The 72089-nt window shown below is 42.8% G+C and overlaps 1 protein-coding gene across 1 annotated transcript; it reads left to right on the forward strand.

The window, feature by feature from the left end:
• Window positions 1-3802: 3802 nt before the first annotated feature.
• On the forward strand, window positions 3803-49688 carry LOC306746839 (cytosolic phospholipase A2 beta-like; the record flags this gene model as incomplete). Its single annotated transcript, XM_079229818.1, has 20 exons — window positions 3803-4068; window positions 4189-4442; window positions 12300-12436; window positions 13291-13422; window positions 14779-14813; window positions 16833-16875; window positions 18984-19056; window positions 19239-19375; window positions 30883-31014; window positions 31141-31181; window positions 38364-38490; window positions 39246-39382; window positions 41904-42126; window positions 42465-42582; window positions 42933-43070; window positions 43163-43270; window positions 43405-43584; window positions 46458-46630; window positions 46733-46919; window positions 47455-49688. 20 exons carry the CDS (start codon window positions 3803-3805, stop codon window positions 47667-47669), a joined length of 2856 nt encoding a protein of 951 aa, XP_079085944.1. The 3' UTR covers window positions 47670-49688.
• Window positions 49689-72089: the final 22401 nt, after the last annotated feature.

Genomic DNA, 72089 nt, shown 5'->3' on the forward strand with positions numbered 1-72089 from the left:
AAATAGCTGTATGAAAGAAAGAATAACAGAGTATTAATTTAGTGATTAAATTAACTTAAACTTAGACAGTAGAAGTGCAAGAGTGCAAGTATGTATGTGCAAATTAAGGTGTAAATAAAACTAAAATAACAACAACAACAACAAACAATAGGAGAGTGCAAAAATGCAATAAATGTATATAATATGATATGTTAAGTGTTAAGTGTAGGTAACTATGAACATGTACAGTGTTTACAGTGTTTAATTCACAGAGAAACTAGCAAGCGGTGACCTGTTGTAAAGCCGTATTGCTGTCGGCAAAACAGAGGATTCACAGCTGCCAGGGTCCAGTAGATAACATGCAGCAGCCTCCCAGTCCGTCTCTGCCTGCCACCAGATCACCACCGCCGGCCGCAACGCCAGCCACTCCATCCCCACCATATGATACAAATTGGGTTTGAAAACAAAAACTGTTGTAATGTTCATTTTTCATTTGCACACACCCCATGAAGCTTAATCTGCAGTATGAAGCCATTTCTCAATCCCAGACAGACATCTTTTCGACTCAAAAACGCTTTAAAAAAAATTGGTTTTACATGTATCTACCATTTTATTCATATATATATTTTTTTGATCTTGATACTTAAGTGTATACTTGAGTTTCACTCTGAAACTGGTTATCAGACTTTCTCCATGCAGGAAATACCTCCGGCTAAATGAGGCAACATTCCCAGACTTTCTTATAAACCGCCCCTGTCAGGCAGTTTGGATTGCAGCCATACTTCCTTCACTCCAGTAGTAATTACTGAAAACCCCCAGAGCTGTGGTGGAGACACAATGTGCTCACCTTACTGCCAACTGGAAAGAGATAAATAATGATCAGCTATCAAACCATCAAACCTCGAAACAGCTACTTCCCTCTGGCTGTGAGACTCCTTAACTCAATACAATGACATCTTGGTGTCACAGTAAACTTAAGTTAAGCCAACAGATCATCATACATACAAAGTACTGCAGGTAAACATTTATTCGTGCAAATTTGTTACATTTATCTAAAATTCTTCATGTGCAAATTCCTCGATAAAACACACGATTTGCAATCCTGATGTACACAGTTGAAACACTATACACAAACAGCTGCTTGTGCATCAAATAACATGGCACTCTTTAAATGAGGACGGTTTATATGTTGAAAAACCACCTGCAGCACTAAAACTCAGTTGAAGAGGCAAACTACACTTCTCACTGGGATCCTACAAAAAATAATAAACTCAAGCATTGAACGAGTTGAACTTAATCACAGATGAGAGTTTGAACAGTGACATAACAATGTATTTTGCAAGGGTCCATTCTATTAAGTAAACAGTTTGTTCTTGAGGCTGTTTACTTTCGGGGACAGCTTTGAACAGTGCAGCTCCAGAACGAGTTTCTGGATACCTGGAATGTGTATCGGAGCTCCTTTGGATAGGCAAGGTTGACTGCATACACCAACCCAACCAGCAGCAAGCCCTCGGAATGTTATCCAGAGCAGTCAGAACTTGTATTCCTTCTAAAACGATACCGACATCGTCTGGACCCCCTCCGCCGTATAGATTTTCATCTTTTGCATGGCAAGGTCCTGTGACACGCTGTCTTCATCAGCATCCTGAAATAGCAAGAATATTGTGCATTACGGACTGTACAGCCAAAAGATGAGGTCCTAATTGAACATCTACCAAATTGCTTCCAACCCTTTGGACAAGAAAACCTGTAGCTGTAATAACCAGGCATGAAAACGGGTCAGGGGTGAAAAAGGTGAGAATGAATAACCCCTCTAGGGGGGTCTGGGGCATGCTCCCCCGTAAGAAAAATTTAAATATTCCATATTTTAAAGCATCAATCTGATGCATTTTGAGATGCTTTTTTTGCCAACCTGGGGAGAGCTGGAGAAACTTAACTTCAGCCATGAGTCAAAAATGAAAAAGGTGACACCAGCGGGGCGGGGGGCAGTAACGGGTTACGAGTCAGTGCCGAACAGCGTCACTCGTCGAGAAGCTGACAAACTATGATCATTATGGGTTTTAATTATTCTTTTGTCAATACCCAGGTGTGTATATATATATATATATATATATATATATATATATATATATATATATATATATATATATATATATATATATATATATATATATATATATATATTTCAAAAGTTTGGGGTCACCCAGACAAATGTTCAGCAATTTCTCGCATGGAATAGTCTTCATCAAGAACAAGAACAGACTGGCGAGTTTCACATAAAAAGTTCTCTTTTTCTGGTCATTTTGAGAGTATAATGGAACCCACACATGTGATGCTATGCATTGGGAAGGCCAGTTGTATAGCTTCTCTCACCAGCATAACTGTTTTAAGTTGTGCTAACATAATTGCACAAGGGTTTACTAATCATCTATGCGATGAGCAAACACAATGTACCATTTGAACACTGAGTGATAGTTGCTGGAAATGGCCTCTATACACCTTGTGTAGATATTTCATTAAAAACCAGACGTTTCCACCTAGAATAGTCATTTACCACATTAACAATGTATAGTGTATTTCTGATTAATTTAATGTTATCTTCATTGAAAAAAACAGTGCTTTTCTCTGAAAAATAAGAAAATTTCTAAGTGACCCCAAACTTTTGAACGGTAGTGTGTGTGTGTATATATATTTTGTAAACTTAATACTTACAATATGCAATACTGGTATACTATACTGAATATTGTTTTGCTACTACTACATTTTACTTCATAATATTACACTTATATGCCATAATATGTATAATGTACCAGCCTTTTTATTTGACCATATTATGTCATACTGTTATACCACTTTACTTTGAGGAGACGTCACTGTTAGTCTAGAACACTGAATAATGTTTCCACCAGTAAACCTGAACATGCACCTCTCTCTGTGTGACAGTGATTATAACCGCATAATAATATATATAATATAATATATATATATATATATATATATATATATATATATATATAATAATAATTAACTAGAGGATACACTTTTTCCTACACGTAGATCTTAAACCCTTAAATATAAACAGTAGCCCGGCCACCCTACGGAGAAAACTCATTTTGGTTTTTTTATTAAAATAAAAGTTGGATAAAATCTCCATTGTCCTCTCCTTATATGTAGTCAGGTGTCGGTAGGTAGAACTGCAGCACCGCTGAGTCGCCGCTCTCCTGTCTGACTACACACGCTGCCACGGACTCTCCGCTGCCAGTAATCTCACTCGCTGTCTCTCCAACAACGTTAGCTAACGTGTTAGCAAGCTGACTAGCTTGCTATTATTAAACTGGTGGGAGGGAAATGAAGCCGCTGTAGACATCTTAACGCTGATTGGCCAGGACTCGCGACGTCAAAGATCTTCTATTGCTAAGATGATCACGACCTCAGGTTTTTTTCCGTGTCCCACTCCAATCTCAGAAACGGCAGACAGTTGACCCCCCCCCCCACCCCTCCCAAAAACAAAAACTCTTCGGATCTACGTGATTCACGTGGATGACATATTTTGGTTTCAAAACGGCAAATTTTGCCGAAAGGTGAGGGATTTTCATGTCTGAATAACTGTTGCACATAATGTACCCCAATACATTATTGAGAAATTTCAGAGATGTTTTGCAAAAGTGTTTCGTGATGTCATGTCACATATCAAATCCATTCCCCCCCAAACCCGGACCCTTTCCAGTTTGCATACCGTGCCAAACGATCCACGGAAGATGCAATCTGCTCTGCTCTCCACCCAGCCCTCACTCACCTGGACAAAAAAGACTCATATGTGAGAATGCTGTTCATAGACTTTAGTTCAGCATTAAACACCATCATCCCAAAACAACTCATCTGCAAACTTGACCAGCTCAACACCTCGCTGTGTAACTGGCTGCTGGACTTTCTCAGTGAGAGGCCACAAGCGGTACGCATCGGCAACAACACCTCGAGCAGCATCACTCTGAAGAAAGGGGCCCTTCAGGGCTGTGGGCTCAGTCCTCTGCTCTTCACCTTGCTGACACACGACTGCAAAACCACCTACAGCACCAACCACATGGTCAAGTTCGCAGACGACACAACTCTGATAGGTCTCATCACCAAGGATGACGAGACCCACTACAGGAAGGAGGTCAACCTTCTGACCACGTGGTGCAGAGAGAATAACCTCCTTCTGAACAACAGCAAGACCAAGAAGATTGTTGTTGACTTCTGGAAAGGCCACACCCAACACCCACCACTGACCATTAACGATGCTGACAGAGAGCGAGTCAGCAGCACCAAGTTCCTGGGGGTGGACATTAGTGAGGACCTCTCGTGGACAGCCAACACTAAATCCCTGGCAAAGAAAGCACAGAGACGCCTCTACTTCCTCCGCAAACTGAGGAAAGCAGGAAGCCCCCCACCCATCATGTGCACCTTCTACCCTGGCACCAGAGGTGTCAAGTTTGTTCAACCTCATGATAGTATTTCCAATGTATCTAAACAGACAAGGCGATCAACAACCTGTTCATCAGTGCCTTCAGAACGCCTTAAAATAGCCACAGAAAGAGCTGTAGTAAAAATACGTGAGTCTGCAATAAAACAAAAGCATGCTGTGGAAATGGATAAAAAACGATTACAAGATGAATTGGAGAGAATTGAGCTAGAAGCGGATATAGCAGCATCTGAAGCCAAATTAGAACTTTTGGACCATTTTGATAAAGCCTCTGAAATTAGAGGACAAGGAAGAGATGGCATGAATAAATACTTGGACGGTCATAGGCAAGATGGCGCTGTGGATGAATTTGGATTCAACCCTGTCAAATACACGGAATTGGGAGCCATGCCTGAAACACCTCTTCAGAGATAATTCAGTCAACAGGGACATAAAGTAATCACTGATGGAAGACCTCTAGAGCAGGACCACAGAAGGCCAAATCACCCAAAAAGTGACATTTCTGACAGACTCTAGTAATCACGATAGGGCCCTGCTAGCTATGATCCAGAAACAAAATGAAACAACAGATGTATTAGTGAGACAGCAGAAACAGTCTTCACTTCCCTCCAGACAAATCCCAGTATTTGATGGTGACCCTTTAAGTTTTCAAACATTCATGCGTGCATTTAAGCATGGTATTGAAGATAAAACGAGTAATGACGAGGATAGACTTTACTACCTTGAACAGTACACTAGTGGCCAACCTAGAGAACTAGTGAGGAGCTGTTTTCATATGAAACCAAACAGAGTCTATGGTGAAGCACGGAGACTGATGAAGATTCACTTTGGCGATGGAATGAAAATTGCAAATGCCTACATGGAGAAAGCTCTCAACTGGAGCGATATTAAGGCTAATGACAGAAAGGCATTACATGCCTATGCTCTATACCAGGGATTCCCAAAGTGTGGTGCGCGCACCCCTGGAGCCTCCTTTTTTATATTTATATCTGTTTCTGAGCCAATGCATGTGCCACTCTTTGTTCTTTACGTGGCTTACTGTGTTTAAGTAAATAAATGTGAAATGCAATCTGCCTCTGAGCCTGTGCGTGTGTCCTCGCCATCCTTATTGCTCTTTAAAAGTGACGCCTTGTGTAACTGACATTTATACAGCGGACTAAATCTTGTAACAAACGCCACGCGCGAGCAAACAGTTCTCGCATTGGTCCGATTTTATGCGGCTATAAATATGCTCTGTTGCGTTTTTTTTTAAGGTGTGGGGGATTAGGGGTGCGTGAACCCGGTCGGGATGTAGAAGGGGGTGCGTGGCCTAAAAAGTTTGGGAACCGCTGCCTTAGAGGATGTTGCAATGCTATGAAAGAGCTACAAGACATGGGTTGTTTAAAGAAGTCCTTTAAACAACTCTATGTCTTTAGACCTCAATATACTGTTAGCTATACATTAACTACCTCCCGTAATTATACACACACCACACGGGCCTCTTCATTCAGTTCTTTCATCCCATACATTTGTCACACATACCTCACACCTCAATCAAGAACCTCGTCCTTTAGGTTAAGGCCTTATTTTTAATCACACCTTCGCATACATTTCCAGATGTACATCACAACTCAATCACAACCTTTCAGCTTAAGGCCTTATTTTCACTCACACATGCCGTGTGCTTCCAGTCTCACGCTTCACACATACACCCACCTGGTCTCTATACATCTCTACGTACTAACAAACAATTTATCCCATAACAATTTTATCATAGCCAATCAGAAATACTAAAATGTTATCATAATGGGATTAACCAATTAACTGAGTGCCCATGCTTATGGTTCTCCGGGCCCTCTGATGACCTCCTTGGCGGCAGGTCGCCGACATCCACAAAGGCTGACTGAGTGCACCTATACAGCTACTTTTATAATAGGCGTTCTGCTTACCTCTCGTGGGGGGATCCGTGCTTCAGTCAGGCCTGTGCGACGTCAACTTCCCCGCCGCCCCAGCTGTTGGTCGCAGATGGTGTCCGTCGTTTGTAGCTCGCCAACTGAAGTAGTAAATGAAATGTCTATTTTGCTGATAAAGGCCCCACCCGGCCGGTGGCTGTTCCGCCAGTGGAAAACGCTCTCGACTCTGAGTAACTACCAGGTCTCAGATTACAGATGGCTCACTCAGGAAATCTCCAGGACTCAAAGACGAACAGAGACAGGTCGATGAAGTGTTCCACGTCAATTTATTCACAAACAGCAAGTTTATGAACAAACGGTTGGTTCCGGCTGGCAACAGACAAAGAGAGTATAGGTTCCCCCTCGTTCTGCAATGCCCCAACTGACTCGTCCTCCCCGAAACCACCTAGTCATAATCAAAAACTATGCGTCATCAGTCCCTCTAGCCCTCCATTTCTTGGAAAGCAATGTTATTGTGACCCCTTAACCTTACTTGGAGTGTTGTTGACCAAATCCACCAATCAGCTTCCAGATGTTAGTGCATGATGTTATCGAGGCCTGCATTCCCCCCCCCCCCCCTTGTCTCCTTACTTGGAGCTAGGCCGTGGGCCCGGTCACCATGACTTTCTTGATAGGCTTAACTTCTGCCAAACCCATGTAGTGTACAGAGAAGAACATTACGCTTACGAAAGTGGGCCTGAGTGTCATTACAGCTGTGGCTCGGCTGTTGTTCTCTGAGATTTTAACCCTTCTTCTACACACCTGTAGATAAAACAACTCCCTTCATAGATGTATAGCTCTGTGATTACATAAACAATTCCCTCCAACAACATCATATGGAAAAATTCATGAAAACAGAATTTAACACTTTAACACTACATGCCACCATTCACCCATTCATACACTGATGGCAGGAGGTACCATGCAAGGTAGGGAACGAATCACAAGCATTAATGTCCTCTTTCAGGACATTTTAATTTGTTTTGACTTTCCACAATCACCTAATACATTAAATAATTCTAATCAATACAATTGCCTAATAAATTAAGTGTTATTCATTTATTAATAAATAAATTAATGCCCATCAGGGCTAACTGACCATTCATACTCGTTCACACACCGCAGGAACAACCTGCGTTGGCAAATCGGGGGTTAAATGTCTTGCCCAAGAATAAATCGATATGGACGGGGATCGATCTGCCGATCCTTTGATTATCGGACGACCCTGCTCTACCAGTGATTCACAGTAACCTGAGAGTACCTGATGAGGTATTTGGCTGCATAGTGTTCTTGTTTTGACATGGGATATGGCTGCATACCCCAGACAGGCATTGGCTGAACCCTTACACTGTTTACAAAAGTGTTAAGGTAGCATTGTGAGAAAACTATGTTTAATAGCGCTCCTATAGGAGCTATTGTGTATTATAATGAGTTTAAATGTTGGAGGGTCTTCTGTATGAATAATGCAATTATGATAAATGAATAACACTTCATTTATTAGGCAATTGTATTGATTAGAATTATTTAATGTATTAGGTGATTGTGGAAAGAATCCAGACAACATCAAGCCCCAACCAAATAAGTTAACGTCTGTGAGTAAATCAAGGACATGGGCTAAAGAATGGAGGATGAAAGGACATGATCAGGAATGTGGAGCACTAAAGTTGCTTGGCCTAAAGCAGTGGTTCAACTGGTCTGGCTCCGGGACCCACCATCCCCCATGAATGACAAGACGTGATCCAAATCAAGGAACATTCTCAACTTCTCAAATAAATTGAATGAAAAGATGGTTTGAACCAGAGTTTGTTCCTCTCATGCGCCATCAGTTGTGAATGTTATATTCAGTAGGCTGTTTAATTTAATTATCCTAAAAATCCCATATCAGGATGGTTTGACCCAACTTGGCACACGCTGCTGAAAACATGGAGGACGAGTGCAAAACAAGTTGAAACCAGAGCCAGCAAAATAACTACGCTCTTTTTTTTTCAGGCAAAGGCATGCAACCCACTGAAAACGTTAGAACGTTAGAACAATGCAAATAAAGTTCTGTCTGTGCAAAAAAATAACTAATATTTTGCACAAAAAAAAGCTTTTAATAGCAATAGCAATTAACCTGGTTTGCACTGAATATCTTTAGATAATAACAATAATGTGCAACCTGTGCAAAACAAAAATAGTGCAGATATGTGTGAGCCATCAAGTTGTATCAGTAGTAGTGGCTGCAGTGAGCTGCTTTCCTCTAAAAAAAAATGTAAATGAGGTTGCAGGCTTGATACGGCTACTCTCAATTCATGCTGAATGTTGATCTTAGATCTGTATTCTGTCTTGAGAGACGCAACAGTAGAAAAGCCGACCTCGCAGAGATCTCACGGAGTCAGAGATCGGCTTTTGACAAAATGCCAACAATCGGCGAGTCGAGCATGTGCAGCGTAACCTGTTAACGACCTAACGTAAACATTTCCACGAATGTACAAGCATTTCGCCATGTATTTATTAATGACATTATTTCCATGTACTTTATACGTTTGTACTATGTAGGGTTCTCATGTAGCTCATGGGGAGAGTGGTCGTCCTGAAACCACAATATCCCTGGTCTCCCCATAGTTTGTATGTTGGTGTCCTTGAGCAAGACACTGAACCCCCAGTTGCTCCCTGGTTGCTTCACAGCAGCCCACTGCTCATCAATTACTAAGCATGGGTAAAATGCAGAGAATAATTTCCCCAATTTGGGATTAATAAAGGATTATTAAAAGAAAAAAAGAACCCTTTAATATCTCCTACAGGGCTGCGCCCCACAGTTTGAAAACCACTGGCCTAAGGCCTGAGGACTGCTGTTTACGCAGGGTTGGGTTGACCAACACCGAACTGAACAAGATGAAGGGGGGCCTGAAGGAGGCACATACTGAGACTTCTCTAGAGTACAGATCCATCAACTTATTCTGTATTCGGTTAGTTTCCTCATAATCATACTCTTCCAGCTGTGCTTGGTCTACAGGCTTTCATTGCGTTGAACTTCTAGTTTGACCTATCAGATTGCTCTTTCAGGTATGAGCACGTTGGAGTGTTGTTGCCCGTTATCTTTCAAAAGGCAGGCTAGTCTGGCTTGTTCAGGCTTGTTGGAATGTGGAATGCGTTTTTTCCCGAGGCCGTCAGTCAAAAATGGAGCTACCCACAAGGGAGGGAGAGACTTTCATCCAACCAAAGTAAGACCCAGTGTAGAGGTAGTTTCTGACTGAATATAAAGGGAGGATTCTGAATGCAGAAGGATTCTGCTCAGGGGATTGTGACTTGACTTCTGTCCCAGCCATCAGTCCAGATAGTAGCTGACTTATCGAGACTACAGTACAGCTGCTTTCTTGCAACTCTGTCATTCGTAATGGCAGCGGTGAGTACTAAAGAAATATCATCATGATACTCATATATGGTTGTATTGTTTGCTTGATATTTACCAATTAGTTTGTGGTGCTGTTATTGTATTTTTCTTTTAATTTCTACTGCATTATGTTTCCGTATCATTCTAAGGCAATATATTTATTTAGCCGCCAGAAGTGTTTTTTTTACTGTGAATATTCTGGTTATTGTAGCAATTGTGCATTTGTTAGCATTAAACGATAAGGGCAATAAACACATCTTTGAATCTCAATCTGCTTTTGCTCTAACCTTTGTGTTATTGCACCTTGCTGAAGAGTGACATTTAGAAAGACCTGGACAAGGATGAGGCCATCCTAGATTTAGAGTTTCAAAAGTAAAACAACTGGATACGTTCTACTCAACCCTGTCTCCTAAAAATTACGTTCCCCCAGAACTAATACGCATTCCCAATTACGTTTGATCAGAAACGTATCTCCTCCCTGATTATGTTTGTGTTTGACGTATTACACATACGTTGATTAAACACGTATGTTGATTATACACGTATTTTTGTTTTATTGTTTTTATGTTTGTGTTTGACGTATTACACATACGTTTGTTGTTCGCTGGTTCAGGCGGAGCAGCAGCAGTTTCAATCAGAAACGGGGAGACGGCGGTGGTGACGGGCGGAGCTTCTCAACGCTGATTCTCAACGCTGATTGGCTGCCGCAACTTTGCGTCACGCGATTTCTCCGCCAGAGTTGGGAGAATTCAACTCACGCGAATTCGCGCCGTGTCCTTCGCTTTGTTCGCCCCAGGTCAAACGTTCTGTTCGCGCCGCCTCCAACGCGTCTATCTCGCCGCGGCGCGAATAAATCGCCAATTCGCGTCGCAGCGCGTCTGTGGATTGACTTTACATGTAATCTGGTCGCGCCGCAAATTCGCGCCGCGTCCGGTGTGAACACACCATTATGTTGAATTAAAAACATGGAATCCTGCAATCCTTCATTTCTTAGTGTTAACGCCTCTTTAACTTTGCATATTGACACCAGTGGTAGTTATCTCATTTTCCTATGAAAATGAAATAACAATCTCATGTTTTTTAACTGTTTGGTTATTTGCGCTGATTTTAGACACTTTACATCATACCCCACATTTGAATTTATAAGTTTAAAAATACACATGTTGTGTTTTCTTGTTTATGTTTCATGGCCTCATGATTTCATGTTTGCTTTATTCAATAGAAGAGAGATGTGACCAGTTGGACGCTGAGTGTCACCATACTGCGAGCAGAGAACATCTTCCCCTCAGATTATGGTACGCATTGCACTTTATGAACATTTGAACATTTTGTGACTTGCACACTTTATGTTGATATGAAATCCTGTTCCTTAATTTCCACGTATACAAGGTACGCACTGATAAAAACAGGCCCTGTTCAGCAGGGCTCTGTGCACAACAAGGTGATCAAATGTGATTAATGGTAAAATGTGGTCTCTCAAAGATAGTAGGCGACATGAAACTATCACAACACGAGATATAAATTCCCCCTTCCCTTTCGTAGCTCTCTCACAGTCCAACTGCTAGCTAGCTAGCTGAACCAACCACCTCTACCAGCATGAAACATCAAGGAAGTGGTAAAGAAGTAAAGCCTCTTTTTATTCAATTGGCTGCCTGGGCCAAGTGTGACATTGATGACTGTAACGTCCACAGGAAAACAATGGTTTTGCTGGTGATGCATGGCGTCTCGGTGTGATCACCCCCTTCAGCTTTTCTGCAAGAACTGCCGCACAGACATGAACTGAGGCGGAATCATGAAACGTTTGGATCTTCTATATTCCGAGTGGAGTTTTCTTTACATATGTTTCACTCAGTCACTTGTGTTTCCTGTTCCAGAATATCAACAGGTCAGCTTTCGCTAACCGGAATGGTGCAAAAATAGTTTAAGCCCCTCAAAACTTGGTTTCAAATCTTATGTATTTCTATATATTCTTGACTAAATAAGCCAATATCTAAACTAAATTTAAATTGAAGGAAGACTGATTGTCCTCATCAGGACTGTGTGGACGTGGTTTCACCAGATGTGATTGACGGTGCATGACATGCTTTTCCAACCAAACCTTTTTCAAGACCTTTAACACCAACATTCAGTCCCATTTAGTGACTTGATGGCAACGACAATATAGGTCATTATATACGCTGCTAGCATGCTGTACATATTAATGACTTTAGTTACAAATACTTGGGTTTAGTTATGAGCAGGGAAATAGTGTATGACCTACGCTTGTTACATGAACCCTGCACTGCAAAAAAGGAATTTCAAGAAAGTAAAAAAAGCCTTGTATCAAGAAAGTAAGTCATATTTGCCCAAAAAAAGAATATTAATCTTGTCAAGCATGTTTTGATAATGATGTTTTGAAAATATCTAATTTTAAGAAAGTATGCCTTCTTGATTTTTGGCTTATTTTAAGAAATCTTGTCAAGCAAAAAAATCTGCCAATGAATGTTTTGCTTCTTTCTAGAAGGGCTGTTTTTGCAGTGTGTCTATTAATCCTTCTCCTGATTTCAAACACCAGGTTCTGAATCAGACTGCTATGTTGCTGTGTGTCTGCCCTCAACATCGTCAAGACTCTACAGGACAAAAAGTGTGGCAAACAGTAAAAACCCAGAGTGGAATGATACTTTTACTTTCAAGGTCAATGACAATCTCAAGGTAAGACCACAGTACAGTAGGCTACTAGTACCTCACTAATATCTCATCATGTCTTTCTTTAATGAACTACAACATGAGTTATTCTGGAAAAAAGGAGGATTCTATGAAGTGAAATAAGTCTCATTGAAAAGTAGGATTTACAAATGTGTACAACTATTTGTGTGTAATATTGGGTGTTCATAAATGCATGTTTTAATCTATCCACAATGCCAAGCAATTTGAACTTGTGAAACAGATGTTTTATTTCAACTTCACAGCTTCACAGATCTGATCATGTCCACCTTTGAAAAGCTTCTTGTGATACAAATGTCCAAAATATGAGTGGCATTCGGTTGTATTTGTTAAAGATTGTTAACTGTGTGTGCAAACTTCTTCAGACTATTTTCACATTCTCCAGCTCCGCTCCATGCAGATCCACCAGCCTGGGACATCTGGGCTCTGAGTCAAATTATGTGTTATTTCAAAGAGGGAATGCTATTTTTCTGAATAGACAGAATAGCTCATCACCCTTTGAGTAGTACAAATACATTTACCTGCTATATACTTAATTCAGTAGTAAATATATGCAGTGTAAATATAAACTACTGCTAGTGGTAGAATTGTTCTTCTGCTGTGAAAACATTTCAGGCTGGTTGAACCAGGAGAGATTGGACCACAATCTCATATTTCAGTCTGGGGATTAGGTTTTTTCACACTCTCTACTCTTAGACACTTCATGTAGTTAATGTAAAACTCAAAAATAACTGACTATTAAAATAAAAATAAAACAACACATTTTTCTTTAGTTTTTCCAAGGACACACATGACAAATGTTCCAAGTGAAGCCATACCTTGCTTTAACTTTACATTTCCAGAGCAATCTCGAGGTGAACCTGTATGATGAGGACCCCATGAAGACTGACAACCTGATCTCCTCCCGAAAGCTTGATGTCAGCAGTCTGACTGTGGGAAAGAAGGGAACCAAGGAGTTCATCATCGACCCTGAGGTACAAGTATCAAACATACTTTAGACATTTGCATGACCCATCCATTCATTATCTGTAACCGCTAATCCTGTTTGTGGGTGTTGCTGGATTATCCCAGCTGACATTGGACGAAGGCAGGGTCCACAAGGCTGACATTCACAGACAAGCTCACATTCATACCTACGGGCAATATAGAGTCATCAATTAACCTGAGCTGCATGTCTTTGAGCACTGTGGGAGGAGGAACCCAGAGAGAACCCTCCCTGACGCTGGGGAGAACATGCAAGCTCCCTACAGAGGGGATTGAACCTGTGTGACTCTTGCTGTGAGGCTACAGTGCTAGCCACCACACCACCATGCAGCCCCGTCTGCATGATGATACAGCCTAAAGTGTTGATTTATTAGAAGACTGCCAGACAACAACAAAAACATCTTTGAAAAACTAAAAACAGACAGTCAAGAATCACCAATCTGAAGGTGGTTTTTAAAAAGGTTATTGAGCTGAAACAATTAGCCAATTCATCAATTAATTGATGAACAGAGCATATTTAAAATGTCTCCACATCAATAATAATTTGGTGAAAAAAAGAGCGAATACCTCTCGTAGATTTGACACCGCCACTTCCAGCAGGTTTGATTTGAAAGAATGTGGGCATTGACAACCCATAGGGCCTGCTTGCACTGGTCTCTCAGAAAAGTGACCGAACAATCCCAGTAAAGAGTTTCAAATGTAATTTGTAAATTGTACTCTAACGGCTCCACATTTCAAAAGCTACATAGAATCTCTGGATCAAGTCATTTCGTAAATGGAATGATACTTTTACTTTCAAGGTTAATGACAATGTTAAGGTAAGACCATAGTACAATAGGCTACTAGTACATCACTAATATCTTATCATACATTTCTTTAATGAACTACAACATGTGTATAGCCTTCCTATGTTGTAAAAATGTGGAGTGTATTGACCTTGTAGAGTACAGTAAGGTATACATTTTGCCCCGGTTGGTGCGTCAGGATCTGTTGTCTCTTAAAGCAGGAGCACACAGGTGCTGCAGGGCTTAAGCTCCCATCCACCACCAACAGCACTGCTGCTTTTGTTAAACCAACCGGCAGTGTTTATTGGAAGCCAAAAGTTAGTGAGGGATCATGTCCTGGTTGCTTCACTAGTTTGCTAGGGGGGCTCGCCATCATCACCCATCATTTCCTTTATCAAGAGGGAGGACATACATCAGGCTGAATACCTGAGAACGTTTAGATGGATTCATACCTGGATATGATGTAACATCACCTTCTTTTGTAGTAGCAGCAGTGCCGCAAATTTTTGTTCCATGATCATATATTTACACATTTTCCTGCCTTTTTCTCTCTGGTCAAAGGGCAAACTCTGGATAGCGTTTGAGCTTGTGGAAAGGTAAAGTTTCTTTGATTTTATATTTAATGTGGCATCTTAGTTTGCCTTCTGACTTTTCAGTGCTTTTTGAGAACTTGCAATTTCTCAAAATATAAATAATTATTCGTAAGAAATTAAGTTTGACACAGTACAAAAACAGAATATGTTTTTTCTCTCATGCTGTTTGTGCCATAAAACTAGTTTTAAAAAGTGCAATTTAAAACGTTTATGGTGTATACCACGGGTGCCCAATACGTCGTTGATCGCGAAGGTAGTGCGGGTAGATTGCTTGCCAGTCAAAAACTAATTGAAACGCAGCTCCCGGTGGGCAAATCAGGCTCGTTCGAAGGAGCTGCGCCTCGCCTGGAATCCAGATGAGTCAAGAAACTGCGGTCAAGTCGGAGCGTTTTCAGCTGCCTTCAAAGTAAACACAGGAAGTCACAGAAAAAATGACTTCCTGTTAGTTCCGAACTTTAGGCTTCTTGTAGTTTAACTTAACGCTGGATTGTTGACTATTCGTCTCAGAAAGGATGCTAGACCCATATTTCTACATAAATATATATTTATAAACACATGAATAAATCCAAACATGATCTGTAAACTACAAGTAGACAAAAGTTCGGAACCAACAGGAAGTCATTTTTTCTGTGACTTCCTGTGTATACTTTGAAGGCAGCCTAAAACTGTCCGACTTGATCGCAGTTCACTGGAAACGCCTCCTACAGCGGCCACATGCTCTCGTCTGGATTCCAGGCGAGGCGCAGCTCTAACGAACGAGCCTATTGTCAATCACCACAGCTTGAATGGATTTATTGCCAAGTGCAGGGAGGACGATGTTTTCCCCGACTTCCTTAATTACCACTGCATAATACACCAACAAGCCTTATGCGCTGCAATGCTTAACATGAAAGAGATCATGGATGTGGCAACAAAGATCGCCTATTTGAGCGAGAGCTCTTCAAAGACGGCTGATCTGTGCGCATCTGGAGAAGGCTGACTGTATAATAATATTATAAAAATATCCAAACACCGTTCCACCATGACTGATGACATTTGGTCTGCCTAGGGCTGGCAACCAGCAGCTACTGTCCGGACTATGCAACCCTGCTGGTTCCATTCAGTGAAGTCATCAGAGTAAAATGTAATCACCAAAAATGTACAGAATTGTATTGTGTCATAAGGGTTCATGCAGTTATGCAATGTATGCCAATATTGTAAATATAAAGTATACTCGGTATATTTATACATTAATAATGCTATATTTATATAAATATAGGTATTTACCATTATTAATGTAGGTAGATCTTTTTGACTTGGTCATTTTAAAAGTAGCTCGCGAGCCAAAAAAATGTGGGCACCGCTGATGTATACTGTATGTGATCCATATCATATAGCAAGTACTGCGTTTTTTTATAAATTGGTTGTCTGACCTGCAAATGTTAAAATTTATCAAGTCCATACAGTTTCTCTGAGCAGTTCTAAAACAATAAACACTCAAAATGGCTAAACATTCTACTCACTTATTTCATTAATTTAATGAAGTATTATATTAGTATTAGGCTCACAACAAAGACAATGTTGCACTGTTACCATAACAGGATATGATCTTTTTTTTAATCTTTAGCTTAGTAGTTGATTTCTCCACCTGCCACTGTTTATTTTGTCTTTTTGCTAATTCCTGATAGGCTGATACTGCACACTTAGCTCATCAGGATCAATGAGAGCTGTGGGACTCTGTAAGACAGTCTATGTCAGCTGGAAAACCAAAACAATCCTTTCAAAGATTTCAACATTTCTTTCAAAGCTACCTCCGTCATCATGTCTCTTTAATACAAGTATTTTACATCAGCTGAAGACATTTTAGACATTTTACAACGTTGGCTGAGTTATACTTCTGCCTGCATTACACTAAACTATTCAATTAAGAGGCTTACAATGCACTTTCCTTCCATCTGTCATTCATGATCTGGTATTTATGATCTGGTATGCTATGTGAATATTGATTTAAAATGTTTTAATCTTTTGTGTTTGTCTTTTTAGTGAGAGGAAAGTTTTCAGTCACATCAACGATGTCCCCTCAGCGGTAAGCACTCTAGATAACATACACACCCCATGAAGATAGAAGTAAACCAAAGACAATCTGAATCTAGTAACCAAACACCAAAAGGTGACATGAACGAGGTGCCCTGGTCCGTCAGAATCTATTCCGGGATTCCGACTCGAGAGATGACCTGAAACAGAGCCTGCGCGACACTATTTGCAGAAATGTTGCGCAACGGCACTGCCTCCGGATATCGTGTTGCCTAATCCACCAGCTGAACATCAATTCTTATCACTTGGTCGAAAGCTGAGTACAGAGTATCATCCCAAGAAAATCTTCCATGGAGTGGAACTCAGGAGGCTCCGCCAGTTCCCCCTCCCCGTCTGCAGTGTCGGACAACCTTGCGTCGTCGCTGTCACACATATCGCATGACCCTGTCTGCCGTGAATGCCCCATTAGTTTATTAAATCCCGGCCAATCGCTTCCCAAGATTAGGCCACAGGGAGCCAAGAGCTGCGAAGTTGCAGCCACCTGGTGGCGGCGTCGTTTAGCTGCTGGGCAAAAGCGAATGGTCGGTCCTCGGCCCCCAGGCCCCAGCCTGGCCTCGCGGAACCTCTGCCGGTGGTCCTCCGGAGACAGGCCCAGTCGGTCTATGGCGGCTTTACGCACACAGCCTGCCTGGCTGCCGGGAGCAGCCCCAGAGCCACCGTCTGTGCCTCTCCGGCCATGAGAGGCAGTAGCCGGACCACCCACTCGGCCACAGTGGTTTTTATTCAACTCGGGCATGCAGGTATTTGGCTGTTCCAGCTGCGTCACCTCTGCTTCCCGCTCTTCTCCTCTCCTCAGTCGCTACTCAGACACAAAACACAAATTGCCCCCCAGCTGAGGGCAATTACACCTCCTGTTCCCTGAACCACACCCTCGCTCAGTTCCCTCTGCAGCTGAGCCTAACCCCGCCGCCACAGTCATGTTCTGGAGGAGGCAACAGAGTCACATCAGCTGCATGGAGCAGAGACGCAATTATGAGGTCCCAAAGCTGTACTCTCCCTTCCCCCAAGCATATGGATGGGTCTTCCCCCAAGTCCTCAAACTCTGCCTCCTCAACAGTGGACATCTTGGTCAATGAGCTTTTTCCACCGCTGAACAAGATCCCCAGTCTGGGTCAGCAGTTCTCCTCCCCTGCTTAACACAGCATGAGCTAGCTGTGTGTGGGGATATCGCTGCAGTATTGGTCTCGACCGATCTTTAATTAAAATCTTTGTCTTAGACCGAGACGCGTTCAATGTCAGAATCTGCCTCGAGACCAAGACCAGTCTTGAGTACGACACTGTAGACTACAAATGGCTATCTAAGGGATAAAGTTTCTCAACAACCATCCGCTGGTAAAATTGCCAATACTCTCATTGGCAGTCATTAAATAAAAAATTCAATAATATATCAGTGGCGGGCCGTGGTATTCCGACCTACGACAAACATGCGTTGTCATTAAATCCGCCACTGAGCGCCAAAACAAGCAAAACACTAAACATGTCACTAAACTTCTCTCCTTCAGCCCTCCAGCTCCCACTGAGCTGTGCCCTGTTGACACACTGACCAATCACAGCGCATGTTAATGGTCACGCCGGGCCCTGTAGCGAATCAGACGTCCAGACCCGCTAGAAGCTTTTTCATGTATTTTAATCAGGCAACTCTTCAACAGAGAAAGAGAGGTGAAATGTGATTGGATAAGAGATGCTGTTAAGCAGCTCCCAAACAGAGGCGTACCAGAGGCCTTAAGCAGAGGAACAGATGAAGACAGGAGCTGTGCAATGAGAAAATAAGCTAATAGGGAAAAATTATTATAATACATGTAGTGTATTTGTGAAAAAACAATGACATTATAAAATAGATATAACTTTTAATTATAAAAAATAAAAATAAATTAAATTATAAAATAGCTGTAACTTTGTGATTCTGTTTAGAAAAAGGGAAAAAAGGGAAACCTCAGGTAAAACAATTATAATGGAAGACTCCTATTTGTATGTATGTAAAGTGTAGCCAGTTGAATTGATTATAGTGGAAGTGCAGCGCGCACAGTTCACATAAGTTACACCTTCAATGTATCCTGGACAAGTCTTTTCATAATTGCTTTTGGGTGTCTTATTCAACAGAAGGAAATTATCTCCTATTTGACCTTGAGCGTCACCGTACTGAGAGCAGAACAAAATGCCTCCAAAGATTACTGTAAGTATGACTATCACTTTTTTAAGTAACAGTATGTGCTATGCATCTTTTGTAATGACACTTAATTCCTTTTAAAAATCTTTTTCACAGGTCTGTTTTATTTAAAAATATGTTTACATGAAACTGACGTAACACCTGTTCTGCTTAATCATTGCATGACTATTTTCCTGACTCTGTTACAGGGTCTGAATCCGACTGCTACGTGATCCTCACTCTCCCGACAGCAACGGCAAAAACCTACCGTACAACAACTGTGTCGAACAACAACAACCCAGAATGGAATGAGACGTTTACCTTTCGGGTCCCCACCCATGTGAAGGTGAGTCTACTCAATATTAGCATGACATCAAACCAAGCATCTGACTGCTGTTGTTCACTCAGAAGAGACTTGTTTAGAATTCAATGATAATGTATTACATATGAAGAACATTTGAATGTTCAAAGTCTTTGGCGATTGGTCAGTTCTGATAAGGTAGAATCCCCCTGGAGTCCAGACACTGGTGGTGGTGAAGAAGGGAGTTGCTGCAATCCGATGATGAATAAAGAGCATGACTGAATGCTGACTGGAGGTGGAGGAGGGTCGCATCTGGTCCGACCTGAAATGACACTTGACAGCAGCAGAGCAGAGAAACTATTTAAAAGTTTGACAGCAACGATATGATTGGCTTAAACTATTAAGCCCCATGGCATTTTTTTAGGATTCTGCTCGAAATAACATACCCAAACAAAAAAGGGTGTATCTCTGCAACCACAAGGGCTATTTGAATAATTTTGTGTTTTGGTGTTATAATAAAGGCAACCCATGTGAGCTTTTGTTCAGATGTGTAAATGTTAGTATATATGTTACTGGTTAAAAGTAAATAAAGATTGTAACACAGTAAAAATAGAAGTTTCAGGTCCGCTATAAAAAAAGCACTTTCAGGATGATTAATGTCTTTGAAATGATGCTTCAGTAAGCCCTAAAGCTCTCCAAAATCATCACACAATATGTGAACATTCTCTCTGCAAAGTTTGACTTTGAAAAAGTGAAGCAGAACAAAGTCAGAGAGGTAAAGTACAGAGAGAATTCAGGCGAGGTTTCCAGCATTTGCGCATATTTGCGCGTATTTGCGCGCATCTGTGACATTTGAATTTGTTCATGTACCAAACCTTATATTTCACTTGTATATTACTTATGGTGTTCAATACACTTATGTCAGTGTGGATTTACTGGGGAAAATGCATTTTTTCTTCTAATGAACAAAGGTAGGCAGCATTTTCTGACTGTAAAGCGATAAAGCGATTCATGTTGCTGTGTTATTTGGTTCATATCTCGATGATGCTTTGGAGCAGAGGGATTTGGAATCTGTGTGGAATTGTCTTGCTTTTTGCCATCTGTTTTTTTCTGATAGCACCGAGCTACGGGTTGCTAGTTCTGTAAACATGCCAAGTGGGCCGACTCATGACAAAATTATGATTATGATATTTTAATAATTATTAGGGCCCGAGCACTGACGTAGTCAGAGTCGAGGACCTATTGTTATTCAAATGTTTATTTATTATTCTTCACCAATGCGCAGGGAAAAGAGGTGCTTGGGATGAACCTAAATTCTTCAAAATGTGCACACCCATCCGACTCGGCGAACATTTTAATATAATTTGGGTGTCGGCCAAAAGTCTGAGAAAATGTCTCTATAGCGCCCCCTTTAGTTGTGAAAGCCCACCCATTTTGCAAACTTTGACCGATTGACTTGAAATTTTGCACACATGTCCGGGTGGGACTGCTCTACAAAAAACTCATCTGTGAAATTTAAAATGCGCCTAATTAGATTTTCCGCCATTTTGAATTTTGTAAAAAACACATTTTTGCCCATTCCTCCTAAACGTTGGGTCCATTTCTTACGAAATTTCCTGTGAATCATCAGTGGCTCAATGTGATCAAACGGTATTGTCAACCGTGTTGATATCTCATTGCGTTCAGAAGTTATTAACCAATTAACCTCTTAGGGGCGTGGCTCAATATGTCAATACACATAACTTCCAAATTACTTGGCCTATCTTCACAAACTTTGTAGCATATGTCAACATCGTGTCCCTTAACGTACCCAAATTGTTTCATAATATTCAAACACTAGAGGGCGCTGCAGTGAACCGCTCAATTTTGGCCTTTTCCTTGTTTTCAGGCGTTGTATTCTGACGAACTCCTCCTAGAGATTAAACACGATTGATTTCACATTCGGGAAATATGATGTTGAGACCTTTGCAGGGAAACGTTATTTCAGGATTATTAAAATATCGAACTATGTGAGCGCAGAGCAGCGGCAAAGAGACGCCATTTTCCATGAAAATGGAAGTTGTTTTAACTCGGCCGTACATAATGGAATCTACTCCATATTTCTCATATACCATGACCTCTTGACCCTTGAATCCATATGATAAATTTTAATCCTAGTCATAGTGCCACTTAAAGGCAACAGGAAGTTACATGTTTTCTACTTGTACACCGTGCTCCTCACAAATTATTAAGATCCCTCTCAAAATGCGTCGGAAGAGACTTAAGACATTAGTAATGCATCACCTTGAAGATTGTAAGGATCCGTTGAACGGCGTTGCGTGGGAGCATCGCGGAAGTTTGATCCTTCGCCATGACCGAATAAACCGATGTAACTCGAATCCACATAATAAGATCCTTTCCAGGTTTCACATGTTTGATGAGACTCCAGGCCTGAAGACATGTGCAGTCTAATTTTTTATTAGAGTCATAGCGCCACCTAATGGCAACAGGAAGTAAATATTTATATACTTTGGCTTGCTTCTCTTAGTCGGTCAATCAGATCAACTTCCAATTCCTTCTAGACAAATATAAGACTTTCATGACGCCAGCCCACAAAGCGTTTGATGTTTCGTGAAACGCTGTTGCCGTGACGACCCATCCTTCGCGGTCAACAACAATGTCACTTTTGAGGTACTAGGCATGCTCGACACGTAACTAAACTTGGCACACACAATTAAAGGCAAAGATGTAGTTACCTGATGTGATTTGAATGACTCAAAATGGCACTTTGGCTCGATAGCGCCCCCTACAAATATTCAATTAAGCAGCCCCAGCGCTACGGTTGACCGACATGTATGAAACCTGGTAGCCATATGTAACACATGTAAACTTAAAAATAACTCTCTTGGAACCATGCTCTAAACCTTACAGGAAGTCAGATAGCGCCCCCTAAAAAACATGTTTTTTTTTGACAACCTGTGAGATGTGATAGCCCACAGTTTTTGACCTGAAATTTGGCACACATGTCCGGTTGTGTCTGCTCTGCAAAAAAGTACGTGGTCGTATTAAACTCCGCCGACTTAGAATTTCAACTATTTTTAATTTTGTGAAAAACAATTTTATTCCCAAATCTTCCTAAACGCTGGGTTCAATTTGTACAAAATTCTCTGTGGATCATTAAGGGTTCAATTTCATGCAAATATATCAAAAGCTTGTTTGTATCTCATTGTGTTCAGAAGAAAAGGACCAATGGACTTCTCAGGAGAAAATTCAACTAAATTCAACAAAGCAGCCCTCGCAGTACGTTCAACATAGACATACAACATTTGATGGGTGTATATACCACATATAAACTTAAAAATAAGTCTCTTGGGACCATGCTCTAAACCGTACCAGAAGTCGGCTAATTTCATTTTCGTCCTTCATTTCTAGTTCAAATTGCCATAGTTTACCAGTAGGTGGCGCTTTGACTATGAGTTAATATTGGCATGCAGAAGTCTTCAAGCCATTACTCTCATAAGGCATATTAACTTTGGAACAGTTGTGAGAAAGTACAGTTGAGTTACAACAGCTTGCTGCATGATCACGAACCATATGCAATAGTCGTCACACCACTTCCACGCCGTTCCATGAAACCTCAAGCTTTTAATACATATTTGTATCTTTTATATATATTTATATACATATTTACATGTATAAAATATATATACATATATTCCATTTTCCAGAGGTCAACCTTTCTGTGAAAAAGAGGAAATATGTGTCTGTCATCACACCAAATGACAGAACTCAGTCTGCGCTTCCCAGATCTTTCTGCCATTGAGAAAGAATTCAAGCTGTTCTCGACTCCCTTCTTGATGATGCAGAAGAAGTGAAGAGAGTCTGAAGTAGAACTGATGGAGATGCAGTGATGAATCTCTGAAGAACCAGCTTCAGTTTCTCTCCCTACCGACTTCTACTGGAGCTTGGAAATGGCCCAAAAGGCCAAATTTCCTCTAATGTGATTCTTCTATATATATATATACACGTGCTAGAAGCGAGGGCCCAGTCACAGCTGCAAGCAGCTTTAATTTTAGTTGGTGTTTGAGTTGTGTTGAAATGGCTGACTAATTATTGTAGCGCAGGTTCTCTTGTTTAATTTAATCTGTAACATCAATGTATTTGTTCATGATTATTGTAATGTTTACACAGTTTAACTATCATGTCTAAAATTCAACCTATATAGGTCCCGTGGGGCTTAACGGTTTTAAGGCAGTGGTTCTCAAACTTTTTCTGTGACGCCCCGCTTTGGAGGAAGAAAATTCTTCTGGCCCCACCGCCGCAACAAAATTGTACCAAAATGGTCCAACTTTTTGTGACTCTTCCATCCGTGCTTTTTCAAATAATAGAATAAATAAAGTTTCAATCCCTTTCAAGTAAACCAGATCGCTCCATCAGACAAAAACAAATAACATGTGCAATCACTTCGTTAGAACAATGCAAATAAAGTTCAATCTGTGCAAAAAAATAACTAATATTTGGCAAAAAAATACTTATTGTGGCTTTGTACTGAATATATTAATAATAACAATAACGTTCAACCTCGGCAAAACAAAATGAGTGCAGATGTGTGTGAACCCTCACGTTTTATCAGTATTAGTGACTGCAGAGCTGCTTTCCTCTGCAAATATTTTTTAAAGAGGATTGTAGATTTGATATGGCCTCTCAATTCATGCTCATTGTTGAGCTAAGATTTATTTTTAAGTTTAAGTTAAGTTAAGTTTAAGTTAAGTTTTAAGTTTATTCTGTTTTGAGAGACGCAGCAGCAGAAAAGACCTCACAGAGATCTCACGGAGGCTTTTAGCAAAACGCCAAGAATCGTCGAGTCGCAAAATCGTAACGGCGTAACGTAAACATTTTCACGAAAGTACAGGCATTTCTCCATGTATTTATTAATGACGTTTTATGTCCGTGTACTTTGTACTTTTGTACTATGTAAAGTTATCATGTTCATGGGGAGAGTGGTCGTCCTGAACCCACAAGGTAGCGGTTCATCCCTGTTCTCCCCATACACTGTAATAAAAAACCATGTGGTTAAACTTAAAAACCTAAGTTCAATTGCTGCCTTACACTTTCAAGTAGAGTCAAATTGGAATTACAATTTGCTACAACTTATGATTTTTAGTTCACTTTAGCTGACTTTTCATTCTCCGGCATGAGAGAAAAACAAAGCGTGAGCATGGGATTTACAAATGTCTAATTTTCAGGTCAGGATCAGAAACCTCAATATGGAAATTTAATAAACCTGGTCTGGATTAACACGGAGACTCTTAACTCTGTTTAAAACCTGTATGTGGGAAATCTTTGATTCATTCAAAAACAGAAAAAAAGGTGATTTCACTGCTTTAAAAAAGAAGATCTAGACCACAGACTTTACAGATTATTTTAAACCCAGTTTGGTGCCCGCCGCCCGGTACATTATAAAAAATAGAATCGGCTGTATTATTTTCCAGGTTGGATGTGGAAGACTAAGAACAAGGCATTCAAATTAGTTATAGTTTAATTTAGGTTTAGGATTTATGAATAGGCTTGAGTCAAAGATGGCAGCTACTCCACCTCCTCGGCCCGTGTCTCGAGGAATGAGAGTATTAATATGACTTAATGTGAAAATATAGCCTTATAATCTGCGAATTATATGCTTCAGCAGTCTTCATGTTAGCAGAACCAGAAGTTGCTCTTTATATCTGTGACAGCTGGCTTTCAAAGCACTTATGGAGCCCAGTTTGCTTTCTCTTTCCCTCGAGCGTTGGATGTTTTGTCTCTAGATGAAGCTTTGAAGGCTTCTGTGCTGCGTTAGCTAGCGTAGATAGCATTAGCTACCGTAGATAGCATTAGCTAGCGTTAGCCCACACTCCACACACTGGACTCTGGCTCTACCTCGTAACCTCCGTTTACAAAGCCCTACTTCGTGAAGTCAGGATTATACTTGGGCAAACAGTTAGACTTTTGGGGGGTTCGGCACCACTTTGGTCTTCATTTTTTCCCGTTTTAAATACTTCTCACAACTTTTGCTACAGGCTAGCTCTGTCTTCTTCTGCTTATTAGAGCTGGTTAAACAACTGACTGACGCATTACCGCCACCTAGTGGCAGGAAGCTATATTGTAACTGAGCGTCTCGTGGATAACAGAAAAAAAATGTAAATGTTTCTTAAATTAACTCTAAGTCACTGTCTTTTAGCTTTTAGTTTCTCTTAACTTGTCTTGTTCTGTGTTTTCTGTCTGTAACTGTGTTTTTTATGCTGCTGCCTGTCTTGGCCAGGTCTCCCTCGAAAAAGAAATTTGTAATCATAATGGACTTCCTGGTTAAAAAAAGGTGTAAAAAAAAAAAATCTCTGTTGCCTACAGGTGCCTCCAGGTGGCTCGCGGCCCAATCAGGGACCGCGCCCCCTTAGTTAAGAATCACTATGGCAACCGGAGGTGAGGCAATAGCCAATGCATTCACCGAACACACTGTGGCTTTGAGGATTCCGTGACATCACATTATTCATAGAGAGCTCAATAATAAGGCTATGCATTTTCTCAGTGGGTTCACATTTCTTCAGCTTTACTAACTCACAGAGCTCTGTATTTGAACTATTTAGTTTCAAGTTGTCCAACTTAGAATCAGTTTGAAAAGCACAAGATGTCGAAGATGAACAACCAAGAAAATAGACTACTTTCATGGGACAAGGAGGAGATGAATACGAGTATTGAATTCATGAATCAGGAAGAGCATGAACCTTACTTAACTAAAGAGGAAGAGGAGGAGATGGATAGGATTATTGAATCCGTGAATCAGAAAGAGCAGAAACATTGTTTAAATGGAGCGGACAAGGAGGAGATGAATAGGAGTACTAAATTCGTGAATCAGGAAGCGCATAAATCTTATTTAACTAAAGAGGATGAGGAGGAGATGGATAGGATTATTGAATCCGTGAATCAGGAAGCGCATAAATCTTATTTAACTAAAGAGGATGAGGAGGAGATGGATAGGATTATTGAATCCGTGAATCAGAGAGAGCAGAAACCTTGTTTAAATGAAGCGGACAAGGAGGAGATGAATAGGAGTACTAAATTCGTGAATCAGGAGGGGCATAAACCTTATTTAACTAAAGAGGAAGAGGAGGAGATGGATAGGTTTCTGGAATCCGTGAGGCAGCCTGAACGTAAAAGAGATGAAGATGGGATCAGCATCAACTCTAACCTCTCCTTCGAAGTGGACGTGGAGTGTATTTCTTTACCTCAGATGCCGGTCCGCCGCTTAAATGAATGCATACCAATTTCTGTTTCAGCATGGTTGACAGAGGTAACTGAGTCTGTTCCAGAGGAGGAAAATACATCAGCTCAGCTGGAGACGCTGGTTTCAACTCAGACGCAGGTCGATGCCAAAATTAACCAGAAGAATACAAACAGGACCTCTTCATCACCATCCCATGATAGGGCCAGCATGTACTCTAACTACTCTAACTGCTCCTTTGAGTCGTTTGAAGAGACTGAACCGGATTCAGAGTCAGAGACACTAAATCAACCGCTCTTCCACTTTGATGACAGTGAATTACCAACAATTCCTGCTACAAGACGTGAGACAATGGACAGAGACTCGGTTCTACCAACTCCCTCGCCGGTTCTACCAACTCTCTTGCCGGTTCTACCAACTCCCTCGCTGGTTCTACCACCTCTCTTGCCGGTTCTACCAACTCTCTCGCCGGTTCTACCAACTCCCTCGCTGGTTCTACCACCTCTCTCGCCGGTCCTCCGCTTTAATGACATTGAATTTCCAACATTTCCTGCTGCAATATGTGAGACAATGGACAGAGACTCGGTTCTACCAACTCTCTCGCCGGTTCTACCAACTCCCTCGCTGGTTCTACCACCTCTCTCGCCGGTTCTCCGCTTTGATGACATTGAATTTCCAACAATTCCTGCTTCAATATGTGAGAAAGTGGACATACCAATTCTGACGGATATCTGTCACTTTGAAGATAGTGACTCTCCAGCAATTCCTGCTTTAATATCTGGGACAGTGGACACAGAGTCCATTTCATCAATTTGCAAGGACACAACCGCACAGCAAGAAAAAAAGAGAGAGTCAGTTCAGGCATTCCTGAAGAAGCTGGTTTTAAGAGCATTCGAGAAAGCCAAAGTGGACTGCAGTGATGGAGACAAAGCGGAAATGGTCACGATTCTGTTTGAAAGAACGTGGTCCGAAGTCCAGGGTGTCGATTTTGATCCCACCCAACCGTTTAAACAAGTGAACAAGACCCTTTTGAAGGAAATTTGTAAGAAGTGGGGCAGTACAGACTTGGTCCTGTATGCCATGAAAGTAGGGGACCCAGCACTTGGGGACTACATTGCATCCCATGTCAAAGATCACCTCCTGGCACCACCCAAAAAGGGCAACGCCATCAGCAGATTCTTCTCGGCGGTTGGCAGAGCCATCTGCAACGTCTGCATGTGTTCAAACAGAGTTGATGTTCAGTAGGTGAAGGAAAGGTTGGCTGTATGTTGTCTATGGTGATCGTAGACTACATACAGACTCACAAAGGTGGGGCTGGACTCTGTATGCCGTCTACGGTGATCGTAGACTACATACAGACTCACAAAGGTGGGGCTGGACTCTGTATGCCGTCTACGGTGATCGTAGACTACATACAGACTCACAAAGGTGGGGCTGGACTCTGTATGCCGTCTACGGTGATCGTAGACTACATACAGACTCACAAAGGTGGGGCTGGACTCTGTATGCCGTCTACGGTGATCGTAGACAACATACAGACTCACAAAGGTGGGGCTGGACTCTGTATGCCGTCTACGGTGATCGTAGACAACATACAGACTCACAAAGGTGGGGCTGGACTCTGTATGCCGTCTACGGTGATCGTAGACTACATACAGACTCACAAAGGTGGGGCTGGACTCTGTATGCCGTCTACGGTGATCGTAGACTACATACAGACTCACAAAGGTGGGGCTGGACTCTGTATGCCGTCTACGGTGATCGTAGACTACATACAGACTCACAAAGGTGGGGCTGGACTCTGTATGCCGTCTACGGTGATCGTAGACTACATACAGACTCACAAAGGTGGGGCTGGACTCTGTATGCTGTCTATGGTGATCGTAGACAATATACAGACTCCAGCCCCACCTTTGTGACTCTGTATGTTGTCTGCGGTGATCGTAGACAACATACAGACTCACAAAGGTGGGGCTGGACTCTGTATGCTGTCTATGGTGATCGTAGACTACATACAGACTCCAGCCCCACCTTTGTGACTCTGTATGCTGTCTATGGTGATCGTAGACTACATACATAGTCCAGCCCCACCTTTGTGACTCTGTATGTTGTCTACGGTGATCGTAGACTACATACATAGTCCAGCCCCACCTTTGTGACTCTGTATGTTGTCTACGGTGATCGTAGACTACATACATAGTCCAGCCCCACCTTTGTGAGTCTGTATGTTGTCTACAGTGATCGTATGATGATGATCGTAGACAACATACTTGAGCCGTTGTGAGTCTGTGTGTTGTTTACTGTGACAGTAGACAACACACAGATGTCTAATTACTGATTCAATAAAATACCAGTTTAACAGTTGAATGTTGTTGCAGCTTCCTGTTGTTATCACTAGAGGGCGGTAGCTTCTAAATTACTTACCTAGGCTACCATCTTTACCCTAAAATGTAAGTAATAACTTCATAGTATTAAAAGTATTAACTGTTTCTAAATTGTGAATAATTGAAAAAATCACTCTGTTGCTATGAGACAGAGAGTGAGTGAGAGAGAGAGAGATGGAGAGAGAGAGAGAAGCGCAGCTTTGAAGGGGAGCTTTGTAAATGGATGCAGAGTTGTTTTGCTAACCAAAACACACGCGCGCACACACACACACACACACACACACACACACACACACACACACACACACACACACACACACACACACACACACACACACACACACACACCGTGCAGATGAAGGCTGTGTTGTTTTAGGAACAGACTCAGTCTTTTAGCTCAGTAAGAAGACGAGGACGCCATAGGCACACACACTCGGGGTTCGTAGGAGGAGGCTGCAATCATTCTCAACAACAACAAAACAACAACAAAACAACAACAATAAATCTGTCTTTTACACATAAAAAGTTGTTCAGAGTCTTTTTAAATATTATATTGTTGAGGTCATTGGACATTAAGGAATTAAAAAAGAAGCTTTTACTACGTTTTGTTGAAAATGTCGATGCTTCTGGGTTCTGTGGTTCTGGTCAGCTGGGTCGTGCTGTGCTCCTTCATCATCCTCATCATCCTCATCATCAGTGTGTGTTTGTGTGCAGCTGCAAACAAATGTCGTGGGCTGGCCGGTCACTGTCGTCTTTGTTCCGCAGAAGAAGAAAAACAGTCAGATTTCTGCCAGAGAGAACGAGAGAATATAGCCATGCACACACCCACACACACACACCCACACACACACACACACACACACACACACACACACACACACACACACACACACACACACACACACACACACACACAGGTTTTGGTTGCCGTTGACCTTTGTGGCATTTTGAACGCTGGTAATGAGATGCATGTAACACTTTACTGTATTTGCAGAAAGCTAGGACCAGATACTAGGTTCGGAGGAGCAGTTTAAAACTAGTTAAAATCAGAAGTAACAGACCACAGACCAAGGAGTTATGTTCAAAAGATATATAACTTAATATCATGCATTCTGTCCACTTGTCCAAATAAGTTCTTTTAACTTAGCAATGCAAGTTCAAAACATATATATTTATTAGGGTACTTTATAAATGCATTAACACCAACAATTATTTTATCATGTGTTAACTGCACGGTGGTGCATTGCCGTAGAGACCATTGTCACTCTTCAGCAGGCAGCAACATTTAGTTTTCACAGGTCTAGTGCAGGCTGCAGCGAGCGGAGCTACTTACCTGTCAGGGATAAGAACTTCAGTCAGGGTTTCACATTCATAAAATTACACTGCCGAACTGCATGCTGGGTCGTCCTGTCAAACTCCGTCGCACAGGCTCGAATTTGACAATTTAACATGGGGGTCAAATGGAAATTTAATTACTTTTAAATCCCCAAGTGGCCGATTGAGGCATTGCAGTGATTGGCACTCGTTTTTTACTATTGGACATAACCATAATTATAACTCACAGTATTCAGTTCATTTGACTTCTTGAAATTTACAATTCATTGAACTGGCTTAAAAACCTGAGTTGGAGTACCGAAAACTTACCCCGTGCCCCACCTGTAATACCTCCGCGCCCCACTAGAGGGTTGCGCCCCACAGTTTGAGAACCACTGGCTTAAGAAAACTGGACGCCCCTCAATCAGCTGTAATCACAGGGAGAAATAGAGACTGAGAGATTTATGAATGAAACGGTGTAAAGAGAGTCGTCCTTTCTGAAATACCACTGAAGCTTCATTTGTTCAGTCCACCGTGGAAAGAACCAGTTCAGTTAGAAGAGCAGAAGTCAAAAACTCTGTGACTAAGTAAGCTGTTTGTCTCTTCTGCTGTTTCCCCAGAACATTTTGGAGATCAAGCTATATGATGAGGACCCTTTAGCGCGTGATGACCTGTTTGCTGAGCTTCTGTTTGATGTCACAAGTCTCACAATCGGGATGAAGGAGACCAAGGTCTTCTCTATCAACCCAGAGGTAAAAGCAACAAGAGAACAACACTTGCTCTGTAGGATTGTAATGCACTGAGGGCTGATCTGTTACAAATTGACCATGAAGTAAATGCTTATGGTTGAAGGATTTTCCTTGTTCACTTTTCTATAGACGGAGGGCACACTTCTGATAGCGTTTGAGCTGCTTCAGAGGTAACTGTATATCACTGTTTTTACTTTTTTGTTCTCTATCAAAACATTTATAGATATTTTCTTATTGTGTCCTTATAATACACTGTCTGAATCGGTTAAAATATATAACTTGTTTTGTAGTGAGGACCCCCCTTCTGAATATCTCACTAATGGCGTCCTTGTGGTAAGATTTCTCAAATGACATCAGCAATATGCACTTTAATGAATACACTCCAGGAACCATTGTTACATCACTACTCCATTCTCCATGTTGGCTTGAACCTGAAGAAGTATGGATGATCACCAACTTGCAACACGAGAAGCCATTTAATTCCCAAATATAATTAAAAGTGTTGGTTGCGAAATAACAAATAGCAGCAGAATAAACGTTCATGTCATTGCACAGATACAGGTATCTAAACAACAAAATGTACATTAGTGTCTGAATAAAGGCGCAAAAAGCAGAGTAGTGCAGCGCACTGTACTGAATAAATCAAATATGGAATGTAGAATATACAGAAGGGTATGAATATGCCAGATGAGCAGTATGTACGGTGTGTAATGAATGCGCAAATACAGAATGAAGATCATAGGAAGTGTCGGTACAAGTATGAAATAATTATACTTATTATCGAATTATCTGGGTTTTCCTCTCAATGTCTGCTGAAACTTGAAAAACTACAGGATCAAAGTCAAAGTCAGCTTTCATGTCAATTCATCCATTTGTGCAAACATAGAGGGGTGACTGTGGCTCAGTGGTTAGCATGCCCGTCTTACAATGAGACGATCGGTGGTTTGCGCCCCGGCTCCGCTAGTCCATGTTGATGTGTCCTTGAGCAAGACACTTAACCCCTAATTGCTCCCCGTTGCTGTGTCTACGGTGTATAGAGCAAAAAAGTAAGTCGCTTTGGATAAAAGCGTCAGCCATATGTAATGTAATACAGAAGATTTGAAAGTATGTTCCTCTCCTGTTCAACATAAAGTGATACAGATAATACAAAGTGCAAAACAGCTAAAAAAGAACATTTAGACAACATATAAATTAAGAAACTATAAGTCTGTATTATAGCAGCATTCAGATATGGAAGTCTAAAAGAGGACAGAGTGGGCAGAGAGTTCAGCTTCCTGACAGCCTGGTGTATGAAGCTGTTTGACAGTCTGGTCAAACAGGTTGAAAATCTTAGCAGAAACAAAAATAGACAACAAATTGCCATTTTTAACAAAATATTTATGCTAGATTACATAATTTCAATCTAAATGTTCTCATCTTTTTCTCAAAACATACAAAATCATTAACAACTTCAGAATGTTTTTCATTAATCACATTTAAATATATTTGATTCACCAGTTGATCTAAGAAAATATCAACTTCACTCAGAATCAATTAGTGATTACATTACTGTAACTTAAACTACAGGCTTCTACTCATATCAACAATCCAAATATAACTGTCAATTAATACCCATAAACCTCTGTTGTTGCATCAAAAGTTGCCTAAACAAATCAAGTGTTGGAACCATCAAATTATGGTGTTTTCCAACTGGATGACCCATAAACGTGTCAGTGTCTCATGAGTTGACCTCACATGAATGTTCAGCTCAGTGCTGCCCTCTTGTGTGACATTCCATAAATTACACCTACTCATAAACAATGCAATTGGCTCATTAATACTGTAAAAGCAACTAAGGTTCCTAAATATAGAAGAAAAATGTGTTAATTTCAAATATTTACTTTTTGTTTTTCGTGAACTACCTACTATGTTTATTGCTGATACTACTGAAGGATCACTGGCTGAAAAAGCAGTGCTATTAACAAGCATGTTTTAAATGATGAACTGAAGACTGTGATTGTGGTGCATACATTAGACGAGACAACAACAATCAACAGTCAATGACAACAACAGTGCAATGATATTTAAATCAAGTATAAGATAAAGTGCTCAGACAAACAGACAACGTTAATGTAAGTGTATGTTAAAGTGACATGTGTGTTGAAGTTAAAAAGTGTATGTTAAGTGGCATGAGTGTTTAAATATGAAGTGTGCAGTAGAGTGACCGATAAGAACAAAGAAAAGAAAAAGAAAAAAAATTCGAAAAATTGTCCGAAAAATAGTCCTGACACAGAGCAGGCAGGTCCTGTAGCATGTGGGAATAATTATTAATGCATGTATCTTATTTTGATTACCCTCATCAGAGTAACTGATCTCTCTTTGTCTTTCAGGCTGCCCCGTTATCTGTACTGGATATTAACATTGACAAGCTACAAAGTCACGACCGTATGTAGTCTACAATTCTATCCAATTCATTAAGTCAGGTTGAAATGACTTCAGCTTTCACTTTCCTGTTCCCCAAATATTTTTTTTCACAAATTGGAGTGAAGGATTCAGGTCAGCTTCTATTCAATTCAGTTTATTTTATATAGCCCAACATCACAGGAGGGTTTTACAATCTGTACACATAACATCCTGTCCCGGGACCTCACATCGGATCAGGAAAAACTCCCCAAATAAAGATAGTAAAAACCCTTTCATAGGGAAAGAAAGGGAAGAAACCTTCAGGAGAGCAACAGAGGAGGATCCCTCTCCCCGGATGGACAGAAGCAATAGATGTCACGTGACCAGAATGAATAACGTAACAGAGTTACAGCACATTACATGAATATGACAGGAATTATTCATATAATGAGTAGTAGGCGTGGTCCATGATCCAGATAACCACGATCCATGAAGCAGATGGAGGTAGAGAGGAGGGGCATCAGCAGGGCCATGGCAGCAGGCAGGACCAGTTCTAGGCAGCCACGAATAGATGAAAAAAGAAAGTAGAGTAAGTAATGTGCATTGAAGAGACAACCATTTATCCAGAAGAGGAGAGGAGGAGTGAAAAAGGAAGGGAGGAAGAGAGAGAAGAGGTGCTCAGTGTATCCTAAAATGTTCCCCAGCACTCTAGGCCTCTAGGGGCTGGACCAGGGCAAACCTGAGCCAGCCCTAACTATAAGCCTGAAACAGCCCTAACTATAAGCGCTATCAAAGAGGAAAGTCTTAAGTCTACTCTTAAATGAGGTGACTGTCTGCCCCCCTGCCTGCCTCCCTCAAATAAGCTATTTTTATGTAAAAAGTCACACAACTGGTTTGCGACTACCTTCTCCAGTATCTTAGAGAGGAAGGGAAGGTTAGAGATAGGTCTGTAGTTAGCCAACACATCTGGATCCAGAGTGGGTTTCTTAAGAAGAGGTTTAATTACAGCTACTTTAAAAGACTGTGGTTCATGACCCGTTAGTAAAGACCCATTGATTATATCTAGTAGAGAGGCACTAACTAAAGGTAAAACTTCCTTAAACAGCTTAGTTGGAACAGGGTCCAGGAGACAGGTAGAAGATTTAGAAGTAGAAACCATTGAAGACAGTTGGTCGAGGTTGATGGTAAAAAATCCATCCAGACACACAGCAGGGCCCACAGCCTCCTCCAAGGCCATCCCACCTGAGGAAGGACCGGCAGTAGTCGAGGGCAGGAGATCACCGATCCTGTCTCTAATAGTCAGAATCTTACCATTGAAGAAGTTCATGAAGTCATTACTACTGAGGTCTATAGGAATACACGGATCCACCGAGCTATGACTCTCAGCCAGCCTGGCCACAGTGCTAAAGAGAAACCTAGGGTTGCTCTTGTTTTTCTCTATTAGTGATGAGTAGTTGGCTCCTCTGGCATTACGGAGGGCCTTCTTATATGTTCTCAGCAGTGTTGGGGTAGTTACTCAGAAAAAGTAACTAGTTACAAGTTACTAGTTACTTCTGAAAATTGTAACTAGATGACTTTACTAGTTACTGCATTTGAAAAGTAACTTCACTACTAGTTACTTTACTTTCCATTTTTTTAAGCAAATGTCCAAATTAACCGCAAAGATACCTGGACAAACATCATCACTTTATCACTTTATTTTCAATAAAGGGCATCTCTTAGCCTTTCCACATAGTGTATTGTAAACATGTAAAACAAAAAGGCATATAAAACTCAGCCATTAACTTGAGCGAACATTAACCCTGTTCACACTGTCTGACCAAAGAAATATGCCTCACTTTAAAATCACAAACAACAGGATACAAGAGGCTGTGTATGGTGGGGACATTCAGGTCAAACAGCATAACACATTGAAAACAGGCTTTTGGAAACATGAGACCCCACTAAACCAAATGGGGGCCGACTCCTAAGAACAAAACCAGCTTGTTATAGGAATCATTGTAGTGGTTTAAGAAAAATAGAAAAATTAATGGCACTTTTTCCCATAAAATAGAAACAGAAATGCACTTAACCCAAAAAATAGGAACTGAAAATGCAATTAAATAAACAGAAAATCCACTTCATCATTGCCTAAATAAACAGAAAGTGCACTATATTCTATGAAGTTTATCATTTTTCTCTATTCTTCAAAATAGCGATTGTATCGCATGAGTAAAAGTCTCTTGAATCTTTTACCCGACAGCCTGTTCCTCCTTGGGGTCAGAACAATACTGCCCAGGCTGAAAGCCTTTCCACAGTGTTGTAACTTGTTTTATTACATGATTTACTCTTATTGTGAAGAGCATGTAAACAGGAAGTGCTTTTACTTTGAAGGCATAAAGTACAATGATACGTGCTTGTTGACGCTAAGAGCGCGTTCTCAATGCTTTAACAGTTGTAATACTGCAGTTCACCAGTAGAGGGATTCCGCTCATTCTAGACGTGTCTTGTCCTCATTAGAAGCTCCACGTCATTACAGACAGGTGCACTTGATGGTATTGGAGTGTTGTATTGCTTTGCAATATCCTTAATCCTAGGGAACCTGGAGAGAACCTCCCAGTGGGATCCGGGCTCTCCGTCTCCGTCTCATCCATTCCCCGCTTCCCTCCTTCTACGCACCACCAGCAGCTACGTCACTCAAATCACTCAAATCGAGTTCTGTGATTGGTTGTTCATCAGGAAGTGTCGTGTGACTCGCGCGCCGCTAAAAGAGAACTTTTCGGACTGGTACAAATGTCTTGAGTAACGTAGGAACGCGCGTTACTGAGGTCTAGTAAAGTAGTGTAGTTACCAATATTTTGAGTGTAATGCGTTACTTTACTTCGTTACCTATAAAAGTAATATTGTTTCTGTAATCCGTTACTTTGTAACTCGTTACCCCCAACACTGGTTCTCAGACTATCCCGCCAAACCAACCGGGACTCCTCCAGACCGTTGGAACGCCATATGCCCTCAAGCTTCCTGATGCTTGCTTTAATATACGGGTCTGAGGGTTGTACCATGGAGCGAGCCTCCTTTGCTTAATGATCCTCTTTTTTAGAGGGGCTATCGAGTCCAGTGTCACTCTCAATGAGCCAGCAGCTCCATCGACGAGCTGATCAATCTGGGAGGGAGTAAAGTTAGCACAGGAGTCCTCTGTTATATTGGTAATGATTCAAATACAGAAGGAATTGCTTCCTTAAATCTAGCAACAGCACCACCAGTTAGACATCTGGTGTAAAAACTCTTGCCTAATGCTGTACAATCCGGTAGAATAAACTCAAAAGTTATAAAGCAATGGTCTGATAAAAGAGGGTTCTGAGGAAACACTACTAAATGCTCCACGTCAATGCCTTATGTAAGAACAGATATGAAGGACTGTATTGTCATGGAAGTTCTAAGAAAATCGGGAAAATCACCAAATAAGTGATATTAAATTCAAAGCTGTTCTAAATCATTTCAGAATATTAATAATTTTATATTTCATGTGTAGTGTAAAAGAGGTTAACCCTCAGTTAACAAACAATTACTTTTAGCTGGATGCATTAATTAAACATACTGTTTGCCATATCAACTTTAAGGCGCATGGTCTCTGCAGCAAACCAAGATTGCTATGATGCACCGTAACTTGTTTCTATCTCTAAAGCTGGTGTTATTAACTGAGCATCGCAGCCTAAGTGTGGCTGTTTAGGCTCTTTAAAGTATACAGACCCTCACACTTTTTGCCAGCTTAAACAGCTGTGGAAGAGAGCAAATAATAAAAATCCAGAAACCTTGGAAAAGTCTTCATCAGACAAATGAATGACTTTGCTATAATAACTTTTACTTATGACTTGTCAAGCAACAACAACATTGGTATGCATCAGTTTCAACAGATTAACATGACACTGTTCTCTTTCACCAGGTTTGTGGGACAAGGTGCTGACACTGAGGGGTGCCTATCATGAGAATCACAAACTTAATGCAAAGGAATCCCCAAAACTGCGATTCTACGTCAACAGAGACTTGGAGACAGAACTAGGATTGGCAGTGAGTTTTAATTGTCTTTTAGTTTGACCTGTTTGACAGAGAAATGTCACAAGAGTGAGGTGTTACTGGTCAACTTTACTTCCCACCTTCTTTAACATACAAGGAAGAAAGAGTGGAAGGAAATAAGGAAAGAAACTTTTTTTGTAAAGTCTTCATTACAAACGTTTTTCTTTAATGATTGCCACAGCATACATCAATCTAGAAAGAAAGTATAACATGGCATGCTATTTTTCCTGTTCTCTATCAGCCCTCTGCTTCTACCTATGCTACTGCTTCTCCAATGGAAATGTATACACATCTCCAGCCACTACCAGGCAAACATGCAGGCAAAGTGTCCGTTTGTATTGATCAGGTAAGAAGTTTGTGTGCAGCTGGATTTACTGGTCGTTTTGTTTTGACCTGCTGAAGATCTGAGGAAAGGCCGACCCAAGCATTGATGGGCCCGCTTGCTGAATTTGATCATATAGGGCTGTAGTTTAAATAATGTATGTTTAATAGCAATTTGGCTTTTTCTCATCACAGGACAGAGTGGATTTTGACATGGAAACACAAGAAGGGTAAGGTGCTTCCTACTTCCACTATACATTACTACCAAAAGTATGTGAACTTTTAAATATTACACCTAAAGCCTATGTGGGCAAATCAGTGGTAGAACAGGGTTGTCCTTCAATCAGAGGATCGGTGGTTCGAGCTCAGGCTCCGCTAGTCCACGTCGATGTGTCCTTGGGCAAGACACTTAACACCAAAATTGCTCCTGCAAGCTGTTCCTGCAGTGTATGAATGGATAGATAGGCCTTGCATTGGTGGAACCTTACATTACAGTAACTTCTGTTCAGCTGGGTGCCAACACGAAGCTAAAACAGCATTGTTTCACTGACCTCTTCTGGTTTTGTTACATTTGTTTTAACCCTGGAAATCCACAGTGAAGGTTGTGCAATTCGTCTGGACTTTGACATTCCAACTCAAGAGAAAGAGTTCCTGAAGAAGAGGAGCGTTGTAGTGGCACAGGCTTTGCAGAAGCTTTTTGGCACTCCAACTGATCCTAAAAAGGTAGAGTTCAACTTTCTCTTACTCTCTTCCCTTGTCCCACCACCACTATGTCAATTTACTAATCATTTTGTTGATCAATAAGACAACAATTTAATGCCAAAAAAGTGGGCTAGAAGTCAAGATCAACATGCTACAACACTGACATCATGAACTCTTAACCTGTGACACATACAGCTTGCAATACACTGAGGGACTCCATGACTGTGTGTACCAGGAAGACACACAGCTGATAATCTCAAAACTGATGCGCTGCATGCGTCCACGACACTGCATGCAATGTTGGGGACCTGACTCAGTTTCCTCTTGTGTATTCACTGCAGCTGTGTTAGATGATGGATTTAAGCTGTTTGTCATCAGGTTATCTTTGTAGATGGGTGGCTTCACAAAAAAAAATCCTAAATTAGCATCCCTTATAAACAATTAGAAAATTGTATCTTTAGATATAAGACAGCATAGTACAATGTTGAGTGATGGGACACCAGGTACATGCATTAATGTTCCCCACAGGATACAATTTAATAACATTGACATCATGGTCTTTCATCTTTCATCAGTGCACAATTTCAATTCATCCAATACTTTGATTTATGACTTAATAGCCTTGGCTGTATTTTGTTTTTTTTCATAAAAGTGTGCTGACATGGAAAGTAAGCTTGTGACCAGGGTGTACGTTAAACATAAGCCTCTAAATATCATTCAGCATTTGATCAAACTCAAAGAGCTGCTCAAGCCACACCTCTGTATTCTCTGTTCAGGTGCCGACGATAGCAGTGGTGGCTTCAGGGGGAGGGTCCAGAGCAATGACGGGCATGCTTGGTAGTCTGAGAGGCCTGAAGGATATCGGGGTCCTCGATGCTGTCAGTTACATCACTGGGGTTTCTGGATCCACATGGTGAGTGAACCATTTGTGTAGTCAAGTGTCCACCGTATATCTTAATTTCAATCTTCTCATTTTACATAGACAAAGACAGGCAATCCATACCATTTTGGGCTGTAATAAAACACAGGGAAACAGGGCAGAAGACGGGTCATGCCCAAGTCGCAAATTCCCAGGCTGAAAAAAACGCAGTAGGAGCAAGCTCCAATCGTGGCACCGGCACCTCGTATAGGCACTTCCTGTGGCACCTCTAGTAACTTCAAAGCCATGTTTGTGCCGTTGGTACCTGGAATTTGGAATTTTTTTTATTCAAATATCAGACAAATCATAATACTTGCTGTGCAGTTAATTCTAGGCCAGACATCCTGCTGGCCAATGCACAGGCGTTCGATGACCTCTGTGCTGCCGGCATTAGTTTTCAGCGGAATATCTTTGACCAGTGGTGTGGGGAAAACCACTTGTATCTGAATGTGGTCAAAACAAAAAGGAGAATATGGTGGATTTCCCAAAAAATACAGAATTTGTCTCAGTCACGTATCATCCACATAGTTGTGGTCGTAAAAAGTCACGGAAGAAAACAACAGAGCCAAGTGAAATGGTTTAATGTGAAAAGAGTGAAGGAACCAGAACATAAACTTGATGGACCCCGGTAGTAAAGCTGCCAGTTTCAGACCATTGGCTTTACAACATATGTACGTAGTTTCTGTGATGTCACCCAAAGGTTTCTGAAAAACCGTTGTGACACCACTTAGAGTGTCACAACGGTTCTTAGCTCTCACCTTGGCAGTGAAGACAGTCTAACTCTGAAAATGGGCAAAAGAGTGGCTTTCCGGTGGAGATGTGGCAGGCCCGGGTGGCAGTCTGAGTTACTTTTCAAGTGTGGTCCTTGAGGTAGGATGTGAAAAGAGAGAGTGCAGAGAGGAGAATCTGTTGCTTCACTGTGTCAAATGCTGCTGAAAAGTCCAGCAGGATGATGATGGAAGAGAGCAGTGGCCCGGGCACTCCGAGGGGCAATGTGCAAATTACCCAGCGCTCGCCTCACGATGTTGTGCATCCTGACTGGCCGACTTGACAAGCCCAACCCCGTCGGGTCAACAACAATGCATGTTGTTCAAATAACCACCAAACAACCAGTCACATTTCGTAATAACCAAACAATCCAACAAAACTAAAACACTGCACAGTGCACACACAAGACATCTCCAGCAGCTGCTGCACCGTGGAGGGGAGAGGCGCGGCCCCAGCTCGCCCAGCAGCAACAACAGCGCTGTGTATGATTAAATACGACTGCAGATGTCAAATTAAAAAAATTAACACAACCAGCATTTTCGGAATCCTCTGTGCGAAAGGCGTCATCAGTAAATACACCAGTAAGGTAGCTTCTAGGTTCTAGAAAGCAGCTAGAAGTTTCTAGTAGCTCTGTGTCCCATTGACCAATCACAGCACATGTTAATGGTCACGCTGGGCCACTGACCAGTCATATATGCCCACGCCATTTCGCAGGCCCTGCACTTCAAAGAATCTGTCCAGCTTGTCAAACTAAAGATCTGATTTGTTGAAGTCCATGGCAATCAACCACAACGTCCACTTTCAGTGTACTTCATCTGCCAAGGCTTAAACTGCTTTGATTCTGACATAGAGACACAGGAGAGAAAAAAGTGTGATTGGATGAAAGCTTCTCCTTAAAACAAGCTGCACTGCCTGCAAGCCTGCAGGCAGTGCAACAGAGGAAGACAAGGAGCTGTGCAATGAGAAAATAAGCTGAAAGGGAAAAATAATAAGTGGTTGGGTGGGGGTACTTAAACTAGTACTTCATTGAAGGAGAGGGGGAATAGGATATTAGAATAGCTGAAGAAGAGTTGGATATAGGACAGTAGGGTGGTAAAATGAGAAGTCTACTTCTATGTTTTTTTACAAAGTAACTACTAAAATTGCTTGGTGGAATGAAGGAAGAAGGTGGGTGGATCAAGGAGCAAAATACTTTTTGGACTTGGAGCAGGAGGTCGGAATTTTGTATTGAAAGAAAGATCTTTTAGGTACAGATAAGGATACAGAGTAAGAGGAAAGATGAGACTAATAACCAAGGAGGTCCTCAGAGTTTTTGGATTTCTACCATTTTCTTTCATCTGCGTTAACATTCTTCTTTAAATCTAGTGACATGAAGTACAAATTGGTAGACTCGATCACCATTGGCCTTGCAAAGTTCAGACCTCAATTAAAACAGCAAATGGCGTGTTGAGCCATTTTCAACCAATGACACATAGATTCTTTACAGATAAATTTGATAAGAAATATCAATATTAACATCACCGTTGGTGTGTTTTATCTCAGTACAGTCATATAATTTAGTCAAATGTGCAGTACCTCTTTAAAAAGTTATGTTATGTATTTTGTGAAGTATGTAATATAATATGGGCAAAACCTACCCTGAATACATGAGAGTTGTTGTCTCAGTAAGAAGAAGTGTATCTGGTTATATACATTTATTTTAAATCATTATATCCCCTTAAACACGTATTACTTCCCTTGTGAACAGGACTATGTCTACTCTGTACCAGGAAGCTAACTGGTCAAAGGAGGACATGAACAGTGTCATCTCAGCAAAGAAGGAAATGATGACTAAGAGTATCCTGAGTGTCTTCTCTCCCGAGAAACTCCAGTATTACAGAGAAGAAATTGCTGAGAAGGAGCAAGACGGTTACATGGTGTCACTCATTGACATGTTGGGCCTGATCTTTGAGCAACTTGTCTTTGGGAAGGTGAGCAGCTGAACACTTTGTTATCACTTTAATCATACTGTGTATTGCTTTGAAAACTTAAAGATTGTGTGTAACTTTCAGAAAGTCTTTTACAGAAAGTTTAAAGTCATTGGTGGCGGTTAAAATAGCAAGTGAACATCGGCCAAAACGGTGACGTTACACAGACGAAACTGAATGTGATTGAATGATCGACATCATTTAAATAGAACGCTGGGAAATAATCATATTTACAAAAACTTTACTATCTGTAATGTTCCTCTTTTTTTTGCACCCCAATTTAATATTTGAAAAATGTTATGAATATTATTAATACAAATATATTTTGGGGGGAATTACAGAAAGTCACCAGTACCCTGTCTGAGCAGCAGAGAGCAGTGAATGAAGGCCAAAACCCTTTACCCATATACACTGCTGTCAATATGAAGGATATGGCAAAGGGCTTTCAATCTGACGCTGGTAACTATCCTGCATGATGTTGTTTATTTGTATTGTATTTACTGTAATAGCAATGACACTTGACCATGTATTCCAGAAAGTAGAAGGTGACTGAAGCCCAATGACTATACTGTACATAGCATGTAAAATATGTGTTGCGTGAAACTCAAGTAACACCTAGACCTAGTAGTTTTTATATGAAAATGTAGCATTTGCAACTGAAATGAATATGGGAATATTAAACAAAGCCAGACTGATGGCAGGATATAGATTCAGGACACATTCAGACTCCAAAGAAGAACTTGAACAAAATTAAAAATTGTGAAGCATTGATTGATTTTGTAATACCAAATACCAAATCTTGTCGACAGAGTGGTGTGAGTTTACCCCCTATGAGGTAGGCATCCAGAAGTATGGGGCATTTGTCCAAACTGAGGACTTCGGGAGTCAGTTCTTTCTCGGTAATTTCGTCAAGAAACTCCCAGAAGTCCGCCTCCCTTATCTGATCGGTAAGACCACTACTTCCTGTTGCAATGTCAATGTACAGTAGTACAATACCAATTTAAGGTAATTGCAATTGATTTTTTTCCAACTTAATCAGGAATATGGAGCAGTGCTATTTCTGTCAGCATGACCCAGCTATGGACGTTTGCTACAGGGTTCAAGCCTTCTTGGAGCAACTGGCTCGGACCAGAGGTCAACAACATAGGTACAGCTTTGCCGATTAAGCATTTTTCTTATCTCATTTCTTTTTGTTTATTTATACAACAAACCATATAACAGAATAGTAAAACCTTTTTACTGTAGTTATTGCTAATATTTAAATTTTTGTTCTTTTGACAGACGTTGACACTGAACCATCAACTCTGGACACACAGCTCATACATCCAACCACAGATGTCACCGGCGTAATGACCGATTTCTTCAAAAATCGTCCAGCCGTTGCTGAAATGTACAATTTCATGCGTGGGCTCTTCATGCACAATGACTACAATCAACAGAGCAGCTTCGTTGCTTGGAAAGGTAGGCACTCACCGTTCTGTTGTTGATATTTTGCTTTTCACCCATAATTCAAAAACTTTTGAACAACACTGAGCCTTTAGCTGTAAAGAGTAAAGTGTAAAGGGTACATACATTATGTCACAGTAACGCGCACTTTTCAGGAGTAAATTTTAAATGGCCTGTACCTGTATAGCGCTTCTTGAGTCTTCCGGTTACTCAAAGCACTTTTACACTATATGACATTCACCCATCACACCAATTCATACCTGATGCAAGGTGCCACCTGCCAATGATAAAGATCTAAACATTCATACCCATTTATACACTGACGGCTCAGCCTTCGGGAGCATTTTGGGGTTAAGTGTCTTGCCCAAGGACACACCGATATGGACTAGAGGAGCCGAGGATCAGACTGCCGATGGAGATTGAGTGATCTCAAACTCTGATTGAGTGACGACCCGCTCAACCTTCTCTATTACAGTCAGTATTACAGTCTGCTGCCTAATAGACCTGAGAATGGTGCCTTAACATTGCTAAAGTGGCCAATCATGGAACTATATTGCAGTTCCTCACATCGGATCAGGAAAAGTACTGAAAAGAAAAACACTGAAAATATACTGAAAAGAAAAACAGGGAAAAAAGGGAAGAAACCTTCAGGAGAGCAACAGAGGAGGATCCTTCTCCCCGGATGGACAGAAGCAATGTATGTCATGTGTACAGAATGAACAACATAACAGAGTTACAGCACATTCGATGAATATGACTCATATAATGAGAATTATGTGTGTCACATGGAGTGTCGGGAACAGTGCCCATGGACTGGCAGACCGGGGTGGTGGTTCCCATCTTCAAGAAGGGGGACCGGAGAGTGTGCTCGAACTATCGTGGCATCACACTGCTCAGCCTCCCGGGGAAAGCTTATGCCAGGGTGCTGGAAAGGAGGCTCCGACCGCTTGTCGAACCTCAGATTCAAGACGAACAGTGCGGGTTCCGTCCCGGCCGTGGAACAGTGGACCAGCTCTTTACCCTTGCAAGACTACTAGAGGGGTCTTGGAAGTTCGCCCAACCAGTCTACATGTGCTTTGTAGACTTGGAGTTGGCACGGGCCATCCGGTCTCTGTACGCCTGCAGTAGGAGCTGTGTTAGTAGCCTCGGTAGTAAGTCAAACACGTTCCCGGTGGGTGTTGGCCACCGCCAGGGCTGCCCTTTATCACTGTCCTGTTCGTGACTTTCATGGACAGGATATCTAGGCGCAGCCAGGGGGCGGAGAAGATCCGGTTCGGGAGCCTCGGGATTGCATCTCTGCTGTTCACGGATGATGTGGTCCTGTTTGCCTTCTCGGACCGTGACCTCCAGAATTCACTGGGGCGTTTTGCAGCCGAGTGTGAAACGGCAGGAATGAGAGTTAGCACCTCCAAATCTGAGGCCATGGTGCTCTGCCAGAAACCGCTCCCTCCAGGTGGGGACAAACTGCCTACTCCAAGCGAAGGAGTTCAAATATCTCGGGGTTTTGTTCACGAGTGAGGGTAAGGTGGAGCGGGAGATGGACAGGCGGATCGGTGCGGCTGCAGCAGTAAAACAGGCGCTGCAACGGTCCGTCTTGGTGAAGAGGGAGCTGAGCCGGAAGGCAAAGCTCTCAGTTTACTGGTCGGTCTACGTTCACCTATGGTCACGAAGTCTGGGTCGTGACCGAAAGAACGAGGTCTCGGATACAAGCGGCCGAAATGAGCTTCCTCCGTAGGGTGGCCGGGCTCAGAGATAGGGTAAGGAGCTCGGACATCAGGAGGGAGCTTGGAGTCGAGCCGCTGCTCCTTCGTGTCGAAAGGAGTCAGCTGAGGTGGTTCGGGCATCTAGTCAGGATGCCTCCTGGACGCCTCCCATTAGAGGTTTTGCAGGCACGTCCAACTGGTAGGAGACCCCGGGGAAGACCAAGGACACGCTGGAGGGATAATATCTCCCGGCTCACGCCTCGGGGTCCCCCTAACAAAATTCCTCGTTTGTGCAAACATTCCTGGCAATAAACGGTTTCTGATTCTGATTCTGAGAATGAGCTGGAAAGTGTTGTGGGTCAGAGAGAAGCCTGGGTCGGCCTGCTGAACCTGCTGCCACCTCGACCCGACCCCGGATAAGCGGCTAAAAATGAATGGATGGATGGATAATTAGAATGATTCATATAATGAGTAGTAGGCATGGACCACGATACAGATAGCCACGATCCATGCCTGCCTCCTGCCATGGCGGCCCTGCTAATGGCTGCCATGGCAGGAGGTAGGACCGGCTCCAGACACGGCCACGATCCATGGCCATGTCTGGAGCCGGTCCTGCCTCCCTGCTAATAGCCGCCATGGCAGCCATGGAAACTTGAGGCGAGAAAGCACAGAGGCTGCGGAGAAGAAGTAGAATTAGTAATGTGCATTGAAAAAAACATGAATTCATCCAGAAGGAGGGAGAAGAGGAGAGAGGAGCTCAGTGTATCCTAAGATGTCCCCAAGCAGTATAGGCCTATAGCAGCATATCTAGGGGCTGGACCAGGGCAAACCTGAGCCAGCCCTAACTATAAGCGCTATCAAAGAGGAAAGTCTGAAGTCTACTCTTAAATGAGGTGACTGTGTCTGACCCCCGGACTGAGACTGGAAGCTAATTCCACAGAAGAGGAGCTTTATAACTAAAGGGTCAGGCCACAGATATTCAATCTCAGCTGCTGGGGCAATACTAATCCTACTAATACTAATAATAATTAATCCCTTAATGGTCCCACAATGAATTCTCTGCATTACCCATCCTTAGTTATTAAGGCGCAGTGGGCAGCCGGTGAGCAACTGGGGGTTCAGTTATTTGTGCAATCTCAGTTGAAGATCTGTTTGTTATTGTCTCCGTCTCTGTTTTCTGTCCAGAAAAGCATCCAGATGCCTTTCCAAACCAGCTGACACCCAGTGACTCCACCCTGCGCCTGATTGATTCTGGTCATGCCATCAATATTGGCTGTGTGCCTGTCCTGCGGCCAGAGAGAGATGTGGATCTCATCATATCTCTGAGCTACTCGTGGGATCCAGAACGGATCTTCAAGGTAAACAGAATGAGGAGGCGCTCTTCTGGGACGCAAAATTATGTTTCCTGAATGTCCTTCATCAACATTAACAATACTCTCTGGTCATGTCCAATCTATCAGGTCCTGGAGAAGACAGCTGCTTACTGTAAAGACCATGACATCCCCTTTCCCAATGCTGATTTTGCCAGTCTGGAAAAGGAGCCTCAAAAGGAGTTCTACATCTTCGAGGATAAGGAGAATCCCAAGGCCCCGATAGTGGTTCACTTCCCACTCGTCAATATCACATACAAGGACTTCAAACACCCAGGTAAGCCCATTTGAAGTAGCTGAACTTCACTGCAACAATGTTGCTTCTATTGCTTTATTATATTTGTTGTTATTGTGTTGTATATCTTGAAACAATAGTAATGTAGGAAGTGACCTTTCTCTGCCAACTCGTCTCGTTATAGTAGAAGTCATGTGAGGATCTTTTACAGGGCAGTGGGCTGGTAATGGCAGGACAGTTTACCTGTATTTCATCATTCCATACGGAAATTATACAATACTTTATCAGAGCATTGCAGCATGTATTTATAGGGTGACAGACCTGTAATAAACATTCTGCCCCATGAAGCCTATTGCAGCTAATGTTAAGCACTACAAATTAGGGACTCAACCAATCGACATGAACTTCTAAATTATTGAGGATCTCCTGTATTACTGATGACTAGGTGCTATTCAACTTGAAAGGCAACGAGACTGCCTCATGTATTTCTACATCCAATAAGAATGAGACATATAATTGTGTATTATAATGTGCTTCATAGGTCATAATTTAACGAATTGGATCATTATCTTTACAGGCGTCAGGCGTGAGACTCAGGAAGACATGAGAGCTGGGGAGGTGGATGTGAGCAGCAACGACTCTCCATACCTCACCAAGAACTTTACCTACTCAGAAGAGGATTATGAGGCTCTGGTGGACCTGACCACTTATAACATATTGAACAACAAGGAGAGCCTCCTTGAAGCCTTGCGTAAGGCTCTGGAGAGGAACGCATCCAAGATAAAGAAATAAAAAAATAAAATTTCAATGTCTTACAGTTTTGAAGTGGATCATAATAAGCCTCTCCAACTTATATCAACTTCATACTTCCAGTAGACCTTCGAAGGTATTTTACAAGGGCACCGTGTAATCCAGTGCCACACGCCCAAAACAAATAGGGGTCTGCCTTCCACCTTAGTCCATGTCAGTGTAAATTAGTTTTATCGTTCAAATCATCAAACAAAAATGCAGAAATACCTTGTGTGACCCAGAAATACCAGTATTTCAAAAATAAAAGCCAAGGCATTAGAATTACTGTATGCAATAAATTAGTATTTACAGTCTATGATGCAAGCGCATACCAGCGTAGCATTAATAAGTGCTTTACAAGGTACTCAAGGCACTTTACATGGTAAGAATAAACAGTAGAAGCAACAACAATATAAAAAGGAGAGATGACATGACAGTAAGGAACACATTTAAACATACTGAACTAGCATCACAGGTTAAAAGCAGATTTAAATACATGAGTTTGAAGTGCTGTTTAGAAAGTGGGGAGTGATGGAGAAAATCTGAGGTGCTGGGGGAGAGGGTTCCAGAGGGAGGGGCAGCAATGGAGACGGCCCTGTTGCTCCAGGTCCGATGCTTGGGCAGAGTAGGGGGAATTTAATGTGAATTTATCATAGACTAAGGCCTGGATTAATACTTTTCCTTAGGTACAAGTCACCAGATAGATAGCTCTGTATGAATAGGCAATAAACAGGCACACATGTAGCTGTGAGTCATCAGGGCCTAAGGGGCTAATAGGCTATAAACAAACAAATGTAACTGTGAATCGTCTGGGCCTAATGGTAAAGGGACTCGGTGCATTTTACAATAAGAAGGAGCCTCCTGTTGGAGGTGTGTTTTTACGACTTTGCACTCCTTATGACTGCAAACACATACACATCTCACACGCTGTGGAACAGAGCAGGGTTTATATATACACTTTTCTCTGCATTATCTATTATCTATCTGTAATACCTACATTTTATTTCTTATAATAAATCTTTCTAGGGCTAAGGTGTTTTAGCGCTGCAGACCGCATATTGGGAGCAGCAATTACCTGGTGGTAGAGTACCGATATAGTGTGTTTACTCTACAATATAATCCATGTTTGATGTATGTAACTGGTATCATGTACGACGATGTCATTTTTTTTTACATGCTTTATCAAGAAGTCGTGTAATAATGTGTAATACTGAGAGGTCACTGTAAGGTATCCTTGATTGTCTTGAGCTATGAGCAGGTGTTGCCAACTAGTCCTGAGTGTCAGTATACATTGATATGCAACTATTCTAGCCAGAGCTAAACATTAAGGAGCTTCTCCCAAAGGTCAGGAGAGGGTGAGGTAGATCCCCTTTAGCCCGGGGCCACAGGTATATCCCCTTTAGCCCAGGGCCACAGGTAGATCCCCTTTAGCCACAGGTAGATCCCCTTTAGCCCAGGGCCACTGGTAGATCCCCTTTAGCCACAGGTAGATCCCCTTTAGCCCAGGGCCACTGGTAGATCCCCTTTAGCCCGGGGCCACTGGTAGATCCCCTTTAGCACGGGGCCACAGGTAGATCCCCTTTAGCCACAGGTAGATCCCCTTTAGCCCAGGGCCACTGGTAGATCCCCTTTAGCCACAGGTAGATCCCCTTTAGCCCGGGGCCACAGATAGATCCCCTTTAGCCCGGGGCCACTGGTAGATCCCCTTTAGCCCGGGGCCACAGCTGCATGTTTCGGGGAAGTAAGAATGACCTGCTTGCCCGACGCAGAGAGGCACTTGCTTTCTGAACTAGGGTTTATATTCCAGAGTAAGTCAGGATTTATTACCGTTTTTGGGCGAAGCGCGTAGGACACTGATACGTCAGGTCAGTCGTAGATATTGATTTTTCAAATTTGCGTACTTTTTGACAAAACACATTGCTCATTAGCTCGAGTTTTTAATTCTTTACGGGTGTTATGAACTATTTAGCTGTCGCCTTTTTTATCTGGTGTTGAAATAAATCTCAACTGCATTGCAGTTTAACTAAATAACTCGTTTGTAGCCTTTTTGAGCGGTCAATTAATCATGTCCTTAATCAAGTCTCCACAACGTCATCATCCAGCCCCTGAGGTGAGTTGAGTTACGTCCCCACAGCTACACACACTGATATGGACACATGTATTCCCTACACACATTGGCTCCGATAAGGGAAGCAATATTACTGGGGCCCCCTGGCTCCTGGCCAGACCCCTTTGTCTGCAGGCCGGGAGAGAGATTCATAGCTGTTAAATGTCCTAGCAGGGTTTGTCACAAATTATTAAATCTGATTGATCATAACGACTGCTATAGCCAAGCTTTAAACCGCGCTATATAGATAAATAAGCAAGGAATACACTTTAGTGGGTTGGGTTAAACAGTCCAAACGCTAATTTAAATGAGGGATGAAGCGAGGAGAAGGACATCAGGAGGACTCTCTCTCTCTCTCTCTCTCTCTCACACACACACACACACACACACACACACACACACACACACACACACACACAGTTCATGCAGGAAGAAAAGCTGTTATGAAGTGACTTTTTTGTGAGTTCCCGGATCATGCAAATCTGTCATTCTAGCATATAAAGATAGAAAACAGATAGCGGCTGCAGACTAGTGCTTTATTTCAGCATAATACTTATATACTTGTTATGCTTACACACATATATTGTGGATGTCTTGGCGGTGCTTACAATCAGCCACCTTGTGGGAAGAATGTTTTCCCAACAGTATTAAGTGGCTTTAGCTGTTTTGCACATAACTCATTCACATAATTATGTTATTGCCTTCATGATTATTTATATTTTTGATGTTACACATCAAATTAAACAAGAGAACCTTGGCTACAATAATTAGTCAGCCAACTCAAACACCAACTAAAATAAGTATTAAAATATCATAATCATAATTTTGTCATGAGTCGGCCCACTTGGCATGTTTACAGAACTAGCAACCCGTAGCTCGGTGCTATCAGAAAAAAACAGATGGCAAAAAGCAAGACAATTCCACACAGATTCCAAATCCCTCTGCTCCAAAGCATCATCGAGATATGAACCAAATAACACAGCAACATGAATCGCTTTATCGCTTTACAGTCAGAAAATGCTGCCTACCTTTGTTCATTAGAAGAAAAAATGCATTTTCCCCAGTAAATCCACACTGACATAAGTGTATTGAACACCATAAGTATTATACAAGTGAAATATAAGGTTTGGTACATGAACAAATTCAAATGTCACAGATGCGCGCAAATACGCGCAAATATGCGCAAATGCTGGAAACCTCGCCTGAATTCTCTCTGTACTTTACCTCTCTGACTTTGTTCTGCTTCACTTTTTCAAAGTCAAACTTTGCAGAGAGACTGTTCACATATTGTGTGATGATTTTGGAGAGCTTTAGGGCTTACTGAAGCATCATTTCAAAGACATTCATCATCCTGAAAGTGCTTTTTTTATAGCCGGACCTGAAACTTCTATTTTTACTGTGTTACAATCTTTATTTACTTTTAACCAGTAACATATATACTAACATTTACACATCTGAACAAAAGCTCACATGGGTTGCCTTTATTATAACACCAAAACACAAAATTATTCAAATAGCCCTTGTGGTTGCAGAGATACACCCTTTTTTGTTTGGGTATGTTATTTCGAGCAGAATCCTAAAAAATGCCATGGGGCTTAATAGTTTAAGCCAATCATATCGTTGCTGTCAAACTTTTAAATAGTTTCTCTGCTCTGCTGCTGTCAAGTGTCATTTCAGGTCGGACCAGATGCGACCCTCCTCCACCTCCAGTCAGCATTCAGTCATGCTCTTTATTCATCATCGGATTGCAGCAACTCCCTTCTTCACCACCACCAGTGTCTGGACTCCAGGGGGATTCTACCTTATCAGAACTGACCAATCGCCAAAGACTTTGAACATTCAAATGTTCTTCATATGTAATACATTATCATTAAATTCTAAACAAGTCTCTTCTGAGTGAACAACAGCAGTCAGATGCTTGGTTTGATGTCATGCTAATATTGAGTAGACTCACCTTCACATGGGTGGGGACCCGAAAGGTAAACGTCTCATTCCATTCTGGGTTGTTGTTGTTCGACACAGTTGTTGTACGGTAGGTTTTTGCTGTTGCTGTCGGGAGAGTGAGGATCACGTAGCAGTCGGAGTCAGACACTGTGACAGAGAGAAAGGAAAATAAAAGACAGTTTCAGTTATGCAATGATTAAGCAGAACAGCTGCTACTGCTACGTCAGTTTCATGTAAAAATATTTTTAAATAAAACAGACCTGTGAAAAAGATTTTTAAAAGGGATTAAGTGTCATTACAAAAGATGCATAGCACATACTGTTACTTAAAAAAGGGATAGTCATACTTACAGTAATCTTTGGAGGCATTTTGTTCTGCTCTCAGTACGGTGACGTTCAAGGTCAAATAGGAGATAATTTCCTTCTGTTGAATAAGACACCCAAAAGCAATTATGAAAAGACTTGTCCAGGATACATTGAAGGTGTAACTTATGTGAACTGTGCGCGCTGCACTTCCACTATAATCAATTCTACATACATGTAGGAGTCTTCCATTATTATCTTTATATATTTTTTATATGTATATGTATATATGTATATATATATATATATATATATATATATATATATATATATATATATATATAGTTTATTTTTTATTTAAATTTGTCAGTGTTTTCTGACGGCATGTATTTTGGGGGTACCAGCTGGTGGTTGTTGAGAAACGTTATCCCTTAGATAGCCTTTTATAGTCTGCAGTGTAGTCCTATAGACTGGTCTTGGTCTCGAGACAGCTTCTGACTTGCAATTGAACGCGTCTTGTCTCGATTTTAAACAAAGATTTTCATTCAAGATCGGTCAAGACCAATACTGCGGCCATATCCCCGCACACAGCTAGCTCAGGCTGTGTTAAGCAGGGGAGGGGAACTGCTGACCCAGACTGGGGATCTTGTTAAGTAGTGGAAAGAGCTCATCGACCAAGATGTCCTCCGTGAAGGAGGCAGAGTTTGAAGTTTGCGGACCTCATAATTGCATCTCTGCTCTTTGCAGATGATGTGGCTCTGTTGCCTCCTCCAGAACGTGACCTTCAGCACGCACTGAGGCGGTTTGCAGCCAAGTGTGAAGGCCATGGTCCACTGCCGGAAAACGGTGGATTGCACCTTCCGGGCTGCCCCGATTGTGTGGAGAATTTAGTCATGCGTTCAATAATCCATTAAGAACAATGTCGACACTTTAAGTAGACAAGTGGAAATAAGGGACCTGCTATACTCTGCTCAGCTCATAGAACCCTTTGACTCAGCTACGAGCCAGAAAGCTAACGTTATGCTCGCAAGATTCAGAGTCTAAGCTAGCTATCAAGCCATGTTATTGTCCCCAAATCAATATTATATTTTCACAAACAAATGGTGTTTCGTGAAACGCAGTTCAGGAACGAAGACCACACCCCGTACTCGGCCAATCAGTCGAGCTGTACGTACTTAAACTCATCGAACCAGTCTACTCCCTCTTCGACTCGGTTCTGACATGACTTACGACGCACGAGCAAATCTCGTGCAATCTGCCCGATGCGGGCGCTCCTCCCGGCCAGCGACCTGCGTCCCGGGGTCCTAGGGCTCCCTCCCCCTGACACTGCGCTTCGTCGCCGGCCCTCGGCGATCTCCGCGGCTCTCGGCCTCCGACAGCCCTGGAGTCGCCGGCCTTTGTCTTTTAACAGCTGAGCGGACGCCGACTCTGGCGTCCCCCGTGCCGCTCTTCCAGCCGCCGGAGATCCCGATTTCGCTGTCCCCCGCGCCGCCCCCGTAGCCGGCCTGGCAGCTTTTTCCATTCTCGTGCTCCCGCCCGACGCTTCAGCCAACTTACGCTACCCTGTCAAGCTACCCCACCTTAGGGCGATTGTAGCTCACAGAGATCCAAATCACCATGACTAGCTTTTCACCAGCGACCAGCTTCGTCAGCACTCGAGTTACCTCAGCTGCTCGACCATCGTCCTTTCGACTCATTTTTCCTCCCACCAGTTTCACTGTAGTCACCTCATCTGCTCGACCACCCCGACGACCTACTACGTCACATGCCCGGCAACCGACTCGCCAGTAACTAAAACTCACTTTCTCTATTAAACAAATTAATCTCCACAGAATCCCCAAGAGCATCGTTAACCGCTCTCGGTCGCTCTGCACTCAAACCGCCACTTCCCACCTACCTCATGGTACCACAACAGTCAGTCACCTACCTTTTTACACTGCAACGCAACATCTCTTGCCCAGTCTCTGGAGGCCCGAGTCGACCGACTCCCCATTCACAACCCCCGAACCGGCTCTGCGCCAACCGTCTATACACATCACGTTCCACTCGCATCCGAAGCCCTGGTTAGCGACAGCCGTCCAATCAGGATAATACCGAGACATAAGTCACATCATCGCGCCTTCGCAGCTCGCCCTTTCCCACATCCTGAGCTCGCAGCGCGCCACCCCAACCGGCCGCCATACGCTACCTCATCCTCACTCGCTTATTCGAAGCACCATGCTGGACCCCGACTAACGTCCACATTTCAGCCTTCCCCCGCATGCCGCAAGCGCACCCATTCCAACTCTTAACGTTTCAGAAAACGTCCACTCCCACCAGACGTTACGAGTCTTCGTTCTCCCAGTCACGACCGCACATCAGCGGTCCACTTCGGGTCCTCCACCCTTCATCCTTCAACCCCCATCCCTCAGTCCCACTAACTCACAATACCAACCTTGCTGGACCCAGTCTCTGTGCTTCTCGCCCCACAGGTCTCAACGGATGGCAATTACGCCGGGACAGCGATCCTACCTGACGTCCGCCATACAACCTACAACCCTCATCCCTCGACCTTCGTCCCACGACGTCACCGGTCGTCCCACGACGCTACCGGAGGCGCACGCTGTCAACCTCCGCAGCACAAAAACTCCTCTTTCACCCCATCCCCCTCCCCTCATCCATCACTCCCTTTCCTCATCCGTTACCCCTCTTCCCTCATCCCTACCCCATACCCCCCATCCCTTACCCCCCATCCATCACCCTTGACCCTCATCCCCTCTTCCCTCATCCCTTTTCCTTCTCGGCTGTGCACGACGCACACCTTCAACATCCGCACCACAAACCCGCCTGTGCCGCCGCATCCCTCACCCCAGCACTTACCCCTCATCCCTTACCAGCCTTCCCTCATCCCTTACCCCCCATCCATCACCCCTCGACCCTAATCCCTCATCCCTCATCCCCCGACCTTTCCCATCATTCCTCATCCCTCATCCATCGACCCTTGACCCTAGGGCTGAACGATTTGGGAAAATAATCTAATTGCGATTTTTTTCTTCCAATATTGCAATTGCGATTTAATATACGATTTTAAATTTTTTAAATTTTATCCTCTCTTCCCCAACAAAACATAATGAATGATTTAAATATGACCAACACAATAATAGATACATTTAGTGTAAAAAAAGAATTAAATAAAAAGAGGAGTGGGAGGAAATATGAATTTATTTAATCCCATCCACTTTCCACAACTCAACATAATTTATATATTTTTACACACGATATTTTACCAATGGCAAGATGTAATCTGTGCCCAAAACACTGGAGCCTCGTCCATTCATTGCGCCAGCACCATATTTGACGTGTTGTCTGTCGTGATGCAGACGTGTTTCTCCTCGTTGAGATCCCGAGCTCCGAGGTTGAAATCTCCGTCAATAAAATGGACTATAAGACTCTGGTAAGGCTCAGCTGTGCGGCTTGACCACAGGTCAGTAGTGGTAGCAAAAAAGTCCACCGTTTTAAGCTCCGTGGCGACTTTCTCTTTGCACTTTTTGTACAGCTTCGGTATGGCAGTCTGACTGAAATATGTACGGGGGGTATCCTGTACCGTTTATCAAGCGTTTTTATCAATGCCATGGACACCGGGCTGAGAGGCATCATATCTTTGGCTATGAACTCGGTTATTGCCCGAGTGATTTCCCCGTGTCGTTGGGAATTACGTTCATATGGATTGACTCTTTCAAACATTTCGGTCAGTGATCCCTGTCTTGAGGTATTTGGCTTGTCTGGCGCACTGGTGCTCGGCATTTTGGCCACACAACTGTCATACGTTGATTTGTGGTGTTTTTTTAAGTGCTTGAACAAGTTTGTAGTGTTACCCCGTGAAGTAGCAACAGGAGCACGGCATGCTCTGCACATCACCTTACGCTGCGCAGCATCTTCTTTTTTGACCAGAACAGCACGTCGGTGGTTCCACACCACCGACGTGCTGTTCCTCTTCGAGACAAAAGTCTCAGCTGTGTCAGTTTCTGACTGTTCCGTGGAGCCAGAGGCCGCATGAAAAGTTGATGCAGCAGAGTTCTCCGCTCTTTCGCTCCCGTCACGTGATGACGTTGTAATCGCGCACTTTGCAGTTAGAAAATCTCGTTTTATCATATCGCGATATTATCGCAAATGCAATTAATCGTTCAGCCGTACTTGACCCTCACCCTGCATCCCTTACCCCCTGCCCTCATCCCTTCTCCCTCTTCCCCCATCCCTTACCCCCCCATCCATCAACCCTCATCCCTTGACCCTTACCCCATGTCCGACCTGCATTGCTGTGCTCTTGTGCTCCACAGGTTGCATGGCCCGACATCCACCTACGCCAGTAGTAGTCGAATTGCCAAAGTAAACTCTTTTGGGGGCTCCACGTCCAGCCACAACCCACGCACACATAGCCATGCTACCGAACAGTCTCTACAGCTGAACCGCACTCCACACCTAACCGCCTACCTCTCACTTCAGACCGACCGCAATACGCATCACTCGGGCTACCGGTCTCTCTTCACGGACAAAGTATTAAAGTCTGCACTCTCGCCGGCTTTCTTCAGCCTCCCACGCCGCAGAGCTTGCAGGCTAAAACTCCGACCACAATCGTTATGACATGCCACCACGTCCGGTAGCTACATACCCCATAAACCATCGACTATCACCTCTAACGCAGCAACCACCAAACACTGTCCACATCTACCCACCGTCCGACTAGACTCGCACCGAAGTCCACGCAACCTAACTGCGACTTCTTAATCTTAACTCTAGCCAGCCGAACTTCTCTGCGAAACAACACCGCTCCTATACTCGCGCCAACGTCTCAGGCAATCGCTCACGCTCACTCTTCTCCATGAGCATCTTTTGGGGACTCTGCACAGAAGAGAACCCCCACTCACGAATCTCCACCCCCGCCGTTTCCTCTAGCCACCAGACGGCAGCAGCCTCTCGTCGCACCCCTTCGACCCTCTCTTCACGACCCACTCTACCCGTCTCGTTCCCGCACCTACAATCACCTCTTCATCCCTCGACCCCGGTCCGGCAACCCGACCCTCTCTTTCCATCGCACAATAAACAACCTGTAAACTCGTTCGCTTTTGGCGTGGTCTTTGGTAGTGAAATGAGAAACCATGTGAACTGACGCAGCAGCCTGAGGTGGAGAGAGTTAAATAGCCAATGGGGTGTGAGAGATGATCTTTTATAATATGGGTCAGTAAATTCAGAGGATCAGTGTAGCTTTCTTCCAGCTTGTGTTAGTTGCCACTCTGTGGTGTTCAGAGGACGAGGCACGACACTCATTGTTGGAAATGAAATATTCAAATATATATACTTAATATTTGGATCTATAAACCTCTCATTGATCATGCACCGTTTGGCAGTGGCGGCTGGTGGCAATTTCTTTTGGTGGGGCCATCTAATCCCAGTATGATTTAATGCAAAAAAAAGGTATCACGCATTACTACTTAACATGTATTCCAACACTTTGACATAATAAGGACATCTTATTAATACAATTCAGTATATCATAAGTAGGGATGGGCATCGTTTTTGTTTTTTTTCCGATACCGGTGCTAAAACGATACTTTTAAAACGATACCGGTGCCTTAACGGTGCCTGAACCGATACTTTTTTATTGCCAAGGCAGATTTTTTTCTTCAAATTGAACAATATATTAACTATTTAAAGTATACTTTAAATATAAATAAACAAATACAAAACACTCAGAACTTCAAACTTTTGAACTTCAAACTATAAACAATATATATATATAAAAAAAAAAGAGCAAGACAAAAGCATCAGGTGGCCTGATGGGACCGTGTGCAACAGAACTCAGAAACTGTTGGTGAGGCCTGCTGTGTCTGTGTGCGCTGCAGCCCCGCCCCACTAAGCCCCGCCCCCTTGAGCCCATCTCTGTATGAGAGAGAGAGGGAGCAGGGAGTGCGCTCTGATCCGCGCTATTTGAATTAAGTATCGTTTCAAAAAATATGCAAAATCATATTGTTTTTAATGTACGGGTACCGCGCTACCTTTTTAGTATTGTGCAACATTACACAGTAGTGTAAAATAATTATTTAAATCGTCTCAGGCACAGGAAATCTGCATTGCTTTTCGGACCGGTGGACCGGTCCGAAGTTGAGATAGTTAAAACATGTCTGATAAAGAGATTATTCAGAGTTAGCGTTTGGTTTTCTTTGAAGAACAGTGGCTCCTGCTCGCTGCATGTTGTTATAATGGGTGGCGCGTGCCTCGTCTGCCCGAGAAGACAGAGACACAGGAACGCACAGCCCTGAGGCTTGATGAGAATAGCCCTCCCGGAAGTCGTTTTTAGGGCGCTGATTGGATGAATTGTATGTCATTCATTTATTTCTTTAATCAGTGATTGGCTAACTGCGTATTAGACCCGTCTTCCTTGGGCAGAATCGCTTGAGCCCCACGACGTACACGAGCATTAGAGACGTACTGGAGCAGGAGGACGTGCTTGAGCATCACAGACCTGCAGCTCAGAGCTGCTTGAGCAGGACAAGCAGGAAAAGCATATATTTGGTGCAGATATCCTATTTTAAAAATATTACTGGGTATATTCCATAGCACGCAAATATAGACAATTTGTATAATTTATTAATATTTTTTTTTTTGGTGGCTCAAGGTGGGTGGAGCCAAGCCCCGTTGCCCTCTATGGCTGCCACTGCCGTTTGGTGTTTGGTTACTAGATTCAGAGTGTCTTGTTTACTTCTGTCTTCATGGGGTGTGCATGTTGTGTAGAGTGCTTACCGCTGAGGGGACATCGTTGAGGTGAGGGACAACTTTCCTCTTACTAAAAAAAAAAAACACAAAACATTTCCCAGATAATTTGCCCACACTGTGCCTGTTCATCATAAATGACAGATGAAATGAAATGCATTGTAAGTCTCTTAATTGAATAGTTTAGTGTAATGCAGGCAGAAGTCACAGAATAATCACAGAATATTGTCTCCAGCTGATGCAAAAATACTTGTATTAAAGAGACATGATGACAGAGGTAGCTTTGAAATGAATGTTGATTCATTTAAGTAATGACCCAAATCACTCCAGTGATGTAATGTGGAAGAGTCCACAAACTAACTGAAAATCAACACTGTTCAACTATTCAGCTTGTAGCCACTTCTGGCTCTTTGTTTTGGTTTTCCAGCTGACATAGACTGTCTTACAGAGTCCCACAGCTCTCATTGGTCCTGATGAGCTAAGTGTGCAGTATCAGCCTAGCATGAATTAGCAAAAAGACTAAATAAACAGTGGCAGGTGGAGAAAGCAACTACTTAGCTAAAGATAAAACAGTATCATATCCTGTGATGGTACCAGTGTAACATTATCTTCGTTGTGAGCCTCATCCTAAAATAATACTTCATTAAATTAGGTAGGTTTGCAAAAAATGAAATAAGCGAGTTGAATGTTTAGCCTTTTCATTTTTAATGATTATTGTTTTAGAACTGCTCAGAGAAACTGGTATGGACTTGATCAATTTAACATTTGCAGATCAGACAACCAATTTATTGAAAAAAACACGGCCCAAACAGTATGAGAGAAAATGATTTCTTCTGTTTTTTGTATCATGTAAAACATAATTTCTTAAGAATAATTATTTTAATTTCGAGAAATTTCAAGGTCTCAAAAAGCACTGAAAAGGCAGAAGGCAAACTAAATATCAAGTTAAACAAACTTTACCTTTTCAGGAACTCAAACGCCATCCAGAGTTTACCCTTTGACCAGAGAGAAAAAGGCAGGGAAATGTGTAAATATATGATCATGGAAACACAAATGTGCTGCACTGCTGCTTCTACAAAAGAAGGTGATGTTGCATCATATCCAGGTATGAATCCATCAAAAGAAAAAAAAAACATTTAACAAGGAGAAGAAAATGGAAGAAACCTCAGGGAGAGCAACAGAGGAGGATCCTCTATTACATTACATTTAGCTGACGCTTTCATCCAAAGCGACTTACAATAAGTGCATTCAACCATGAGTACAAACTCAGAACAACATGAATCAAGAAAGTACAATTTCTTCAACAAAGTTAAACCACAAAGTGCTATCAGTAAGTGCCATTAAAGTGCTGCTATAGTGCTACTACGACGCTACCTTCCTTATTCAAGGTGTAGTCGAAAAATATTTGTTTTTAGTTTGTGACGGAAGATGCAGAGACTTTCTGCTGACCTGATGTCAATGGTGAGCTCATTCCACCATTGAGGAGCCGTGACTTTGAGTGTGTTTTGTGTGTTTTGAGTGTTTGACTGTTGAGTGTTTAGCTCGCAGTGACGGAGCTACAAGCCGATTGGCAGAAGCCGAGCGGAGGGAACGAGCTGGGGTGTACGGTTTTACCATGTCCTGGATGTAGATTGGACCCGATCTGTTTATAGCACGGTATGCAAGTACCAATGTTTTGAAGCGGATGCGGGCGACCACCGGTAACCAGTGAAAGTTGCGGAGGAGTGGAGTCGTGTAGGTTCATTTTCAGATGGTTGGTGGACATCCACTGAGAGATGCCAGTCAGTCAGGCAGAGATTTGTGCTGCTACCTGTGTTTCCGACTGGGGAAACAAGACGATCAGTTGGGTATCATCGGCATAGCTATGGTAGGAAAAGCCATGCGAGCGAATGACAGAGCCGAGAGAGTTGGTATACAGAGAGAAGAGGAGAGGACCCAGGACGGAGCCTTGAGGGACTCCAGTAGTGCGAGGACAAGGTTCAGACACAGATCCTCTCCAAGTTACCCGGTAGGTGCGGTCGATGAGGTAGGATGAGAAAAGAGATAGCGCAGTGCCTGTGATACCAAGGTCCTTGAGGGAGGAAATAAGGATCTGGTAGTTGACTGTGTCAAATGCAGAAGAAAGGTCTAGAAGGATAAGGACAGAGGAGAAAGAGAGGCTGCTCTAGCAGTGTGAAGCTGCTCAAAGGTCTCTGTTGAGTGGCCTGCCTTGAATCCAGACTGCTGAAGGTCCAGAAGGTTGTTCTGGTGGAGAAAGGAGGAGACTTGGTTAAAGATAGCTCGCTCCAGAGTTTTGGAAAGAAAGGGAAGGAGAGAGACAGGTCGGTAGTTGTTGACTTCAGGGCGGGTTGAGTGGGTTTCTTCAGGAGAGGGTTAACTCTTGCCTCCTTCAGAGAGATAAAGAAGTGGTCAGAGACATGAAGTGGAGTTACAGTGAGGTTAGATGTAGAGTAGTTTCTGGTGAAAATATAGTCACGGTGGTTGCCAGCTTTGTGAGTAGGAGGGGAAGGATGAGTGAGAGCAAAGGAAGACAGTAAGAGTAACAGGTCAGATGACTTCTCTGTCTGGATGTTAAAGTCTCCCAGAAGGATGAGCGGGGGGCCGCTTTCTGGGAAATTTGATAGAAAGACGTCTACTTCTTCCAAGAAATTTCCTATAGTATCTGCGAGTAGATATGCACACAGATATGGAAGAGAAACATATTTTCACAGAGCAATGTTTATACTCAGCCGCCCCCGAAGACTCCAATGAAAGACTCCCGTGTCTTTATCCTCAGAGTCTTCACACAAGGAGTATTCACTGACGCTTCAATCCCCCACCTGAAAATGAGCTCTTTAGTGGAATGGCCACCAATCAAAACTACTCTGGCGCAGGACAATAACAGGTCTTCCCTTTAATCAGAGAAGTTTCAATTTGACAAGAAACGGCAATTCTTGCCCAAACTGATTAAGGACGAAGGTCTGTTTACCTCAAAGGTAGAAAGCTAAATAGAGCTTAGGCCCTAGTAGAATTGGATTACAGAACAAATACTTTACCCCTAGCTGGTTTCGTTGCGCTTTAAGTCACTTGAGTTTCAGCGTTTTCAGTCACTTGAGTGAAAGCAAGGTCCCAGCTTAAACAGTTCAGATAAGATAGACAGTGCAGGCTAACCAGCTTGCTTAAATAGGCTCCTAAGTCAGCAGGGTCCAGGTAGTCCAGCAGTCTTCACAGGTAGAGCTGCACGCTTGACATGTCAGGTGATGTGCTACAACTGGATTGTTTACAAAAGGTGGTGATGCTGGGTGGGCCATAAAGTTTTTCTGCTTCGTCATTCACGTTGAAGAATAACCCAAACTTCTCAAAAACAAGCGTTACACTAACGTGCTTTTTTTTTTTTTTTTGGGTCGCTTAACCTTGCAAATAAATACAAAAAAGAAGCTGTGTAAACCTTTACATGTGCTGGAGCATCTCGGTGCTCCTGTGCTAATAAGTATGTGAGTGAGATGATATGAAGATATTTTGCACTTAGTTTGCAAAAAAACAACCCAATTCACAACAATCAGCGCTTTATCACACACTGTCCCAGTGAAACTATCAGTAAAATAGATAGATAGATAGATACTTTATTAATCCCCAAGGGGAAATTTATTCTTGTAGTAGCGCCTTACAACTTGAAGATACAAAGAAAACACACAAGATAAAAGATATAAAGAAGCAACAGGGATGAAATATATATACAAAATAAAATTAAAATAAAAAATAAAAATATAAATATATATATATTTAAATATACACAATAAAATAGAATACAACTAACTGGAATGCAATATATTTAGAGCTGCAGAGTGTATGTAAACATTATGTATTCAATGTAAACAATAGATAGTGCAAAATAAGCAGCCTTATATATTTGTTTAAAAACAAACAGGACATGTCATTTCATAGACATGACATGTCCTGTTTGTGTTAAAACCTGTTCTTGTTCATGACCAATGGTGTACGTGACACAGATGAGGTACAGGTACTTCTTGCATTAATATATAGCAATGTTTGTGCATTTAATTTTACAATGACTATCACACTATCAACCTGTTTATGTGAGTACTGATAGAAAAATTTACTCGACACCTTGTGGTAAAATCATTGATCAGGACATTTAATCTTTGCAAAGAGGAGCAGAGTCAGAATTACAACGCGATGTCAATTGCGTATCTTGGACTGCTCCATGAATGAGCAGAAAGTTACCAATCTGAAGACGTCATGAGAGCTTCTGTGATTGTGTCATTAATGTATTTAAGAGGCTTGCATCGGCATGGTCATGATAACAAGGAACACCACGTTCTTCAAACAGAGACATGTAGGCATCCACATCTCAAGACTGGAATCAGAAGGTCACTGTTGAAGCAAACGTATGTTTTAACAGGAGAGTAGGTCAAATGCGAAGCCACAAGCCTTTACACAGTATATGATTCATAATATAACTGTGAAACAGTAGTTGATTCAGAGTAAATACATTTTCCTTCTAACAAGTACCAAGAAGACAAACGTCGTGTATGTGAAATGTAGGTAATTCATTTAACTATTAAAATATGAACTGTATTTCAACTTTATATTTGGCTGCAATGTATTTATCCATGTCACCGTTTTGTACGCATAGTTCTCTTCATTTTTATTTCCAATAGCCATTCAGTCCACGGGGCTAATGGGCTGCATATCTGATTCAATGCAACTACTTCAGCGCCTAAGACGATGAATACAAGTTTAGAATGCACTACTAATAATTATGCATGTGATGTTGCACAACACCCAGTGTAAACAGAAACATTTGCTTGTTAGACTTTTTTGGGGTTGCTAAACTACTGAAGCACGTAGGACAACAAGGCATTAAAAAGGTATATGACAAAGAGGACAGTGGATTTATATTTGAAAAAATTATGAATGGTGTTAAATCAAGTGAGTATAGGCTTTAAAGTCTAAGACTGTATTTTCATAAAAGTAGACGATGTCTGTTCAATATGCAGAAACAGCAGCCTGAAAATAAACCCCCGTCTAATCTTCAACAGGCTTATTGGATATTCTGGTTGCTTGATTATCTATGTTGAAGTTACATGAATGATTTTTGGAAGGGAGAGGACAACCTGGAAACAGTCTACCTCAACTTAAAGAAGCTGTGTTTAACATGTTGAATATTAATATAGCATCAAACAATATTTGCTCTGCAAAGATAACATTGAGTAATATCTACCTGAGCAGAGAATAAAGTCCCTCTCCTTTTGTGTGTGTTGTTATCAGAACCTCTCTTCTCTTTGTTCACATAGCTGGCAGGAGGTATTTTAGTGCATGTTAGTGCACGTGAGCGCATATTCTCTCCGGGATCACTCTGATAACCGACAGAGTGTCCACCATGTTAGGTGTGGAACCTGCTCCCCTCTACTCTCCCCGGAGCAGGACCTCTGAATACGTTACACTTCCTTTAAGTCACTGGCTTTTTTGGTCCGTAGTGCGCTGCCAGGTGGGTAGTTAGCATGAAAGCTTTTGTGACACGTATCGAAGTGGAGGAGGATGATGACCAGAGTGCCGGAGTCTGAAGTCGGCCGGGGTGCCAACAGAAGAATCTGGGTTTGCTGCGGCTCGAAGGCAGCAGCTGGAACCCGACGCCTCCGTGGTCCGCGGCTTCGAGCCACGGACTAAGGGACTGGGGAGGCGTAAACCTTGCCCCCGAGGCTACGGGGTCCTCGTAAAGCCAAGTGGGTGCCATGAAACGGGTTGAGGCCTGGGTCCACATTGTGGTCGTAAAGTCTCTTTCCAAGGCTACGGGGAGCGGAACGCACGGTGCTATCCTACGCTGAGTCCGTCATGGCCAGATCGTACCGTCACGTTTCTAGGGCAGAGCAAAGACTTTGATGCAGAGGATGACACTGGAGACGAGGTGAGGCATAATGCAAGGTCATTTTACTAGGCACAGAAGGTCATACACAGGGGTCCGTCCATAAAGGTAACAAGTCTGACAAGGAGCAGGCAAAATACAACATTCAGGGACAGCAGTAAGGAACGGACAGCCCAGTGTCACAGAATTGTTACAGGCGATCATAACGCTGAGAATTGACTCTAAAATGTCCGATTGAGTGTTCTCCATGGAGCCATAATCATTCAAGAGAGAATCGAGATGCATCTAAGAATCCTTGATGAACTCCTTGGTTCCCTTCTTTCCCACAGTCAGACTGCTGACATCGAGCTTCAGGGAGGAGATCAGGTCGTCATTCTTCAGGGGGTCCACATCATACAGGTTCACCTTGAGTGTTCTGCAAATACAACAGTTCTTAACCCTTCGAGATTTTCGAGCGAGCGCACGCGCTATACGATACTGCCATTTTGAAAATATTCACTCAGTCACAATAATTCTGCACAGAAATATGGTTCCACGTCTCCAAGATTTAGTTTAACTTCAGCTTCCTCTGCCTTATTTCCGCGAGATCATATGAGATTCACACAGCAAGATAGAGCATTCTACACACCCAGACGTGTCATATGATGCGTACACAGCTTCACTGGGAGAGAGAGAAAAGCAAAGCTCCAATCATTTCTAATTGGTTTCTTGAACATGACAATGAGTTCACTGTACTAAAATGGCCCCCACAGTCACCAGATCTCAACCCAATAGAGCATCTTTGGGATGCCGTATTGTTTACCTCACGTTAGCTCCTAACACGGAGCGAGCGAGCTAACGATCGCTAACGATCGCTAACAATCGCTAACGGAGTTATATATGGCTACAGGGTGGATAAAAAACTGAACGGTGGGTGTTCAAATATTGTCACGATCCCTGTTAACTTTAGTTCAGCGAACATAATACGCTTAGTAGTGTGGGATCTCTGTTATGTGTTTGTGAGACTGAAATGACCATGTTGTTAGGTTAGCTAACCGGAAGTAGCGGTGCAGTAGCTAAATGGGTCTGGGTGGTCTTGAGACTGAACGGGGCATAATCAAATATTGTCACTATCCTGTTACTTTCTTTCAGTGAACTTATACTAACTATTAGTAATGTATTTTACAGAGAGGATTTGCAGCTGCCAGAGTCCAGAGGACAACATGCAGCATCGCTTTAGCCGCCTCCAGTCCGTCTCTGCCAAATCATCACTGCAGGCCACAACGCCAGCCACAGCTCATCACCTCACCATATAATAATAAATTAGATTTTAGACATTTATTTACATGTTTCTACCATTTTTGTACTCATATATTTCACTGCTTTTGTGTACCTAAGACCTTTGGTAAACTAATTTCAAGCACCAAAACAGTTCGACCTCCTGAGTAAAGCTATGTTTTCACAAGAGATATGAAGATTTTCCCAAATCTAGATTACATTTTTCAGCTTCAGAGTAATATTTCTCTTTACACTTTTGCCTTATGACAATAGTGCCTCATTATATAGAGAGCTGAGATTGTTCTGCAATTTTAGATGTAAAACACATGGGTATCTATCATATGCAAGTGACTTTAAAAAGTGAATTTAAGAAATTATGTAAATTCAAGAAAATGATCCCCGATCCCCCATGCTTTTTTGGGTCGCTTGACCTTGCAAATAAATACAAAAAAGAAACTGTGTAAACCTTTACATGTGCTGGAGCATCTCGGTGCTCCTGTGCTAATAAGTATTTGAGTGAGATGATATGCAGATATTTGGCACTTAGTGTGCAAAAAAAACAATCTAATTCACAACAATCAGCGCTTTATCACACAGTTTATCACACAACTTGAAGATACAAAGAAAACACACAAGATAAAAGATATGAAGAAGCAACAGGGATGAAATATATATACAAAATAAAATTAAAATAAAAAATAAAAATATAAATATATATATATATTTAAATATACACAATAAAATAGAATACAACTAACTGGAATGCAATATATTTAGAGCTGCAGAGTGTATGTAAACATTATGTATTCAATGTAAACAATAGATAGTGCAAAATAAGCAGCCTTATATATTTGTTTTAACACAAACAGGACATGTCATTTCATAGACATGACATGTCCTGTTTGTGTTAAAACCTGTTCTTGTTCATGACCAATGGTGTACGTGACACAGATGAGGTACAGGTACTTCTTGCATTAATATATAGTAATGTTTGTGCATTTAATTGTAAAGGTAACCATTTAAATATAAAAATATGAACTGTGTTTCTTGCATCCAATATGAATAAATATTAGAAACCTCCCAGTAAAGTTCAACAGCAATACAAACTACAGCTGAGTAGCTCAGTTGTGCAGCCTCATCTCCAGCTTCTTTATAAAGATGTCCAACCTTTAAAGCAGTCAAGATCTGATCCATTGGGATATTTGGCAAATTGTCTAATCTCTGATATCTAAATGTGTTGCTCCTTTGTGATTCTGTTTAGGCCAGCAGAGAAGGCTTAACCTGAACTTCATTTAACCCATTGTTTGCCTTCAATATTGTTGAGAACAGTTTATTTCAACTCTTATTCATCTATTTATATCTCACATTATTTAATGCTACATCATCTTAATCTCCCAGTTAACTATTTGTTTTCTTTATTAAACTAAATCAGTTTCAGTGTAGTTGCATTACTGAGCTATTTCATCCAACTTTATTAGGAACTAACTTGCTTCCCTAACTTTTACACCAGGGCTACACAGAATACATGAGGAATATTGAGGAAAAACACAAATACACATTATGTTTTTATAAAAATGCTGTTCTTCTCTTTCCCTCTGCAACAAATGTCGAAACAGCACACAGCTGCAACACTATGAGTCACAGAAATGATGATGAAAGAATGTGAAAAGAGTTGAGCCAAAAGCACCGCCGGGAAAAAACGGTTTCATTTTACAGCTAAACCCCCACACCCTGCAGACTCCTCACACCCTGCAGACTCCTCACACCCTGCAGACCCTCACACCCTGCAGACTCCTCACACCCTGCAGACTCCTCACACCCTGCAGACTCCTCACACCCTGCAGACTCCTCACACCCTGCATACCCTCACACCCTGCAGACCCTCACACCCTGCATACCCTCACACCCTGCAGACCCTCACACCCTGCATACCCTCACACCCTGCAGACCCTCACACCCTGTAGACCCTCACACCCTGCATACCCTCACACCCTGCAGACTCCTCACACCCTTCATACCCTCACACCCTGCAGACTCCTCACACCCTGCAGGCTCCTCACACCCTGCATACCCTCACACCCTGCATACCCTCACACCCTGCAGACCCTCACACCCTGTAGACCCTCACACCCTGCATACCCTCACACCCTGCAGACCCTCACACCCTGCATACCCTCACACCCTGCAGACCCTCACACCCTGTAGACCCTCACACCCTGCAGACCCTCACACCCTGCAGACTCCTCACACCCTGCAGACCCTCACACCCTGTAGACCCTCACACCCTGCAGACTCCTCACACCCTGTAGACCCTCACACCCTGTATACCCTCACACCCTGTAGACCCTCACACCCTGCATACCCTCACACCCTGCAGACTCCTCACACCCTTCATACCCTCACACCCTGCAGACTCCTCACACCCTGCAGGCTCCTCACACCCTGCATACCCTCACACCCTGCATACCCTCACACCCTGCAGACCCTCACACCCTGTAGACCCTCACACCCTGCATACCCTCACACCCTGCAGACCCTCACACCCTGCATACCCTCACACCCTGCAGACCCTCACACCCTGTAGACCCTCACACCCTGTAGACCCTCACACCCTGCAGACCCTCACACCCTGCAGACTCCTCACACCCTGCAGACCCTCACACCCTGTAGACCCTCACACCCTGCAGACTCCTCACACCCTGTAGACCCTCACACCCTGCATACCCTCACACCCTGCAGACTCCTCACACCCTGCAGACCCTCACACCCTGTAGACCCTCACACCCTGCAGACTCCTCACACCCTGTCGACCCTCACACCCTGCAGACTCCTCACACCCTGTAGACCCTCACACCCTGCATACCCTCACACCCTGCAGACCCTCACACCCTGCAGACTCCTCACACCCTGCATGCCCTCACACCCTGTAGACCCTCACACCCTGCAGACTCCTCACACCCTGCATACCCTCACACCCTGCAGACCCTCACACCCTGTAGACCCTCACACCCTGCATACCCTCACACCCTGTAGACCCTCACACCCTGTAGACTCCTCACACCCTGCATACCCTCACACCCTGCATACCCTCACACCCTGTAGACCCCTCACACCCTGTAGACCCTCACACCCTGCAGACTCTCACACCCTGCATACCCTCACACCCTGCATACCCTCACACCCTGCAGACCCTCACACCCTGCAGACTCCTCACACCACTCACACCCTGTAGACCCTCACACCCTGTAGACCCTCACACCCTGCAGACTCCTCACACCCTGTAGACCCTCACACCCTGTAGACCCTCACACCCTGCAGACTCCTCACACCCTGTAGACCCTCACACCCTGTAGACCCCTCACACCCTGCATACCCTCACACCCTGCATACCCTCACACCCTGTAGACCCTCACACCCTGTAGACCCTCACACCCTGCAGACTCCTCACACCCCTCACACCCTGTAGACCCTCACACCCTGTAGACCCTCACACCCTGCAGACTCCTCACACCCTGTAGACCCTCACACCCTGTAGACCCTCACACCCTGCAGACTCCTCACACCCTGTAGACCCTCACACCCTGTAGACCCCTCACACCCTGCATACCCTCACACCCTGTAGACCCTCACACCCTGTAGACCCTCACACCCTGCATACCCTCACACCCTGCAGACTCCTCACACCCTGCATACCCTCACACCCTGTAGACCCTCACACCCTGCATACCCTCACACCCTGTAGACCCTCACACCCTGCATACCCTCACACCCTGTAGACCCTCACACCCTGCATACCCTCACACCCTGCAGACTCCTCACACCCTGCAGAACCTCACACCCTGCATACCCTCACACCCTGTAGACCCTCACACCCTGCATACCCTCACACCCTGTAGACCCTCACACCCTGCATACCCTCACACCCTGCAGACTCCTCACACCCTGCAGACCCTCACACCCTGTAGACCCTCACACCCTGCAGACCCTCACACCCTGTAGACCCTCACACCCTGCAGACCCTCACACCCTGTAGACCCTCACACCCTGCATACCCTCACACCCTGCAGACTCCTCACACCCTGCAGACCCTCACACCCTGTAGACCCTCACACCCTGCATACCCTCACACCCTGCAGACTCCTCACACCCTGCAGACTCCTCACACCCTGTAGACCCTCACACCCTGTAGACCCTCACACCCTGTAGACCCTCACACCCTGTAGACACCATAGAAATGCCTAAACCCCTCTACTTCTTAGCGCCTGTTAACACGATAGCTAAGATAAAACTAATCTCTGCCACTTCAACCAACCTTTTTGGTTTTGATTGCACTGCATGGACTGTGTTTTTTGAAGATGACAATGATCTGAACAATTTCTCTGACAAAATCATCTGTTATCTTAGTTACTGTGTTGAGTCTGTCATATAAATAAATACAAAAATAGCCCTGATAATAAACCTTGGGTGACAAAGGAGATTAAAGCTGCTATTAATAGAAAAAACACAAATTTTTCAGTGGTGACAAATATAAGAACAGAGTGTTAAGGCTTAGTTTAAGCTGGACCCAAGCACTGCGTGATGAGTAGGGCAGGAGATGAATGCAGGTGGAGCGGTGCGGGCTGGGCAGAGGTGCAGGCACGGGAATCCACCTTGCACAGGGATCAGGAATTAGTAACAGCCAATACGAGATAAAGCACAAGAGTACTCTAAATCGTTGAGTGGTCGAGAGTCACATCACCACTGAGATGGTGACATAATCTGGCCCCGGTGAGGGAAACCGGGCTATTTAACAGGAAGGATTTGATGAGATGAATGGCAGGTGTGGAGATGATGTGCAGGTGCTGGATGCCACGGCACACACACACACACACACACACACACACACACACACACACACACACACACACACACACACACACACACACACAGAGAACGAACAGGGGAACCAAGCGACACAGGGAAGCAGCAGAGCCGACACACAGAACACAGAGGGCAGACACAGGGAAAAACCCAGAAAGGAGTCACAGCTGAGCCGTGACACTGAGAGCCCTAATCAAACAGGGTAAGCATCATTATGAGGAAATAGTTGAAGGACAGATGTCCAATAGTAACACAAGGGTCCTTTGAAGCGCCTTTACATCTATTACTGGCTATGGGACAAGTAGTCAACGTTTCCTTTGACTACTTGATGGCATATACAGCTTTACGTCACACCCAAAGCCATCAACCTAATCTAACTCCAAGGCTTAAAACCTTTTTAGGGGGTGCCAACCCCAGATATTTTCCAGTGATATTTTTCTCTCTCTTTACTACTCAAAGCTGGGAAAGCTGACCCTCTCATAGAAAAAGTATGAATGACTTGTTTGGCAGTGTTTCCCGGAGTACAAGACACTTAACCCTAAATTGTGAATGGTATAAATGTCCTGATGGACAGTAAGCCCTAAAGCTCTCCCAAATCATCGCACAATATGTGAACAGTCTCTCTGCAAAGTTTGACTTTGAAAAAGTGAAGCAGAACAAAGTCAGAGAGGTAAAGTACAGAGAGAATTCAGGCGAGGTTTCCAGCATTTGCGCATATTTGCGCGTATTTGCGCGCATCTGTGACATTTGAATTTGTTCATGTACCAAACCTTATATTTCACTTGTATATTACTTATGGTGTTCAATACACTTTTGTCAGTGTGGATTTACTGGGGAAAATGCATTTTTTCTTCTAATGAACAAAGGTAGGCAGCATTTTCTGACTGTAAAGCGATAAAGCGATTCATGTTGCTGTGTTATTTGGTTCATATCTCGATGATGCTTTGGAGCAGAGGGATTTGGAATCTGTGTGGAATTGTCTTGCTTTTTGCCATCTGTTTTTTTCTGATAGCACCGAGCTACGGGTTGCTAGTTCTGTAAACATGCCAAGTGGGCCGACTCATGACAAAATTATGATTATGATATTTTAATAATTATTAGGGCCCGAGCACTGACGTAGTCAGAGTCGAGGACCTATTGTTATTCAAATGTTTATTTATTATTCTTCACCAATGCGCAGGGAAAAGAGGTGCTTGGGATGAACCTAAATTCTTCAAAATTTGCACACCCATCCGACTCGGCGAACATTTTAATATAATTTGGGTGTCGGCCAAAAGTCTGAGAAAATGTCTCTATAGCGCCCCCTTTAGTTGTGAAAGCCCACCCATTTTGCAAACTTT

This window comes from Taurulus bubalis, assembly GCF_910589615.1.
Source record: "Taurulus bubalis genome assembly, chromosome: 14".
Classification (NCBI taxonomy): Eukaryota; Metazoa; Chordata; class Actinopteri; order Perciformes; family Cottidae; genus Taurulus; species Taurulus bubalis.